At 34.0% G+C, this 72,089-nt stretch overlaps 1 protein-coding gene across 5 annotated transcripts; it reads right to left on the bottom strand.

The window, feature by feature from the left end:
* Positions 1 to 40,506: 40,506 nt before the first annotated feature.
* On the bottom strand, positions 40,507 to 67,745 carry LOC141506666 (arylsulfatase D-like). Of its 5 annotated transcripts, none has more exons than XM_074213625.1 (11): positions 67,536 to 67,623; positions 65,298 to 65,433; positions 64,004 to 64,144; positions 61,730 to 61,851; positions 59,666 to 59,788; positions 57,371 to 57,794; positions 56,996 to 57,132; positions 46,921 to 47,055; positions 46,108 to 46,270; positions 44,935 to 45,056; positions 40,507 to 41,296 (listed from the first exon to the last, which is right to left on the bottom strand). In XM_074213625.1, exons 3-11 carry the CDS (start codon positions 64,117 to 64,119, stop codon positions 40,926 to 40,928), a joined length of 1,713 nt encoding a protein of 570 aa, XP_074069726.1. In that variant the 5' UTR covers positions 64,120 to 64,144; positions 65,298 to 65,433; positions 67,536 to 67,623; the 3' UTR covers positions 40,507 to 40,925. The 5 variants fall into 5 exon arrangements, with proteins under 5 accessions (XP_074069726.1, XP_074069725.1, XP_074069728.1 ...); XM_074213628.1 differs by lacking the exon at positions 65,298 to 65,433 and adding an exon at positions 44,153 to 44,228 and having other exon boundaries at positions 41,216 to 41,296; positions 67,536 to 67,745; XM_074213624.1 differs by lacking the exon at positions 65,298 to 65,433 and having other exon boundaries at positions 67,536 to 67,745.
* Positions 67,746 to 72,089: the final 4,344 nt, after the last annotated feature.

The following is a 72,089-nucleotide window of genomic DNA, read 5'->3' as shown; positions in this document are numbered from 1 at the left end:
AAGTCAAATCAACAAGTATTTATTAAGTGCCTACTATGTGCTACACTGTGCTAAATTCTGGAGATACAAACAAAAGCAAAGAAAACACGCCAAAATAAACAAAATAAACAAACTAAAATAAAAATTGTAGCAATTCTTGCTCTACCTAGGAAATCATGTAAAATACTAGATACAAGTAAGATTTAAACAGGACAAATTGGAGATAATCTTAGAGGAAAAATACTAAGTTAAAGAAGGTCTGGGAAGAGATTCTTATAAAAGACTGAATTTCAGCTAAGACTTGGAGGAAGTCTGCTAAGCCAGAAGACAAAGATGAAGATGACAGCATGCACCTATGTGCCATGTGCCAGTGCTAATGCTTGTAGTATAATATGCATTTCCCAAAGGAAGTAAACTGCTGTTCCCTCCCCTTCCCCCCATCCCTCTACCTCCAACCCCTTTAAAATATTTCTATATGCAGGATTTGAGTGACCACAAAGTTGTTATAATGAGGTTATAGGAAGCTTGATAAAGACATGCAAAAAAATCTTAAAATAGCATTAATGTTAAGAAATAAAATAAATATTAGGAAATACCACTAATTTCTTTTGTTAATTTTTTTCATCTTAAATGAGAAAATAATACCAAAGTTACACAGAGACCACAAAAAGATACTTCTTTATGGAACTGTTTCCATTTCATATCAATTTTCAAAAGTATTTAATAAATACCATTTTATTTCCAAATATCTTCTGCTATTCCACCTATCATTGCCTTTTTAAAGAAATTCTTCAGGGGCAGCTAGGTGGAACAATGGATAGGGCAACAACCTGGAACCAGGAGGACCTGAGTTCAAATTTGATCTCAAACACTAAATAATTACCTAGCCAAGTGAACTTGGTCAAATCACTTAACCTCATTGCCTTGCAAAAAAGAAAAAAAGGGAAAAAAAAAAAGAAATCCTTCTAATTATCTCTACATTTGAAAAAAAACACTTCAATGACTTCTTCTTTCTCTTTTTCTGACTCTCTGGTATCACCATTGCTATCTATCCATCTCCTACCCTCTATTAACCAATGAAAAGAAAGGAAGATGAAAACAAACAAACAAATTTGTAAGAAATAAACAGAGAGACAAAATGAATATATGTAGGGGTCATTTCCAGAAATGTATGTTCTATACCTTATACCTATCATTTTTTCATTAGGAAGTATTTAGCATAGTTCATCAAATATCTTTTGGAAACTTTTTTTAACAATGTTGTTTTTCTTTCCTTATCTATTTCTTGGGTCTTCTTTCCCCCCCTACCAGTTGATTCAGTGAAGAAAATGCTGAGACTTGAGTAAAGGAAACTGAATTTAAATTTGGCCCAAGACAATTGCTATTGATCCTGGCCCCAAGTTACTTACTTCTGACTGTCTCATTTTCTTCAACTATAACAAATGTGATAAAGTCACTTTCCTCAGAGGTTTGTTGTGAGGATCAAATTTCGTGTGTATGTGTGTGTATTTATATTTGTGTAGAATATAAATATTATATTTTCTAACAATATGTGTTATGTATAATATACCATCATTAAAAATATATATTTCATGGTGATTGTTACTTACATAAGTGGGGAGGGGCAGATGAGACAAGACCTGTGATTTCATCAACATAATTTAAGTATTTTGTTAAATTCCTACTGTGTATGTGCTTGGCATTGTACAAATTTTACACACACACACACACACACACACACACACACACACACAGACATATACATTCTTCTTCTCTTGCTCCCCTCCCACATATGCAAATATAAATCACAATTAAATAATCTAACAAAGGATAAATGGAAAAATTTATCAAAAGTAAATAAGTAACGAGGAACACAAAAACTACATATCTTAAAGATTTAAGGTAGTTTTAATTTACTAAAATTTAAATTGCATGATTACTTTCAGGAAATCACATTTAAAGAATATGTATTATGGAATCATTATAAGACTGGAAGGGAACAATAGAGAGAGATCATATTCAATTTTAATTTAATGAAGAAAACTGAAGGCCCAAAGGTAATATTCTTTTTAAAGGTAATATTGCTTCTTAGTGGAGGATTAATTTTAGCGCCCTGTTTTCATGACCTCTACTCTCATTCTTTCCCCATACTATATATTAATAAACTTCTAGCTATTGGCATAATCAAATCTTCTCTTCTTCATATGCAATTATTCAATTGTTATTCTTTCCTTGTGTGCTTATTTTTTTTAAGTTTTGAACTGCTTCTTTGATACTCCCACCTTTTCTGAAAAAAAAAATTTGTCACTGTAGGCTAAAGTAATTGCCCACCATTCTTTTATTATTTAAATTTCAAATTTCTTCAAGTTGAAAGTAGTCAAATCTGAGCCACTTTTAACTCCTAACATTCTCAAGGGTGACTGAACAAGATTAAAATATAGTTCCGATTTTATTTTTAATATGTGTATGTGTTAAAACAAAGAAATATGTAAACATGTAGTATTCCAAGTCAGTATGCAGCCCATGGAAATCTATGTCTGATGTAGTGTTTCCCATTTCTAATTGAGTTTGACACCCCCCATCTAGTTCATTTGAAAGAAGACATTATAACATTTTTATTTTTTATCTTTTTTTATCATCTCTCCAAAGGAATAATCTTACTGTGATCAAAGAAAATTGAATGGTCAAATGCATGGTATTGGCATTGTTGGTATTTGATTATATTTTCAGAAACATCTGGCAAATTTTCCTAATGGAGATGTTTTCTGATTCCTTGTAAACAATATGAAACAGAAAGGTGTTCAAAATCATTATTTTGTATGTCTGGTGGTAAGATAGAAAGTGCTAAAAGATTTCATTGCACATGGCTAATCTAACAGCTTCCTTTACCTTTGCCTACATTTGTTTATTCAGAAGAATTGAAGCTGATTCGTGGTATCTACCTCCAAAGTGACAATAAACGTGATCTTGAAAATGAATGAGGCTAAAAATATTATAACCAGTATCTGTGATTGCCCAATAGTCAGAACTCCATTTTCTTTGCTGGACCTGAAAATGGAATCATCCACATCCAGAGAGAGCACTATGGAATCTAAGTGCAAATCAAAGCACTACTTTTACCTTTTTTAAATTTATTGTTTTTTGCTTTTTCCTTCTTGTCATTTTCACCCCTTTATTCTGATTCTTCTCTTACAACCTGACTAATATGGAAATATGTGCAACATGATTGTGTATGTAGAACCTATATCAGGTTACTTGTTTTCCTTGGGTGAGGATGGAGGCAGTTGGAGGTGGGGGATGGAAGGGTGAGGGAGAAAACTTTACAAAAATGAATGTTGAAAATTATCTTTAAATATAATTGAAAAAAATAAATTAAAAAAAACCTGTGGAATGAAATTTTAAAATTACATCCTATAAAAATCTGCTACTAAGAAATAGAGTTGTGGATCATTGGAATAAATTAGATACATAATACAAAACCATAGTAATTTTGCATTTGAAATTTAAAAGATTCAAGTTTTGGGGTTAAAAACTCAGCATCTGACAAAATTGTAGGAAATGTAGAGAGCAGTTTGGCAAAAACTAGGCAAAAATCAACATTTCACACTACAAACCAAGATGTGGTCAAAATGGGTAAATGATTTAAACATAAAGGGTGATGTCATAAGTAAATTGAGTATGGAAATTTTACCTGTTAGATTTATGGATAACAGAAAATAGTGGTTCATGGGAAATGAGATGGACAATTCTGATTACATGAAATTTTAAAACTTTTTAAATTTAATTAATTATTAATTTAAATTTAAATTTAAAAAATCAAAACTAATGCAGCACCCTCACTCATTGCTGCTGATCTGCACCACACTTATCTGCTTGCTCCTGTAGAAATATTCCAGTTGTCCACAGTCCTTCCTCAGATAAAGACAATGTCTAGGGCACTGGCCCCCTTGACACATGCTTATACTAAAGACATCACATTTGGAGCAGAGGTCAGAGCATGTAGATCTTTTAGCTAATGTTGTAACTTGTAACTATGGGGCCAAAGGTTAGAACTGTGATCATTGAACAAAGTTGGGAAAGTTTTGAGGTAACAAAAGATGATGGGACCGTTACAAAAGCAATTGACTTGAAGGATGAATATAAAAACATTGGTGCCAGACAAGTTCAGGATATTGGCTGTAGAGAACTGGAGCAGAGTGTCCACGGTCCAGGCATTACCTGCTTTTGTGAGAAACATGCTCAAAGATTGCTTCAAAACAGTTCTCCACGAACCCTGGAGATTTATGCAATGCTAGATAAGGACCCTGAGAAAGAGGGAGTATCCAAAGTAAGAAGATACAGCTATGAGACTTGGGAAGAAAATATGCCTGAAAATATTATACACAGTTATTCAGGTGATTGAAAAACGAATAACTGAATCAACTAAGGTTGTAAGAACTGCTTTGTTGGATGTTGCTGGTAGAATTTCTCTGTTAACTACAGTAGAAGATGTTGCTACTGAATTTCCAGAAGAAGAGAAAGAACCTGACATGGGAGGAATGGGTGACATGGGTGAGAGGCAGCATATTCTAATTTCCTTGAATAATGCTCTTATTATTATGATCTCTGATGCAAGTGAGACTCAAGGCAATACTCTTCCCTGAATTCAGAGATGTCAGTTGGAGAGAGGGACGAGTTAAAAGCTGAAACTGTAGTCATCAGTTACTGGTTTCAGTTGTCAAAATATGTAATGGTTTACTGCTGTCATTAGTCATGCCTACAGATAATTTTTTGAATAAAGCATTTCTATTTTTCTGAATGTACATTCTTTAAAAAGTGCAGCCAGAATTAGAAGGATAGTAGGAAACTGGAGTGGTGGAGTGGGAGTGGGGGATGTGAAAGAATTACAAATTTCTCTAAGGCCTCATTTCTCAAATATATAGGGAACTGAATCAAATTTAATAAAAATAAGAACTATTTGCCCAATTGATAAATATTCAAAGGAAATGAACCAGACATTTTCAGAATAAATCCTTATTTATTGGAGAAATGTAAATTATTCTCAGATACCATCTCAAATCTATCTGAAAAGGAAAATAACATGCTAGAGGATATATGGGAAAAATGTGGTGCTAATGACATCTCATGGAATTATGAAATAGTCCAATCATTCTGTAGAACAATTTGGAACTATGATCAAAAAGAGAGATAACTGTACTTACCTTTTGACTCAGAAATATAGCTACTAGTCTATATCCCAAAGAGATAAAAGAAAAGGAAAAAGTCTCCTTTATACAAAAAACTTTCATAACTCTTTTTATTAATTGGTAAAAAATTAGAAATTGGGGGAATACCCATCATTTAGGGTGTGGATGAACAAGTTGTGGTATGTTTGGAATAGAATACTAAGTGCTATATGAAATGATTAGCAAAATGGTTTCATTAAGACCTGAGAAGACATACAGGAACTAATACAAAGTGAAGTGATCAGAACCAGAAGAACATTGTACACATAACAGCAACATTGATCAACTGTGAAAGATTTAGAGACAATTATTTTTTTTCTGGCAAGGCAATGGGGTTAAGTGGCTTGTCCAAGGCCACACAGCTAGGTAATTATTAAATGTCTGAGGCCAGATTTGAACTCCGGTACTCCTAACTCCAGGGCCAGTGCTCTATACACTGTGCCACCTAGCTGCCCCCTAGAGACAATTCTATGATGAAAAATGTTATCTTCCTTCAGAGAACTGATGAAAATGCAGAATGAAAAATGCATCTTTATTCTTTATTTCTCTTGTTTTTTTTTACCTTAGCCTGTGTTTTCTTTTACAATATGACTAATATGGAAATATGTTTTTTTTGACTTCTGTTCTCAAGTTTTTTTGACATATGTTCTCATAGTCCAGTTACTCTATTAAAGAAGGCAGTAAGGTTAGTTTTCCAATGACTCTGGCCCTAAAAGACTGGAATAAACTTTAATCTGCATGTTTGTAAAGTGGGAATTGAAACTATTTCCAGACTAGTTGTTGCCAAAATAATATAGCTAGCTAGCCATCTAGATGTTTGTATGTATGTTAAATAGACAGATAGAGAGATAGAGAGATAATCTTGGTTGTTCGTTTTTGAAGAATACCACAACATCACGGAGGTGATGCTATGACAAGGACGTAAATTAGATTTGAGTGAGATGTATGCTGTGCTGTCACCAACCTCACTTTCTCCTCCAGAGCCATCTGGATCCAGTGGCCAGATATAAATCAGGACTACTGGAGATACCCTGGATGCAAGGTAATCAGGACTGTGACTTTCCCAAAGTCACATAGCTAGTAACAGAGTCAATTGTCTGAGGCTATATTTGAACTCCTGTCCTCCTGACTCCGAAGTCAGTACTTTATCCATTGTGCCACCTAGCTGCTTTGTATATGTGTATATATGTATGTTGTATGGATACATATATGATTATGGCCACATACAGACACATATGCTTTGTGTGTATCTAAAATATATATTCATATGTGTAAATATACATATCTCTATATGCTTGTGTATGTGTATAGACATGTAGACATCATTCTTATATACATGTCTATCTGTTTATCTCTTTATCTATCTATTGAGCCTTTAAAGACTATGACTTTAGTCCTTGTTACTAATTATCTGGTTAAGAGAAATCAAAATACTTCTAAAAATTTCATATTATATACTCGGAGGTCACTTTCTGGACAACCAAGTCTTTAATGGCTCTCTAGATGATATTGGAATAGAATCACAAGAGACTTTTGATGTTCATGAAATGGAGTTGAGCAGGGGAGTTACTGGATCAATTTTCTGAGTTTATAGGATATGAATCTTTGCTTGATAGATTCTTTCCTTTCAAGAATGTAGATGCCCTTGTTGGTTCCAGGCAAAGGAAAAGGAATCCTGATTAGGTCTTATAAATGGAACTGATCTAAGAGTAAGTGATTTAGTGGATCATCAGGAGGATCATTCCTTTTAGACACACAATCTTTAAAAGTGAATCATCAGTTACTTTTGGCTCTCATATCACCAATTATCTATTGGATATCTCAAATGGGCTGTCCCATGAAAATCTCAAACTCAACATGTCTAAAAAGAGTTCTATTTTTAATAATTATATTAATATCTTCTTAATTAATAATAGTCATATTATTAACTTCATCACCTTATAAAGGTGCTAAGCTTTGTAGGAAGCTAGAATTCTACAAAATAGAGTCAATGATTGACTCTTCTTAGACATGGGGGACCAACTGTCCAAAAGTAGGGAGGGGAAAAATGGAATGTGAAATCAGGGAGTAGGAGATGTGTTTAGAATGAAGGAAAAATTGATGCTGAATTCTAAACGAATCAATAGATATGTGTCCTGGAAAAGCACTAATGCTATGAACCAGAAGACTTGTCTTGGCACTGTGAAACTATGGTAAATTACCTTTTCATGCCTGGTCAATTTATCACGCCCATGGCATTATAAAGTCTTCATGGGGCTGAGATTTGTGATTTGTTTGATAGTACCCAGCATTCAACATTGAAGAAAGGCTTGCAAGCTCAGATTCTATCTAATAAAGAGTAAGTTTTGGGTATCTGAGCTTGTTTTGCATTTTAGAGGGGGTGGTTCTCATTGGGCAACACAATGCTGCATTACTTGTTATCCCCTTATGTGTTCTGTGATTTCCCTCCTTTGTATTTTTACTAACTAATGTTCTCTATACTCTTAAATATCATTGCTCAACTCTCCTCTTTACCTGTGGGAATTCTACTGATCCTTTAAGATTAAATGCCATATCATTCAGAAAATCTTTTCCAGTCAACAGATATCTACTAACTTCATAGCACAATACTAGACTCTGGAGGAAAAAAAGGATATAAAAATAATCTCAGAATCACAGACGACCTATACTCCAAAGACTTCAGGCTCCTTCCCTTCTCAGATTTGGCTAGGGGTACTTTTATGTTGATTTTCTGGAGTTAAAAACATTTTCTCACATTAAGAGTATGAACAAAACTGTAAAATGAAAATTTGGTTTATTTAAAAAAGCAGTTTTCTAGGATTTTGAAAATTGCTTCTACAGAAATGTTTGCACATAAATAATACACCGTTTATAAAATAATAGATCAAGCAAGAACTCTTAGAAGCACTTTGTTAATCCTTATTTATTTTTAAAGCATTTATATGAAAGTAATCAGAATTAATTAAAATAGTTTATATTATGAAATTCTCTCTAATTCATACAGGAATCATTCTCTGCTCCCCTTGTTAAATATTTTTATATTTTCAAAGACCTATGATTGCAGAAGAGTGGGCATTCTCTCTGGCACAGGTCATGTTTTCATTAGTTAACAAGGATGAAAAATTAGCTGCTGGTTGTCAACATTCTCATGTTGTCTCTTTAAAATTCAGATAAGTTGGTCCTTGGATGAGAGATACCAAATCCATTAATCTTTAATAATTTCAACAATTATAATAAAGACAGTTAACATTTGTGTCATGCCTATTATTATAATACTTTACAAATACTTCTTGTAATCCTCACAGTCATCTTGTGAAGTGTTATTATGTTATTATTATTATTATTATTATTACCATTTTATAGTTGAGGAAGCTGAAGAAAATATAGATTAAGTAACTTGCCCAGGATCACATGACTAGCAAATATCTGAGACTGGTTTTGAGCTCAGATCTTGTGGGTTCCAGGTCCACTGTTGGATCCAATTTACCACCTGTTTTTTTTTAACTGATGTTTTATTTTTTTCAAATACATGTTATGAAGTTTTTTTCAACATTCATCCATATGCATATATATATATATTTTTTTTTAAGTTAAAAAATTTTCTTCAAAAAAATTTTCTTCAGTCCTACCTTCTACCTCCTCCCCTCAGCAGCAATCAGGTTAATACTGTACATACACATTTATGTTAAGCATGCTTACAGATGAGTCATTTTCAGTGTGAGGAATTAGGATTAAGGGAAAGAAATACATGGAAGATATTTTTAAAAAATTGAATGTGTGGTTCATCAGATTCTGAAGGATTTTTGTTTTGTTTTGTTTTTCTTCTTCTAAATGGGGATAGCATCATCTGTAGCTCTCTGAACTGCTGAGAGCCATACCACCTAGTGTTGCAGGAATTGTTGAGTTTATGCTCTGCTGGCACAGCCTTATTAGAATCCAAGAGATCATCGTCAGGTCTTCAAGATGTTATATTGGAGTAAAATTTAAAAGGATGTAATTCTTCTTTACAAGTGATGAACTTTTATGGAATTGCAGTAAATGAACTTGCTTCTTTCAACACAATTGATGTTATTCTTTCAAAACCACTGATTGCTCAGTGATTTTATGATTCTTCTTTATTATTCAGTTCAAGTAATTTATAAATTCATAAATGGAATAGTAGTTGATTAAAAAAAGAAAGCAACATTACAAAGCAGTTTATTTATTTCTAATCCCTTAATGGGACCAAATGAGTGAGTTTTTCAGTGGTCAAGAGGAGGAATATTAAAATGATTATTGCTGTAGAAAATGTATATTTAACACCAAAATATTGCAGAAACTCAGTTTCCATTTGCAAATACCACAATGCTGCTCAATGGTATACAATATTTGGCATTAAAGTCATATATAAGGGGATCATGATGGTGGTCAAAGCTTGTTTAATCGTTCATAACTAGATGCTATTTCCCTAGAAATATAAATAAAATATTAAATGTTAGAAAGTTAGAAATTATTAACAATATTTATTGAAGTAAAATAAAATAATTCTCTATTAAATGGGAACTGTGTTTCAGAGAAAGTTGTTTATTCAACATGTAAAAGAATAATTTTATTCTGATTATTTAGCATTTGCATATTAAAATATATGCAAATATATTTAGTTTGGATCTGTCATTTCATAATTGTAGATAAATTTCTGTTCATATTACTTTGTTTTATATTTCTCTGCTATATTTTGCTTTTTTTCTGGATTTAAGGTTTCAGAATTTTCCTGTGCAGGAATTCTCCTCATCAATGAAGATTAGTATAAACCCCATAATTTTTAGTCATATTAAGTTACCTAGAATACTGAAAGAAAACTAACTTATTTATACAGGTGCAGATAAAGAGCACCCATCACTTGATCCAATCATCACTTGCAATCATATATCTCCCCTCACTTTCTTGGCTGAACATTTAGAGAAAGATATCTACACTAATTCCTCCCCCACCCCATTTGCTCTTCTTTTAGTCTCTTCTAATCCCTCATAACCTAGTTGGAATGTTTAATATTTAACTGAAAATGCTCTCTCCAAAGTTCTTAAAGCTAATAATGGATATTGTCATTTCTCAATCATTGAGGTTAAGAATCAGTCTTCGGCATTATTGATCATTCACTTCTCCATACTACTCTCTTTTCTTGAAGATGGGTTTCCCCTCATCTATATATCTATATCTATATCTATCTATCTATCTATCTATCTATCTATCTATCTCTATATATATATATATAACCATTTTTTCCATATACTTTGGTGAACCTTCAAACTGGTCATGCCTACTAGACTCTCTCTAGAATCTATCTTTTGTTTTCCTTCTCTTCTCCCTGTATTCTGTTTCACTTGGTGATCTCAAAGCCCCCATGGTTTCAATCTATTTGCAGATGATTCTCAGATCTACTTTTCCAGTTCAGCCCTTCTCTTGACAGATATAAAATCCTGTGTCAGCAATTACCATTTGAACATCTTAAACTAGATATACCATAGAAATATCAAACTCAGGGTGTCTAAAAAAGAAATCTATCTCTGCTCTCAAAATCATTTTTCTCTTCCAAACTTGCATATTTCTACTGCATCACATCCTTCAATTATTTATTATTAGTTTTATTACATTTGTGTATGATCATTTTTATGAAAATGTTATAAATATTGAAATGAAAAGTCATTCAGATTATGGCATTGAATTCTCTTGTCATATCTTTAGATCTGGTTTGTTTGCCTTTTTAATTTGTTATATTTATCATATATATTAAAATACAGTTTTAAAATCTCTCATTTTTATTGTTTTTACTAAATTTCTTCTCCCCAGACTGAAGTTTTGCTTTGTTTGTTAATTCTACTGCCAAATACTCAAGATTTTAATTTTGTGTTAACACTTTTATAACATAATACACATTTCTTCTTTATTTCCATTATAATTTCTAGTTAAAATTCAATTTCATTCAATATCAGCTTTCTTTGTTTTTTGAAAGCAGCACAGTATACATATATGTTGAACTTTTGGTTTTAATTTATTTTAGATCTTAATGGATTAATATGCTTCTGAAACTATATTGTTGGATTCTTTTATTTAACCAATTCTATGACTCCTTGTATCTTAATTTGAGAGTTTAAGTCAGGTATATTTATCATTACAGCTGTGAGATTTCTCTTTCCCTTGGTCATTCTATCAGAAGAAGATATATGCTTTTTTATTCTAGTTATTTCTATTATTAATGCAAACTTAACACAACCATGATAAGTAAAATCTCTCTGCCTTATGTAGTGGTGATGGTTGTGGCAGTTGGTCACATTCACATAGTACTGCTGCTACAGCTTCCAATATGGAGAAAACCTGGGAGTCTGCTTCCTTCAGCATCATAATAGCATATAATGCTAATGCCTTCAAGGGATTTCAGAGTATGTGTAGACATTCTATGACTGGTTTAAGTTAGTTAGTCAAGTAGTGGAGCTCAGGCTATTTTATTAGCAGCAACTTTAGAAACAAAATGTGGTGAGGACCCTTACAAAAAGCCTTAGTTGGCCTTGGTCTTCTCTTTTGGCTGGGCTATTTACCCTTAGTTTGTACCCTTTGATAACAGTAACTAGTTAGAGGTAATTTTTCAAAAATGAGGTCCTATACTTCAGATGCCAACAAGTAATCCAATGAACAATGGCCTTGCCATTTATTTTTTTTTTGTTTTAGGTAAATAAATTCAAGACTATAACCTTGTGAATTTTGAAAGATCAAGATAATGTTCTCAGAGATCCAGGGAATATTATGAGATAATGTGCCAAAGGGTGATTTAGTATGCTTTGGTATGACTATATCTTTGAAGTAAGTAATATGGATCTATAAAAGCTGAAACTGGCTAAAAATGGAGAATAGACCTAACATGGAGGCATAAGGAGATGATATTAGAGCAGAGATACAAGCTATCAGAGTACCCCCTAGAAATCTGAGTAGGAGATGGAGCACAGAGAATATTGACTACACTTACAATTAACACTATAATATAATTTAACTTGGATTTCATTTTTGTAAAGCAGAGGAATTCCATTTTGAGATTATCTTATCTCCTCTACCCTCATTTGTTTTAGTTTCTTTCCCTTGTATTCCTCTAAAATATTCTTTTTAGTTCTTGAATGATTTAACTAATACAATTCTCTGAATATTTGCTCATTTTATTATATTTTAAAATCTTAGTTGTTTTAATTGCCTCTACTTAGGATAGAAGGCTTATTTTTTCAAAGACATATCAGAAGTTGATATATTTCCTGTAAACGTTTCATTATGTTTTAGAAATATTATCTCCAGGGCAGCACAGCTAGGTGATGCGGTAGATAGAGTACTGGCCCAGGAGTCAGGAGGACCTGAGTTCAGATTTGACCTCAGACACTTGTAACTTCCCAGCTGTATGGCAAGTCACTTAACCCCACTGCCCACAAAAACAAAATAAAAAATATCATCTTCACAGACAAACAATTTAAGGTTAATAAGTTCAATAAATATTTCATTCCATTTTATGTAGTCATTGATCATACACTTTGAAAAATCCTCTATGGACTTGTTTTGGAAAATGGCATCCATATCAGAGGAAACACCTATGGATTCTGAATGCAGAGCAAAGTATACTATGTTCACTTTTAAAAACTTTTTTCTTTTTCTAAAAAATCATTGTTTTTCACCCTTAGATCTGGTTCCTCCTTCCCAGCTAGACTTATATAGAACTATGTTAAACCCAATTTTACACGTACAACCTACAATTCCAGATAGTTTTCTGCCATGGGGAGGAGGGTTGAAAAGGTGGGTGGTGGAAAAAGATGGAACTCAAAAGTTTGCAAAAGGTTGAATGTTGCTATTATGTACTCATTCTATTTTCTTGCAAGGGTCATTTGGTAACAGATTCTGTTTAGAATAGGAGAGAGAATGACACATATTGAGATAGAGGCAGGGAGACACAGAGAGAGAGAGAGAGGCAGTCTCTTTCTCACCACATCAGTTATATACTTATTAGGTTTTTGCAAGGCAAATGGGGTTAAGGGGCTTGCCCAAGGCCACACTAGGTAATTATTAAGTGTCTGAGACCGGATTTAAACCTAGGTACTCCTGACTCCAGGGCCAGTGCTTTATCCACTACGCCACCTAGCCACCCCAGTCATATACTTATTAATCAGTGGTATAATTTTGCTATTGCAATATCTTGGCTAAAGTGGTTTGCTTTGCCCCCTGATGCAACATTCTATAATATTACATGATATGGTGAAGCCATAGAGTAATAATGAGTTTCAGGTATTCTCAGTGCATGTCATTGCCCCTAAGATTTTAAGTAATTGAATGGATTAATTTTAAGCCATCATGTTGAGATGCCTTTCTTTAAAATGTCTTAGAATCTAGGTAGTACACCAGTAAAATACACACAATATATTTTATAGTTCGTTAGGATAGGCAACTTTTCTAATTAAACAGATAACATATTTAAATGGAAATTAAACTTGATATCGTCTCTACTTGAAATTTGTTCTCTGTACTTCAGTCTCTTCATCTTAGTTAACATATTACAGTGTACTCCCAGTAGCTTTTGTCATTTCATTGCAAGTTATACAGATATGGCAATAATGTAGCTGAAGATGGAGAGTTTATTGGATGACGGAAGAAGATAACTAGATGGAACATGTTGAATGTATTTATCTTAGCTCTTGTTTCCACCAAGGTGCCTCAACAAGTGCTATGCACCTAAAAAAGGGGAAACGATGTATTACAAAGAATTTATTTTCTACATCTTTTTCAAGATTTGTAAAAGAAATGATAATGAGCACAAGAGAGAATTTTTTTCTGGAATTCCTTCTACCTTCCTTGTATCATAGTGTCATAAAATTTAGATCTGAAAAGTGATCTAATTTAATTCACTTAGTTTTGATGGCTTAGAAATGCCTTTCCTGTCCATTCATATAATTTTCTATATGAATAACTTCTTGTTATTGTAGGAATGCTATAGGAATAATTGGTTTAAATCTAACCTCAGACACATATTAATTTGTGACTTTGGGCAAATCACTTAACATCAGTTTCAGTTTCTGCATTGGGTAAAATGAGCATTTTAATAGCACCCATCTCCCAAGATTGTTATGAAGATAAAATGAGATAATATTTATTAAGAATTTTGCAAATCTTGGAGTGGCTAGGTAGCGCAGTGGATAGAGCACTGGCTCTGGAGTCAGGAGTAGCTGAGTTCAAATCTTGCCTCAGACACTTAATAATTACCTAGCTGTGTGACCTTAGGCAAGCCACTTAACCCTATTTGCCTTGTAAAAAAAACAAACCTTAAAAAGAATTTTGCAAATCTTAAATGCCATTATGATGATGATGATGATATTAATATTACTCCCACCTTATCTACTTTTGTATTGTTCTCAGAAACATAAATAGGGAACACATACATAGAACATGGGGGGAAATGTACCATGCCTGTTTAGGTAACATTTATTTTGCCTATAAAGTAGTTCCAGGACAGTGGAAAATCAGGGAAGTACCTTCTTTGGAATAGGGAATACATGATTCTGGATCTTGTTAACATCCAGGTTGTGAAATGCTCAGACCCTCAAGATTGTGCCAGAACATTTTTGATGATAAGTAAATTTTAACCATAGTCTACTTCCCAATTTCTGACTTTTATCCACTTCATCAATATTCAGCTTGCTTCTCACTTGGCCAGTAGCTAGGGTTACAGTGGGTACTGGCCAAGTAGTATATAACTTAGTCTTCTGTTCAAGAAGTCTCATCTTTGCCTGTGTCAATCTATTCTTGTTTCATTTCTTCTTTTATCTCCAAGACACAGGAGAAAGCTGAATGAATCAGATGGGCACCTAAGGTGGAAAGCAGCCCTGAAAAGGGTTTGGCAACTCTCACACCAGAGATACTAGTCTCTACTGATCATAACCTTTACTCATACCCAAACTGGAGTCATCTTTTCCACAATATCCTGACAACTTGTGTCCACTTGTGTTTTGAAAACATCAAGTAATAGAAAACTACAGAAGTAGTTCATTTTACTTTTAGAAAGTTATATATTAAAATTTTTTTTGCTTATGTCCAATCAAATCTACCCCTCTTAAATTCTTCTTTCCTTCATTGTTCCCAGCATTGCCCTCTGTGGATAAGCAGAGATATTTTACTTCTGTTCTTCATAATAACCCCTTGAAACCTCAGATGTCTTGTCTTCTTCTAAGTCATCTTAGTGTGATATAATGAAAAAGAGTAAAAATCATTAATGAAATATTTTCACTTACTAGTAATCAGTAATATAATTCATGATTTCTTCATCTTCAGATTTCTGTAACAAGCTTATTGATAATTTTACTAAAACTCAGAAAAGTTCATTAATAATTTTATGTATATTTTCAAGAATTAGGTGTTGCAGTGAATAGAGCATGGGCCTTGGAGTCAGGAGGATGAGAGTTTGAATCCAGCCTCAGACACCTGATGCTTACTAGCTGTGTGACCTTGCCCAAGTCACTTAATCCTGATGGTCTCACATCCAGGGTCATTTCAAGTTGTCCAGATTCATATCTGTTCACTGGCTCCAGATGATTCTATTGGATAAAGTGAGACTGGTGGCTTAGCACAGTACCCCCTCACTCATATCTAATTCATATGTTTGTCATGTCTTCACCTCCCTGATATCTTGGTTTTCTTCGAGAACAAAGGACAATCATCATCTTCAAGAAACAAATCCTATTTCATCTTCTCCCTTCTTAGAAATCAATGACTTCTTATAATTCCATGGAGTTTTGAATCTGTTCAATCTATCTCTCATACAAAAGAGTGAATAGATTCAATTTTATTTCTCTTTTCTTCTCCTTCTCTGGAGTCTCCTTCTCCTCTTGCTTCATCTCCTCTTCCTTTTGTTTCTTCTTCTCCTCCACCTCTTTCACTCATTTTAGGTATTTTCTGTAGGTAGAATACTGTGCTAGTCTCTTAGAGTACCATCAATGGCCTCATAGAATTTATAGACTAGTGAGGAGATAAGAAAGTTATAAGTACATATAATTATCATATATAATAATATATAATAAGAGTATTAGAAATTTCTTAATTTCTAAATGTCAGTAGGGAAATTTATTTCTGAAAGAAAGGATCAAGATTCCTAGGTAAAGTTTTTGTCTCAGTTGAGTTTTAAGAATTGAATAAAAATTTGATAGGTAAAGAAGAAGATGGTAGAATTTTTGAGGTGAAGTGGTCAAGTTTGACCAAAAACTTAGAGGTATAAAAGTAAAGAAAATCTGTGACAGAAATTAGGAGTCTAAGATGGCTGGTGTATTGAATAGGAAGACAAAAACCAAAGTAAATAAAGCAGGGTCACCAGATGCATAATTAAAGAATGTTTAAAAATCTGCTTTTAACCAGAGATAAACACTACAAATTGTACCTGAGACAATTGTTAAAAAGATGTTATCACTAGTGCTGGGGGTAGAGGAAAGAGGTAGATGGTAGTACCTTGGTGCAGAGAAACCTGATGCATGGGAGTGATGAGATCAGTTGGAGACAAACTTTGTAAATTTTTTGTTTGTAAAGGAAATCTTCCTTCATCCTTCCACACCTGAGGGCCTGATCTTCAACCTGATTTGGATTGCATTGTTTTTTTGGTGGGGCAACCAGGGAGCACAGACCCTGGAAGACCATCCAAAAAGACCCCTCCCCCAAAAGCAATATCTCCAATGAGGGATTTTTGGGTCGTCCCTAGGTCATCAGCCCCTTCCCATGGACCCCAGGAGAGAATCTAAGGTGATCAGAGGGAGGGGCTCCACCCTTTTTTACCTACCAACCTCCTGCTGAACCCTGGCCAGCTGGCCTGACCAATTCAATCAGCAATCCACATGATCTTCTCTTAAACTCTCCCTTTCTTAATAGACTGTAATTTCCTTTAACAAATCTCTATTTTCTTTCCAAAAACCTGCATTCCTGATTCTGAGTCGGGGCACAGCCGAACCCAAGAAACAAATCAGTAGTGACAACCCCACAGTGTGGAAAAGAAGACCAGGGACAACTGCAAAAAAGTTATTTCTGATGGGGATGGGAGAAAAGAAAGCATGCCAACTAATAGCTTTCTAATTCAACTAATTATTCTCATATTTTCTCTTGTTTTTAGATCAATAAGTGTACTTCAATGTCAAAGTCCAAAGGCCTCAAAGACATCCTACTATTCATCTTTTCAAAGTGCAAACAAAATCTGCCAAAAGACATGAACTTGGAACTGTGGAAGCTCTGATTGCAGGCTATCCAGATGTACATTGAAACCTTAGCAAATCTATTTTCTCTTCTTTCTCTGGTCCCACATTCATCAGAGATGAGAAAATAAGTAAGAGAATTGCTCATTCTGTGACAATGAAAGTAAGTACACATGCCCAAAGGTTCATTATAGAAATGTTACAATTTAAATCAAAACGGGAAAAATCAGGGGACATTGTAATATAATTTCTCTTACTGAAGTGCTTCCATAGTTCTTTCTAATAATATTAAAACATTACACTTCTTTACATCTTGAAGAACATTCTACTTTGTTCAGTTACTATCTCACCTTAGACTGTCAAAGGGGGTTCATAATGCGCAAAATGTTAAAAACCCCTCACCTAAAGATTTTGCAACTGTTAACATTTCCATTCTGTAGGTACTCTAGCTTCCCTTCACTTCAAACATATCATATTTTTCTGATTTTCCTATGGCTTTAGCTTCTTCAAAGGCTCTTCATCTTTTCAATGCCATCTTGTGAGAGTTCTACAAGGAATTGTCCTTAATTCTCTTTTCTCTACCTTTTCTTGTTATCTCCATTAAAGGAAGAAGTGGTAGTAAGAAAACATATCCGGTATTTAAGATAAAGTCAGAATTGTCCTGGTAGTGGCATATTAGAACAGTGATCTAGTAAAAGAAATCAAAGAGTGGCATAGTGGTAAAGAAAATTTAATTGCTATAAGATGGAATTTCGAATTATGTATAAGTATGACAGAGAAATACCTGGGGTTCTAAGTATACCACAATATTAGCTAACATTTATAAACATTTCCAGATTCACAAAACACTATGCAGTTATTATCTTCAGTAAACATCAAAAAGGTAGGTGCCATTATTATCCCTGTTTTACAAATGAAGAAATTGAAATCCAGAAAAGTTAAGTGATTAGTAAGCCGTGATTACTATTTTTGGTATTTGAGATGGAATTTATGATGATTTTCATGACTACCAATTCAAAACAATAAACATCATACCAAGGTAATGAGAAAAATGGTTATAAATAACCAATTTCTAAAATATGGGGAGGAGGTTTCAAGGTTTTTTTTTCCTTATTTCCTCATTTAGAGAATGGGTCAAAGCAACCTTTGAAGGACAGCTAGTCTATTTCCAAAGATGATTAGGGGAAAAAAGAAAAGAACCTATATGCTCTAAACTGCTAATACCAGTTCTCTTTGTAATGGCAAAGAACTGGAAATTGCAGGTATGCCCATCAAGAGGGGAATAGCTGAACAAGTTATGATATATAATTGTGATGATGAGCTCAATGAGTTCAATGATTTTAGAAAAAATATGGAAAAACTTGCATAAAGTAATGAAGAATGAAATGAGCAGAACAAAGAGATCATTGTACTAGCAATATTGTTTTAAGAATGATTTTTAAAGGATAAATTATTTTATCTATTATAAATACCTAAATTACTATAAAGGGCATAGGAGAAAAGACACTATCTACATTCAGAGAAGGAACGGAACAATGAAAGTATGTATAGAATATTTTGTGTGTGTATATATATATATATATATATATATATATATATATATACATATATATATATGTTTAAAAATAAGCATCTGTAGGGTGGAGGGGGACAGGAAAGAAAAAATAATGAAATTTACATAATTTTTATATAATATTTGAAAGAAAAACAAGTTTATTATTGTAGTCTTATATGTTCATATACAATCAAAAGTTTCATTGTACTATATTGTGAAAATTTTATTTTATTCCATGAAGTAAAAATTTAAAAAAAAAGAATAAGATCATTTCTCATTCTAATATCCATTCTCTCATTAATTTTTCACCAATCAGAATTTATCTAGCTGTTGAAAACACCTACTCTCCTAAGGTATTAAAACATTCAATGGCTTCCTTTTTGGTTTATGAGAAAAAAATCCTAATCTCAATCTAGTAATTATTTGCTGACCATGATTAGAAAATTGATTATTAATTATCTCTCTTGGACTTTAGAGTACTTAGCATGGAGTCTGGTACATTGTAGGTATTTAATAATGCTTATTCCTTTCCCTTATTTTCTCCCTTGCTTTTTCCCTTAATAAAGTGAACAATTGACAGTGTTCCTAATTTGACCTACAATGTGTTTAGTAAAGAAAGAAGGACATAAGGCATAGGAGGCATAGGGATATGAAGCAAATGCCTTTTCATATATTTGACCCCTTACATTTGTGTATGAATGAAGCTTATTGAAGTCACTAGAAGGGAATATCCTATACAGAATGCTAAAACTCATACCTGGAAAAATCCTTTACAAAAAAGATTAAGCCTGGGGTCCCTAGGTGGCGCAGTGGATAAAGCCCCGCCCCTGGAGTCAGGAGTACCTGGGTTCAAATGTGGTCTCAGACATTTAATAATTACCTACCTGTGTGGCCTTGGGCAAGCCACTTAACCCCATTTGCCTTGCAAAAACCTTAAAAAAAAAAAAGATTAAGCCTAAGGGTATTAGTTAGCTGAGGTGACCTTGCTCTCTTTTCTAAATGTTTGGGCTGAGAATTTCCAGTTTTGGGAGATAGGAAATCACTGAGCCCAGACTCTAAGAAAATAAAGCATGAGAGCCTTCTGCAGGTGTTAGAGGTCAGATTTCTACATTTTTTTTGAAAGAAGATGGTAGAGCCAAGAGTTTTAACTGAGACAGAAGGTGGAGGCTGCCAAAAGCATAACAAAACAAAGTTTCTGGCATTGTTGACAGACTCTGGATGCTGTGTCAACATAAGCAGTATAATCACAGATTCCTTTTCCCTCTGGAATCAGAGGCCATATATCCATAATTGGAGTCACATGTTTTCTTTACATATTTGCTTCTCCTTATATATTCCTTATATGTACTCATTTCTCTTGCTGATAATGCATGCTAGAAATTTTGTTGCCTCAGTTTATTTTCAATCACTATATGTACATATATATATATATTTACAGATGTATGTATAATATAAATACACATATGCATATAAATCTATTTTGTAAAGAGATATATTATTTCTGAATTTTTTTCAGCTTCGTGGTTTTGCTCTATAGAAATTTTCCAGATGAATTATCATTATCTGTCTTCTGATGATCAATGAATTACTGTACCAACACATTGTCTAAAGTTCACTGGAAAAAGTATCTATTAATTGTTGTTCTATCTTATTAAACAATATTTACCAACCAGTTTCAAATTTTTTTAAGGTTTTTTTTTGCAAGGCAATGGGGTTAAGTGGCTTGCCCAAGGCCACACAGCTAGGTAATTATTAATTGTCTGAGGCCGGATTTGTTCTCAGGTACTTCTGACTCCAGGGCTGGTGCTCTATCCACTGCGCCACCTAGCTGCCCCTCAAATATCTATGTTTGTTCTATCTGTCCATCTATCATCTATCTGATGTGCTGTAGTAAATGTTTAACAACTAGTTTAAAATATATGCACAATTATCTTTCACCTATTTATGGATATGTTGTCAAATAGCATTGGAAGGAAGAGGCAAGTGGATAGAGAGTTAATGTAGAATCAGGAAACCTAAATTAGTTTCAAATAGCAGTCATATACAAGTAATTGTGGTCATATACAAGAATTCCCCCCCAAATAATTTTTCATCTAATATTCTCTAGAAATCAATAATTTGAATGCTTTGATCAAGATTTCTAGAAACAAGAGGATGCATTGAGAAAAACACACCCTACTGTATAACCTCTTTATCCTGATAGCACATGTGTACTTTTTCAGTATTCTGTGATGTTTGTCAGAGTGGCTTCTCCCTCAACCATTGTATTTCTCAATCTCCATAGTTTAGCATATAGCTTGCTACAGCTAATAAATGTATTGTCCTATGACCAACCATAGGGATGAAACTCTCTAAAAACATTCATGCTCTTCATAATTAGGCTCAGAAGCAACGTTTTCTTTGCTTGGTAAGTTTTAAGTCTCTGTCCTACTCTCATAGATCTTGAAAAACAAGGATCAGATCCACGCTACAAACATTTATTTAGATAGCAGCAGGATTGAATGATAGATTATAACTGGAAAGGATTTTAAAGACCATCTTGTCCAATCCCTATTTATCAAATATGAATCAATTGCCTTGCATCCAGAGTCATTGGCAGTTGTCCTGATTCATATCCGGCCACTGGACTCAGATGGCTCCAGCGGAGGAAAATGAGACTAGTGACTTAGCACAAAATCTCCTCACTCAAATCCAAATCACTTGCTTATCATGTAATCAACTCCCTGATGTCAGGGTCTTCTTTGAGAATTATGGACAGACAACAGTAATGCAATGGCATGTTGGTAAATGATTAATCATTGCTGATTTTTGAAGTGTAAATTCTCACACTGGGATTTTAATAATTGGCAGGCTCCAGAAAACTCTTAGAGGGGAAGGAGAGCAAGCTCAAAGTTTATGGGGAAAATATTTTGTTGCTATTTATTCCATTTAATTAAATGAGCTAATTATATCCTATAAATATTAAATGCATTGGTGGACCTTGTAAACTATAGGTTTTGTAGTGTGAACCAGTGGAAAACCTAAGATTTGTGTGGCCAAATTAATCTGGTAAATTGAGGTGAGTGTTTCCAGGCAATTAAGGTCATCCTCTTCAATGTAGCCAACATTGTTTAGACTGAAGTGGGCATTGAAAGAAGGCATATAGTTTATAGAGAAGCATAGAATAGAAAGGAAGGATGTGTTAAATGTGATGATTGATTAAATATTCATTATATTCCAATCAGAATTAATCAATTTCATAAGATTCCATTGTGATAGTGATTTATAAATTCTGTATTTTTGACCCTAGAGCTGTGAACTTCAGATTATAAATTCACTTGCTTAATCATGGAAGCTAACTAGAAGGCTTTCAAACTTTATTTTCCTTGTTATGGTAACCAAGGACAGTATGACAGAGGTGACTCAATGACATGCAAAGGCCCCAAATATTTTTGTGGCTCTTCCATCCCTCATCATCTCTTCCTTGCCAAACATGAAGAAAAATACATCAGCATTTAGGCAGTAAGTGGCCTGTTTATCAGTCCATGACTTGGCTGTCGACCAGTCCATTGACCCAGTAGGTGTTTTGACAGCTGTCATTCCAGCCCATGGGTGTGCTCATTAAGTTAGTAGGATCTCCTGAAAGGTCATGATAGCTCTGCCAAGAACTGCTCATCTATTCCTTATCAAGGAATGGGATTCTGTATTTTGTGGAGATACTCTTGCAGGGTCAAGGGTATGGTCTATCAACCAATGGAATTTTTAGTTTGCTTAATCTGTATTATCTGGGTATCAAATACTATAAAACTAAGGGCCTGGAGAGAGGGAGAACCCAAGATTATGAAGAAGATCTGAAGTCTACTTTAGAGGGGATTTTGGACTATTCAATAAAATGGCATTGGCTCAGAGCTCTGCCTAATTTCTTTAATTGTGAGATGGATAATTCTGGATGACCATACCAAACAAATGGAAAATTAACAGGAAAGTGGAAAAGATTTTTTTACAAAGGAGCAAAATGGCCAAATTATATCAGAAGAGGGGCATGAGTATTCAGCCTCCAATAGCCTCAATGCTGCAATTATATAAAAATTTGCAACAAACATCTAAAGCCAGCCTTAAATGACCTATTTGAGTTTATCTGAGTAACTTCTACATTTTATTATTTTGTTTTTCTTCTTCACTCTCAAACTTTCTATGTTCTTTGTGTTATTCATAGAACCTTAGGACTAGGTTCATATAAAATCCCAGGGCTATGCTGGAAATTCATAAAATGTATATAGAATGAATACTAGAATTATTAACTAATTATGAATTAAAAAACATTATTTTTAATGCTTAATACTTAAAAAAATCTGAGCAATTTGGACTATAATTCCTTGATATATTTTGGGCAGGCATTTCTTCACCTTCAGGTGTATTTTCACTATTTGGTAGGTTTTCTAAATTAGTTGTGATTATTATGAATAACAGAAATACAAATTTTAAAATTAAAAAAATCTTTACCAGTTCCAAACTTTGAAGATCAGCTATGATCTTGCTCCCAAAGATCATAGATATGAAAAGAAGCAGGAAGAGGATCTCTATAAAACAATTTAGATGACATGATAGTTGGTTAAACACTCAAGCTACTCTTCTTTTCAGACAGGAACAGATTTAGGGGAAGTGGGGGAAATGCAAGAATTTGAAAAAGGGTTTCTCTGATTCTTTTGGAAATGTAGCCAAAATAGTCTTTTGGGGAAAATTTGTATCTTTGAGCACTTGTATCAGTAAAAGAGAAAAAAATTAATGAATCAGAAATAAAACACCCCCCCCTTACAAAAAATAAAACAAAGACACTGAATTAATGAGTAAAACTTTAAGTTTTGTGGTTTAATGATAGATAACCATTAGATAACTTGACTAGAAAGAGGAAAAGGAAACTAAATTGCTAGCAATGAAAATAAAAATACAGCAAATGAAAAAATAAGGATCCTAGAAAGTATTTTTTCCATTTTTATGCTAATTTAGACTTAAATGAATAAGGTGAATGATAACTTTAATGAAAAAAGTGAATATTTTCAAATATATAAATTGTGCAGATGAACATAATAAGAAATAGAGAGCCAAAACTGCCCAATCTCAGAAAAAGAAGTTGAACAAACCATGATCATGGGAATGGTTAGAGAAAAATCTAGACCAGGTGAATTCACAAGTGAATTTTATCAAATAGTAAATCAAATAGTAATATCACACAAATTATTTGAAAAAATAATAAAAGAAAAAATCCTAACACATTGCTTCTTTGAAGCAAATATGAGTTTTATACCTAAACAAGGGGAAGTTGAAGGAAAGAATGAAAAGTATAAAGTGACACAACTGATAACATGGTCTAGAGTCAGGAAGTGGTTGTTGGTTGTTTTTTCCTTCTTTAACATTTTTTAAAATTCTTTTTTAGGAGTAGAGCATTTTCATTATTATATGTCCCATCAGAGAAATTGCTTCAATATTTTTCCCACAGTTTCTATTGCTAGCAGTATTGTCCTCCATCCTAGCCCCCCCCCATTTATTCTATACTCTCTTCTTTTCACCCCTTCCCTCCTCAAAAGTGTGTTGTATCTGACCCTCTTCCATGATCTTCTCTCTATCGCCCATTATTCCCCTTCCCTCCCCCTTTCTCCCATCCCTTTCTTCTCCTATTTTCCTCTGGGCTAAGATAGATTTCTATATCCAATTGAGTGTGTATGTTATTTCTTCTCTGAGCTATTTCTGATGAGAGTAAAGGCTCACTCAATCCCCCTTACTTTCCTCCTCTTCCACTCCATTGAAAAAAAACATTTTCTTCTGTTTTATGTGAAATAACTTACCCCATTCTACTTGTCCTTTCCCTATCTCCTTGATAATTCCATTCTTGTCCATTAATTTTTTAAAAATATAATATACCTTCAAATTCAACTCCCTCCTCCTGTGCTTTACAAATATAATATATATGTATATGTGTGTATGTATATATATGCACATATATATACATATATATATGTGTATATATATATATATATATATATATATATATATATATATATATACACTCCTAACTGCCCTACTAAATGAGAAGGTTCATATGAATTATCAGTTTTAATTTCCCATGCAGGAATATAAGCAGTTCAACATCACTAAGTCTCTCATAATTTGTCTTTCCCTTCCAGCCTCTCTATACTTCATCTGAGTCCTATACTTGAAGATCAAACTTTTTGTTCAGCTCTAGTTGTTTCATCAGGAGAGTTTGAAAGACCTTTATTTCATTGAATGTCTAAGACTATGTTCAATTTTTCTGGGTAGTTGATTCTTGGTTGTAATCCAAGTTCTTTTGCCTTCCAGAATATCATATTCTAAGCCCTAAGAATCCTTACTGTAGAAGTTACTAAATCTTGTGTTATCCTAACAGTAGCTCCACAATATTTGAATTGTTTATTTCTGACTACTTGTAATGTTTTCTTCTTGACATGGGAGTACTGAAATTTGGCTATAATATTCCTTGCAGTTTTCATTTGGGGATCTCTTTCAGGAGGTGATTGGTGAATTCTTTGAATTTCTATTTACTCTGCTTGTAGGATATCCAGACCATTTTTCCTATATTAGGTCTTGAAAAATGAAATCTAGGCCTTTTCTTTGCGGGGGGGGGGGGGGGGGGGTCATGATTTTCAGGTAGTCCAATAATTTTAAAATTATCTCTTTTGGATCTGTTTTTCAGGTCAGTTGTTTTTCCATTGTGTTATTACACAATTTTCTTCTAGTTTTTCTTTCTTTTGGTTTTGCCTTATTTCTTGATTTCTCACAAAGTCATCAGTTTCCCTTAGTTCCATTCTACATTTGAAGGAATTATTTTCTTTTTTTTAAATTAATTTTTATTAAAGATATTATTTGAGTTTTACAATTTTCCCCCCAGTCTTACTTCCCTCCCCCCACCCCCCACGGAAAGCAATCTGTCAGTCTTTACTTTGTTTCCATGTTGTACCTTGATTCAAATTGGGTGTGATGATAGAGAAATCATATCCTTAGAGAAGAGACAAGAAGTCTAAGAGGTAACAAGATCAGACAAGATGATAGCTGTGTTTTTCTAAATTGAAGGGAATAGTCCTTTAACGTTGTGCAAACTCCACAGCTACTTATCTGGATACAGATGGCACTCTCCTTTTCAGACAGCCCAAAATTGCTTCCGATTGTTGCACTGATGGGACGAGCGAGTCCTTCAAGGTTGATCATCACTCCCATGTTTCTGTAAGGGTATACAGTGTTTTTCTGGTTCTGCTCATCTCACTCAGCATCAGTTCATACAAATCCCTCCAGGCTTCCCTGAAATCCCGTCCCTCCTGGTTGAAGGAATTATTTTCTTCAGACAACTTTTGTATCCCTTTTCTATCTGGTCAATTTTGTTTGTTAAGGCATTCATCTCCCTATTAGCCTTTTGAACTGCTTTTTCCATTTGAGCCAAACTGCTTTTTAAGATGCTATTTTCTTCAGTATGTTTTTTGTGTGTATTTCAGCCAGCTGCTGACTTGGTTTTCATGATTTTCCTGCATCACTCTCATTTCTCTTTCCTATCTTTCCTCTACCTCCCTTATTTGATTTTCAAAGTCTTTTTTGAGCTCTTACCTAATCTGAGACCAATTCATATTTTTCTTGGAGGCTTTGAATAGAGAAACTTTTGACTTTGTTATCTTCTGAGTATATATTTTGATATTCCATAGGATTAAAGGAATTTATGTATGGATTTTTTTCATCTGTTCTTTACTCATTTCCCTGATCTATGACTTGATTTTTAACTCTTTGAAAACTTCAGTACCAAGTATATGTCACACCATCCCAGGTTTTTAAGTATTTTTGCAGTTTTTTTTAGGGACAATCCTTCCCTCCTCCACTACCCCCAGACCTCATTTCCTCCAAGGTCTTATGAGAGGCTCTGACTGCTCTCCTGGCCTGTGCTCTAATCTGTAGATGGCCACAAGCACTACCCATTGCCCTGGAGCTGTGAGGAATATCTCTGCTCCCTGGCAGTAAAACAATATTTCCTGAGCCTGGGCCTCAGATTGCAACCTGGATCTGAATATTAGCAAAGCAAAAGAGTCTCACCTCAAAGGTAGCAAAGAAACCCCTTACCATCCCTGTGCTGAGTGCTCTGGAAGCAGCTGTCAGGAGGCTCCCTGCCAGGTGTCCCAAGGTCTGCACCTGGTTCTAGACTGGGTCTGCTCTGAGGCCTCCACTGGACTGGTGTAGCAGAATTTTCCTGCTGAGCTTCCCAGGTGTCCTTGTCAATATCTGGGCTAAGAGTTCTGCAAACTGCCACTGCTTCCTCAGATCCAGGTGCCCCCCAGGAACCTAGGCACCCTGCAAGGTCTGTTCCTGGATGACTGGAACTGGTTTGCTCTGGCCAGGTTGTGCTGGAGGGCCCTTACCTGATCTTCCAAATTGTCTTGGCCTGGAAAATTGTTTCACTCAGTCTTTTTTTTAATGTTTAAAATAAATTTATTTATTTTTGAATTTTACAATTTTTTCCCAAATCTCTCTTCCTTCCCATCCCCCCCACAGAAGGCAGTATGTTAGTCTTTACACTGTTTCCATGCTAAGCATTGATCTAAATTGAACATATTGAGAGATAAATAATATCCTTAAGGAAAAAAAATAACATAAAAGAGAGAGAGAGATCATGATTACATAACAAAATAACTTTTTTTTTTAAATTAAAGGAAATAGTTTTTGGTCTTTGTTCAAGCTCCACAATTCTTTCTTTGGATACCAGTTGTATCCTCCATCACAGATACCCCAAAATTGTCCCTGATTGTTGCACTGAAGGAAGGAGCAAGTCCATTGAGATTGATCATCAACCTCATGTTGCTATTAGGATGTACAATATTCTTCTGGTTTTGCTCATCTCACTCAGCATCAGTTCATGCAAATCCCTCCAGGCTTCTCTGAATTCCCATCCCCTTTTGGTTTCTAATAGAACAATAGGGTTCCAATGTATATATCACAATTTGTTAAGCCATTCCCTAATTGATGGACATTCACTCAATTTTCAATTCTTTGCCACCACAAACAAGGCTGCTATGAATATTCTTGTTCAAGTGATGTTTTTAACCCTTTTTCATATCTTCAGGGTATAGACTCAGTTCGCTCAGACTTTTTGTAGCTTCTGTCACTCTAGAATTTGGTAGAGTCATTATTTAAAAGTATTTGGAGTGGTTTGGGGGAGAGTTCGTGGGAGTTCCTGTCTCCACACTGCCATCTTGGCTCCACTCCCTGGTTGGTTGTTTTTCAGTTATATTTGATTCTTCATGATTCTTTTGGGGAGTTTCTTAACAGAGATACTGGATCAGTTTGCCTTTTATTCTCCAACTCATTTTACAAATGAAGAAACTGAGGCAAATAGGGTTAAATGATTATCCCAATATCACAAACCTAATAATGGTATGAGGCCAGATTTAAACTCAGATCTTCCTGCCTTCATCCCTGGTATTTTATCCAATGTGATACCTATCTTAGCATTCACATGTAGTCCTGATAATTATTAAGTCTATGGTTTTTAAATAAATTGCTCAATCTCTGTCTAAATTTATTCATTTGTAAAATGAGTAGCACCTACCTCCTAGGGTTAGTTGGAGGATAAAATGAGTTAATATTAATTCAAAGTCCTATATAAATGCTTGCTGTTGTTGGAATGGAATTTTATCAGTCTGAGGGACTCAAAATGAAATGAATCTTATCTACTCTAAGGTCTGCAAACCTGAGGATAAAAAATTGAGTAACCACACTAAAAGAAAAATAAATCTATTAGCAAATTTGTCAAGCTTGCTTGGTTTCATAATAGCTTATGCTTCTTAGGATGCAGGTAAGATTTTTAGAGGTTTTTAGGATGTCAGAGTAGACAGACAATAACTTGAATTCCAAGGAAAGATGGAAATAGTGAAAGTTTACAAGTTTTGAGGTCATAGACTTCATAATTCTTTTACTGTATATGGATTGCATTTACAATCACAAGTCTTTTAGAATCTATATTGCTGAGAAGAGCTAAGTCTATCATAGCTTATCATCAAACAATGTTGTTGACATTGTGTACAATGTTCTCCTGATTCTGCTCACTTCACTTAGTGACCTTCCATGCAAGTCTTTCCAGATTTTTCTGAAATCCACCAGTTCATCATTTCTTGGGTTAAGTGGAGTTAAGTGGGGTTAATGGGGTTAAGTGGCTTGCTCAAGGCCACACAGCTAGGTAATTATTAAGTGTCTGAGACTGGATTTGAACCCAGGTATTCCTGACTCCAAGGCCGGTGCTTTATCTACTACACCACCTAGCCACCCCAGTTCATCATTTCTTATAGAAAATTAGCATTCCATTGCATTTATATAAAAATAACTACCCCCAATTAATGGCTATCCACTCAATTTCCAATCCTTTGCCTCCATAAAAGAGCTGCTATAAATATTTTTGCATATGTGAGTCCTTTTCCCTTTTTCATATGTCTTTTGAGATACAGACCTAGTAGTGGTATCACTGGATCAAAGGTTATGCAGTTTTATTGCCTTTGGGCATGGCTCTAAATTGCTCAATAGAATAGTTCAGTTTACAACTTCACTAACAATGTAGTAGTATTCCAATTTTCCCACTTTCCTTCCAATATTTATCATTTTCCTTTTTTGTCATATTAGTCAATCTCATATGCATAAAGTGGTATCCCATAGTTTTAATTTGAATTTCCTCTAATTAATAGTTATTTTTTCATATAATTGTAGATAACATTAATTTCTTCATCTAAAAACTACCAGTTTGTATCCCTTGACCAATTATGAAGTGGAGGACTTATATGATAGTAAATTTGATACAGTTCTCTATATATTTTAGAAATGAGTCTTTTACTAGAAACATTGACCATAAAAATTATTTCCCAACTTTCTGCTTCCTTCTAATCTTAGTTCCATTAGTTTTGTTTATGTAAATTAAAAATATTATAATCAAAATTATCCATTTTATACTTTATAAAGTTTACTATCTCTTGTTTGAACATAAATTCTCCCTCCATAGTTCTGACAGGTAAACTATTTCTTACTCTCCTAATTGGCTTATGATATCACACTTTATGTCTAAATCATATACCAATTTTGACCTTATGTTAATAATAGAGCAATTTAGAACATTTTTTATTTGACTATAAATAGTTTTGATTTCTTCGTCTAAAAAATGCCTGTTCATATAATTTGAACATTTATCAATTGGCAAATGACTTGTATGTTTATAAATTTGATTCAGTTCTCTATATATTTGAGAAATGAGGCCTTTATATTTGTACAGTTTCTGCTTTCATTATAACTTTGGTTCCATTGGTTTTGTTGTGCAAAAGTTTTTAAATTTTGTATAATTTATTTTATATTTTTAGTCCTTTCTGTATTATATACATATATATATATATATATTTACACACATATTTCTTTTTGTAATAACCTAAATTCTTCTCTTACCCATAAATTTAACAGATGAAATATTCCATATTCTCTTAATTTTCTTAGGTATTCTAAGGTATTTCTAAGGTATTCCTCTTTATTTCTATATCATACTCATTTTGGCCTTATCTTGGTATATACCTGGTCTATACCTGGTTTCTGCCATACTGTTTTCCAGTTTTCCTTGCAGTTTTTTTGTTAAAAAAATGAGTTTTTGTTTCAAATTCTTGGATCTTTGTGTTTTTCATAGTCTATATTGCTATGGTCATTTACAATAATGTAATTTGTACCAATCTACCCTATTTCTTACCAGATTGTTTTGATTATTGAAGCTTTATAATAAAGTTTGAAATCTGGTATGTCCAGTTCATCTTTTGAATTTTTTTATCCCTGATTCCCTTGGCATCCTTGAATTTTTATTCTACCAGATGAATTTTGTTGTTAATTTTCTCTAATGCTCTAAAATAATTTTTGATAGTTTAATTGCCATGGAACTGAATAAATAGATTAATTTAGATATAATTTTCATTTTTATTAATTGGTCTATCCAGGAGCAATGAATCTTTTTCTAATTGTTCATATCTGACTGTTTTGTGTGAAAAATATTTCATTATGGTGTTCATATAATTCCTCAGCTTATCTTGGCAGGTTAATATTTTATATTTTATAAAATCTAGTTATTTTAATTGGAATTTCTCTATCTATTCCTTACCTTTAATCATGTGACATGACATTTGTAAAGAGTTTTGTAAGATTAAATGCAAGGTTTACATTCTAATAATTACTATTATTAATATTGCTAGGAATATAAAACAATATAATGTGAGGTTTAATATTAGAAAAACGATTAACATAACTGACAATATTAATGTCAATAACAATACAAGCCTGTGATATTTGAATTAATAATTTATGAAATTATGAAACTGGTATAGGCGTAGCCAGTTCTTTGGCATATTCCAGGCATATTCCAATTCTCCCCAGAATAATCCACAATGGGAGTGGGAAATGGGACTGGAATCACACTTTATTAAGACATAGATATTAAAGAGACAATTGGAGAAAGGAATAAAGAGGCAGATGGTGTGGGATGATAGGATTGGTTGGTAAAAGGAGGCAGGCAGTGTAAAATAGTAAAAGAGGGGGGGGAAATGGGGGGATAGAAATTATCACTCATCTAACCATAGTTTAGAAATGAAAACACTAGCCAGTGTGGACTCAATGGAGATGGGAAGTGCTGTGGGGATTTGAATCTCATTTTTATAGAGATTTTTTTGGAATAACAGACTCTTATTTGTGCCACCCTGAGATTGGTTCATTATATATACAAATTATGTCAAAATTGTTGGTAAAATTTTAAAGCTAACATGTTCATATCATCTCAATTATCAGAATCATTTGGTGATTTATTGGTATTATTGTAGATATTTGAAACTTGTCTGAGTTTAGCATATCAAAGGACAAAAAGCCTTGGCAGTGGCCTCTAAGTGTCTTCTGTTGATTCAGTACACACTACCAGATATTAACGTTAGCTAATGTATGGTACAATTTATAAATTATGCTCTTGTAATCTTTGAGAGAGTTTGTAAGTGACTTCCAGGTTCCCCTTTGCAGTCTTACAACCTTCCTTGCCTCTTTAAGTACTGGCTACTTAAAAACTTCATGTACTGACTAAAATTGGGGTGAGGGAATGAGACATTGCTAGGGTGATGATAAGATAATGCAATTTTAACATATTATTAATACAAACTTTTGATAAAATACAACACATTTCTGTTAAAACAATAGAATACAAGAGAAGAAATTAACCTTTCCTTAATTTTTGTTGTTTAGTTGTTCAGTCATGTCCAACTCTTTATGACCCTATCCACTATGGCACAGATCTTTCCATGTCTATCAAAATTCATGTTTATTTTTTCCATGACACTTAACTATCCATCTCATCTTCTGTAGTTCCCTTTTTCTTTTTCAATTTTTCCTGACATCAGTCTTTTTCAATGAGTTCCATTTTTTTGTGATCAAAGTATTTAAGCTTCAGTTTTAGTATTTGATCTTCCAATGAATAACCTGAATTAATTTCTTGAAATATTAAAATATACCTTTATTATTTAAGTATTTAGTATTCCTTTAAGTAGTCTTTTATTTGACAAGTAGGTTGTGTGTGTATGTAATCGGCAACCCGTGTTATTTTAAACTATAATTATTATAGACTATAATTCTTTCCACTAAGATCAGAGGTGGTACAAAGGTCTTCATTGTCACCATTTCTCTTTGATATACTGCTAGAAATGCTAGTTGAAGGAAAAGAAAAAGAAATTGACTGAAAATATCTGGGTAAAGTAGAAACAAATTATCATTTTTGAAGATGATATGATAATATATGTAGGGAAGCCCAAATAGTCAGCTAAATTCAACTGAATAAGCAAACTGCAGCTATGTTGTAAAACAAAATAAATTTACACAAATTAAGAAAACTCAACAGTTAGAGAAATTCTTCCATCCTTTTCTGTAATTTTTTTAAAAAGTTACTTACAGTTGTTAGAAAGAATATAGTTCATGAGAGAGAGGTAGGTATGTCTTATGATTTGTTTCTTAGGGGTGCATAGTCAAAATCTTGAAGTTATTAATAAGAGAAGTGATTTATTGGATCCCTATTTCTTTCTCTCTTTTTTTAGGTTTTTTTTAGGCTTTTTGCAAGGCAATGGGATTAAGTGGCTTCCCTAAAGCCACACAGCTAGGTAATTATTAAGTGTCTGAGGCCAGATTTGAACACAAGTACTCCTGACTCCAGGGCCAGTGCTCTATCCACTGTGCAACCTAGCCGCCCCCTATCCCTATTTATTTCAATCAATACTAATAAGTTCAGTGTGATTTCATAGAGATAATTATAGTTAAGAATTATTAATGATATACTCATCTAGTAATATACATTTATTCATTCTGATCAAGTAACAAGTACAGGAATCATCTTTATTAAAACATGTCTTACATATCTTAGATATAGGAATAATCAAATAAGATTAGATACTTATATTAGGCTCCAAACTTTAAACTATAAACTTTAAGTTCACTTTCCTAACCACAAGAATGCTGACTAAAGGACTCTGTAGTGAAGGGTGGGTGAAACGTGCATGAAGAAGAGAGCAAGTTTGAGATGTCTTGATGTGATATAAAAAGTCTGACAATTTATTTTTGTATCTCTGGATCATCTTCTCTGAGGAAAGGCCCATTTTCTGACCTCTTACTCAGATGATATGATTCTTATTTTGTTTATCCTTTGACCACCCAAGATGATATATTATTTCTGGCCCTCTTAGAAGATCAAAATCAAAGTTCAATGAATCTATCTTTTACTTTGTTCCTTCTGTATCTCTTGGCATCAAGCTCTATAAAGCTGGTTGGTTGGTTGGTTCTTGTCCTTCATTATCGAAGAAGACCAAAATGACATCTCTATATTAGAGACAATAAAAGCTCGGAATGCTCTATCACAGCTTGGGCACAAATAGTCCATGTAAACACCTAAACTTGCAAATGTCTTATTTCCTTTGAGCTGCTTCAATTCTGCCTTCATAGAGTGCAGCACCCTCACTGATGAGGGGACACTATTCTGGGAGGTCCTGTGCCAGTGTCTCCCATGCTGTGTAATCAATACAAGAACTTTAGTTCTTCAAAGCAACCTTCATTGTGTCGCGGTATCACTTCTTCTGACACCCTTGTGAATGCTTGCCCTTTGTGAGTTTTCCAAAAAAAAATTTTTTTGGCAGGTATATGTGTGGCATTCTAACAATGTGTCCAGGTCATCAAAGTTGCACTCTTTGTAGTAATGCTGGAATGCTAATCAGTTTGGCTGGAGAAAGGACCTCATTGTCTTGTATCTTCTCCTGCCAGATAATCTTCAGAATCTTACTAAGATAGTTTAAATGGAAATGATTCAATTTCCTGACATGGGACTGGTAGACTGTCCAGGTTTCACAGGCATAAAGCAATGAGGTCGGCACAATGGCTCTGTAGAACTTGAGTCTAGTAGTCAAAATAATACCCTTTCTTGATCATGCTTTCTTTCAGAGCCTCCCAAATACTGAGCTAGCTCTGGCAATGCTTGTATTAACTTTATTGTCAATGTGTTTCTCCTTGGAAAGGACACTGCCAAGGTAAGTGGACAGTACTCAACCTTTGAGTACTTACAGTACTCATACCATCTCCATTTGCTATAATTGATGGTTCTTCATAAGAAGTATCCTCAACATGTGGCTAAACATGGGGTGCTGGCTGATGGAGCATTTGTATTTTCTTGGTGTTCATTGTTAGACCAAAATTAGCACAAGCAGCAAAGGATTGTTGGTTGCATCTCAGCTTCAGGGGCTGCATTGAGTGTTCAATTATCAGCAACAGGGGATCATGCACCCACTCTCTCTCTTTACTTTGGTCTTGGCTGGTAGCCTTTTCAAGTTGAAAATTTTGCCATCAATGCAGTAGCTGATCTTATATCCATGTTCATCCTCAGTGAAGGTATTTGATAACATGGCTGAAAACATCACACTTAAAAGTATGGGAGCAAGGTCACATCCTTATTTTACTCCCTTGGTGACTGGGAAATCTGGAGAGCATTATCCACCATCCAGAACCAGGCAAGCATGAGGTCATGAAGTTGACATCCAATACTGATGACCTTTTCCAGATGACTAAATTTTGACATAATTTTTCATAAACACTCATGTCTCATGATATCTAAGATCTTGGTCAGAACTAAAAATGTTGTATACAGACCTTTGTTCTGTTCTTGGCATTTTTCCTGGAGTTGTTGGGCAGCAAACACCATATCAATTGTTCTTCAACCCTTTCTGAAGCCACACTGATTCTCAGGAGGTAACCATCTTCCAAGTGAAGGATCAGCCTGTTGAGAAGGACTCTGGCAAGAATCTTACTCACAATGACTAAAAGAGAAAAACCCTATGATTATCTTAGGAGAGTCTATTCCCTTTACCTTTATAGAGATGGATGATGGGAGCATCCTTGAATTCTTGGGGGATAACCTCTTCATGCCATATAACTTGGAAAATTTCAGTCCATTTTTTGATGAACAATGGACCCACCACTTTGTAGATCTCAGCTGGAATAGAATCAGCATCAGGTGCTTTGCCATTTGAAAGGAGCCTAATGGCATTCAAAACCTCTCTTTCAGTTTGAACTTCAGCTAGATTGACTACAACTTGAGGTAAATGGCCAATGGTTTCTGCATTCATTGATGAAGGTCTGTTAAGAACACTATGGAAGTGTTCAGCCCTTCTCTCTAGATTCATGTCCCTATTATTAATCAATGTGGATTCATCAGCACTGAGTAGTTGAGACCATATTTCTTTGATCCATAAATTACCTTCAGGGCATCATAAAAGCATTTTAGTTTGTTACTATCTGCATAAAATTGAATTTTATCTGCCTTCTTACTGAGCCAAGAATGCTGCATTTCTCTAAGCTTCACTTGGATTTAGGGTCTGGTATAAGAGGAGGAACTGAGGTCCCATACATAGAAGGGATCTGTTCCCCAATAAAAAGTTATTGGCCCAAAGCTCTGTCTCAGTGGTTTTTGTTTTTTGATTTTTTGCAGACTGGATAATTTTTGAATGAAGATAATCATGACCCATAAAATCTGCTTAGTAATTTATTTGGGAATATTTTTTACACATTTGGGGAATATAAGAAAGAATTATGCATGGAACTGTTAACTAAGAGTATGGATTGATAACCAGAAAAAAAGAATTTAATTTTTGTGCAATCTTACTGGGAACATTGGAAGACCAGTCTGATATAAGCTAGAGACAGAGTAACATCTCAAATTGTACTAACAATACAAGCCCCAAATAAATACATTCCTTAAATATAAAAATAACATCACAAAGAAATTAGAATACATACAAATAAATACATACCTTAATTATAAAAGTGACCTACAAAGAAATTATAAGCAAAGAAGAAAATACTGTAACTAAATAGAAAAGAATTCATTATCAATGTGGATGTCAGAACATAAAACACATTTCTTTTTACATAAAATTAAAAGGTTTTGCACACACAATACTAAAGCAATTATTTTTCATGGTTGTGCTTAATTTTTTTAAATAAAATTTTATTTATTTTTCAAATTAATAAATGTCTGTCTTCCCTTCCTTCCACCTCCTCCCTTACCCAGAGAATATAAAAACAATGAAATCTTCACAGTGTAAAAACAGTTGCCCTATCTTTTGGAAGGGGGGTTATTATTCTGAGGAGGAGAACAATGGGTGGAAATATTAGGGAGACACATTTTAGCTTGTTATGAAAACAAATTTCCCAATAATTAGAATTTTTCAAATGTGGAATATGTTGCCTCAGAAGTTAATGAGTTCTGAGATGTGAGACTCTGGTAGGCAAGTCAATTAACTAAATTGTCTCAAAAAAAAAAAACACCCCACAACATACCAAACAACAACAACCAATAAAAAATAAGGTAATGGATTCTCCATTCCTGGAAGTCTTCAACACAGGTTAGCCACATGTTGAGGATACTGAAGGGACTATTATTGCTCATTTACAAGTTGGACTAATCTCAAGCTAAGTCCTGGGGAAGTACCAAGACTGTTGATGATTGGTGGCTTTCCAGATTGGGGTGAGAATTTCTCTGGAGGCTTTTTGGAAAGTTGGCTCAGATTTCAAAAACTCAGATGCTGGGTTGAGCAAGGGAGGCTGTCAGGGCTTGAGCTGTTGGGGAGGGAGCCCTTGAGTGGTCATGTTCATGGTAAAGAGATGAAGTCAGGTGGTAAAGCCTTTCTCAGCTCCCTAAATCCCACCTTCTCTGTAACAGGTTAGATCCCAATCTGGTACCCACTGAATGCCAGGCTCTTCCTTGGCCTGGAGAGGAACTGGTAGGGATTCTGGAATCACATTGTGTGAAATGACAGTGTTTCTACTTGGGGACCAACATTGCATAATTGGGAGGTAACCCCTCAGTTTTCATACAGAGTTTCTTTTGTCTTTTAATCTAACCTGTTCACCTTAAATAGGGGAGAGGAGGGAAAATGACCACAAGTGGTCAATTAGAAACTAGCAAAAACAGTAAGGAGCCACTAATATCTCAGAAGTAAGGCAGCTTAGTGGAAAGAACGTTGGTTTTGGGGAGTTAGGAAGACCTGAGTTTGAAACGCTGACACCAGCTGAGCCTGTTTCCCTGTCTATAAAATGGGTCTAATAATATCAGTAATACCTATTTCCTTGGACTCAAATGAGGTAATAGAAGTGAAGCACTTTGCCAATCTATAGAGATGTCTGCTGATATTATTATGGCAGTGAGGGACAATGGAATGATTATCAGGAGACTTGAGTTCAAATTTCAGCTTCACTACTTACTAGTTGTGGGGCCTTAGCCAAATTATTTAACCCTCATTTATCCAAAACAGAATAAAACTGACTGATCCTCCTTGACCCACAGGGTTATTAGGATCAAGAAAGATAATGAACATGAAGGGATTGTCACAGTCAAAGTTCACTTTCAAAGGTGAGAGAGGTCATTGGGGCATTCACTTAGTGTTCCCTCTTAGTTGGTGTTCAGTAAATAGTTGCTGAATGAATGTTCTTCTGTCTTTCATATTAAGGATGAATGGGTTTATCTGGATGATTGGCAGAGATGGGGAGATGGGAGAGGGTCCTGGTGAGAGGGGAAAGAATAATGACTCTAGTTGGGGAGCCTGGGGTGGCATGCAAGATGGAGGGAAATCCCACACAAATTTTAACTCTGCCCCTTATAAGAGTTCAAGCCCCCTGCTTCTTTGCATGGGTGGTCAGGGAAAAGGTATATTGGGATACTCCAATTTTTAGTGGCTCAACCCTCGCTCCCCCACCAATGCTTCACTGTCTGATTTTTTTAACTTATCCACCTTATTTCTGTTAGATCATAAATGGCTGATATAGAGGAATCTTGACTTGAGTGGAATTGATGAAAAGGCATTTCCCTGTGTGATCAAGTATGTCTATGGCTTGTTGTGTTTCTGGGACTGAATGTGGGCATAGACAAGAGTGTCTGTGTGGGAATGATGGTAGGTCTCAGAATGCACCAATGTATAATCATTTGAATGTCAGTGCTTCTATCTGGAAAATGAAAAAAGGCAGAGACAGTGACAGAGACAGAGATATACAGAGAAGAGAAAGAGAGGAGAGGAGGGGAGGGGAGGGGAGGGGAGGGGAAGAGAGCACACAAATGTGTATTCAAGGGAAGGTGAAGCAAAATCTGCATGTTAGTACAGGTCTGGGATTTGGGCCAGTGTCAGTCTCTTCGTGTGTTCCAGGTTGTGGATGTGCAAGGGTGGGGGCCTGAAGCTGTGACTTCAGTATTAATATAGAGAAGCTTAGCCTTCTTTGCAGAGCCTTTCATCATTACTCAATTCATGGACATGGCTCTCATTGCCATCAACCTGGTGCCCTTTGCTGGCCCTCCCCCTTCCTGTGCCACAACCAGCAATACCAAAACTGCATTCACTTGTCTAACCCTAAAGTACTGAGAGAGCAACTTGTTGCCTTTAACTACTAATTCTCTGGTTCTTGTCACAGCCTCCATATTAAGGAAGATTTTCAGGTCAAAGATGTCTTCAGTCGTCTTCAGATTATAATCCAGATTCTTCTGGACATTCTCTACAATATCCCCTTTTCCCTCCTTATACTCCCCACTTTTCTACTCCCTTCTATGTGTTGCCTTCTCTTAATAAAATGCAAACTCCTTGAGGGCAATGACTATTTTTCTGTTTCCATTTGAAGCTCCAGTGTTTAGCACACTGCTTGGCTCAGTGCTTACTACAGGATAGTAATAACTTAATAATTATTAATATGTTAACACAAAGAGGTTGATTATCTTTCCAAGGCAGAAATCCAAGTGATAACAGAAAACTTTTGCAGGTTTATCAGTCTCTCTGATGTCATGGTGCTCTTTGAGAACAAAGGTCAAACCTATGTGAGTAGTCAGAGCTGCCCCACTGCTTCTCTCTCTCTCTCTCTCTCTCTCTCTCTCTCTCTCTCTCTCTCTCTCTTTCTTTCCTTCAGGTCCCTGGTTAACCATTCTGTTTTGTGATTTTTTCCCTTAAATCCAAGTCTATAATTCAGGAAAAGTCATGCATGTAGGACAATTCATGATACTTGTTGAATGACAGGAGGGAGCAAAGATGATTACATTAATTAGGGAGACTCATTTGTATAGTTTTCCTAGACATTTGCTGACTCACATTTACTTTTACATTTGATGAATGGATAAAAGTACCTGTGGCAGTTTGAAAAAATAAAAAAAGAAATAAATGAGAGAAACTCCAACTCCTAAGTAAAGAAAAATGTCAGCAGGAAATACACATATGTGTATACACATATGTTTCATGAGAATATTTTACACTAAGCTTACTGATCATTAACAAATCAATAGATTCCACATATTTTTGGTACTTCTATCCACAATTTCCTTTAACTAAGCAATGGCTGCTGTCTTCAAAAAAGTATTTTGCAAGCCTACTAAAATGATAAATTATATTGGTGTTTTTCTTCAAAGGATACTATTGAAACATTTCCTTGAGATGATCTCAGAATAAAACATACATAAGGATACTTAAAAAAAGGTAGACTTGAGAAGAATTAAGCTGGAAGGAAGTTTGGTGTATTGTGAAACAGAGTTGGGAGACTTAAGATCTAGGTCTTTACTTTGTCCTTGAGTAGCTATTTGACCAATGGGAAGTCATTTGCCTTCTTCAATAGTTATGAACTGTAGAATGCATATGTATGCATTATCAATACCATCATCATCATCCTCATCATCAAAAGAAACAGGTAGGACCAGATGCTCTCTGAGGTTCTTTCCAGATTTAACTTTCTAAGATTCTAGGGATATTCAGAGGAAATCTACTGATTATTTCCCATTATGTATGATTAGTTGGTTATGACAGAAATGAATTTCATCATCTCTATTTAGAGATTAAAGGACTTGAAAAACTTAGTAGAATAACTAAAAGAAATTTTACACTGAAATATTTACCCCCTAAATATGCAATGGAAAATAAACTCAATATTCCAGAGAAGTGTTTATTTAAAGCATAATTGTAAATGTATAGATTTCTTTACAGGTCAAATGATTGTATAAAGATATATCATGTATAGCAACCTAACATTTTACTTTCAAGAATAAATTAAAATAGATCATTTTTGTTAAAATATTTGTGCCTAAGATGAAGATGTATATGACATTCTCCAACTTGGTGGAAACTACTTTAATTAACATGAAACTCTTTACCTAGATCATGTAGTCCATTTTTGTGTAATCCTCTATTATATTTATTTCAATTTTTTTGTGCATGATGTACATTCAATAATCATTGCATCCTAGCACTCTCTGATCTTGTCCAAAAAATGACCTGATTTCCATGACATTTTAAGAAAAATTACCTTTAATACAAATTGCCACAACTTAATAATACTTCAGTTTTTTCTTATTATCTAAAGTGCATTGTGTTCATTGTCACCTTCCTTGTCACATGAACAAAATGGGAAAGTACCGCAACATGGCTGAAGCCATGGTTTCCACATGATATTTTTCATAGAGAATTGCTGGGGAACAGGATGGACTGATTTCTGATGCTCCACTATTGCTTCTGTTAGTCTTTCAATCACAGTATGATAAAAAGGCTCAGTATCAGGTGAAAGAGGAATGGACTCAGAAGGATCTCTTGAGAGATCAAACAGCAAAGGTGGGTCGTGGTAAGTAACATGGTCCCCAGAACAAGGGCAAACTCCTCTCCCATAGCAAGCTCCAGCTCCTTCTGGGTGGAAATTTGGAGTTATATAATGAACCTTCCACACTTTGTTACCTAATACGTAAGAAAAAAAAATTACATAGATGAGAAAGCAAATTTTCCTATTATCACTTTCTATGTTACAAAGTACTTTTTTTGTCTTTCTCTGGTGAGTGGAATTGTTTCATAAAAATTATGTTTTTAACATAATTCCTATTTTTTCATGTAAAAATATTTCTGATTCACATTTTTAATATTTTTTGCTCTTAAATGAAACCACACTTTAAAAGTTATCTTAATTCTTCCCCTACCAAAAAAAAGTATACTTAATTCCAAATTGTGATGTGATTGAAGTTGCTCTTTATTTCCTATTAGACAGTTTGTGTGCATTCTAAGGTTCAATACAATTTTCTGGACCTCAGTGTAAATATTCTCCTAAAGTAAAAGGGGGTAAAGATACACATTCATTAAACTCTACTAGATACTAGAAACTGTGCTAAGCATTTTTGCAAATATCTCATTTGATGAGTTCATTGATAAGAATGAAAATTCCCAAAGTTAATAGAAAACATCCCTTCTCTAGTCTCCTTTGCTTATCTTTCTGTTCATGTAGTCATTGAAATACAGTATCTGTGCCACAAGATCTTCAAATTTTATTGCTGGAATGGGTCTTATGGATCTTCAGAGACTTTAAGCAACTTACCCATGATCACATAACCAGTAATAGTCAGAGTTGAATTTGAACCTTTATCTCAATGACTTTAATTTCTCTATTTTATCCAAGTAGTCTACTATATGGCATTTATGTAGTAGCATAAAATTTTTGTGATGTTCTGGAACTTTTAAATTTTTTCCTGGTAGAGCTTTCTCAGATGGCTCTCCATTTTTTATCATTTTTAAAGACAATCTTACCCTTTCCACTAAACTTTTGTTCTGTACTTCATCAGTTATCTTATTTTTTTCAACTAGATCTAATTTTCTTAAGATACAAGTCCTTTGTCTTCTAACAAGACAGAAAGAAAACCAGTTAAACTGTATTCAGAAATAATTTAGAGCTTTAAAATGGATAGGATAGAAAATGGTTTTACCTACATTAGCCAGTCAAAATAATCTATATTAAGGAGCTATCAAATGCCAGATTCCCATCTATTCAATCTATGGCTAAAAAAAAAAAAATTTACAAATTTATCTGTGTCCTTGATCCATTAGTTATTAAATGCTAAAGCAAAAAAGTGTGACACCCCCTAAATTGAATGATAAAAAGAGAGAATTATAATTTGGATTGGTGTTAAGTTCAAATGAGCAAACCATCTTTTTTTTTTTTTTTAGGTTTTTTGGAAGGCAAATGGGGTTAAGTGGCTTGCCCAAGGTCACACAGCTAGATAATTAGTAAGTGTCTGAGGTTCGCATTTGAACTCAGGGAGTCCTGACTCCAGGACCCGGTGCTCTATCTATTGCGCCACCTAGCTGCCCCTGAACAAACCATCTTATATGGTTCTTTCTTTAGAAGATAGGGATAATTATATGAAGTTAATATTCCGGGAATGTGGAAATAAAAACTAAACTACATTTTAGATGAGTTTTGTTAATCAATTAAGTTATCATAGGATTGAATCTTTTTAGAGTTAGGCATTTTTTGTTTTTTTAATTGAACTAGTTTATATCAAGGAACAATGTGCTAATAATACTCATAGAGTTACCTGGTAAGTCATTTCCAATTGTGTATTTTATAGTTTTATTGATGCTTAAGGATTTTCAATACTCTTTCTGTAGACATACTATAAAAAGGGAATAATACATTTGTTATTTGTTCTCTTTGTTATCCATTAGGCTGGCTGGGTAGGTTGAAAATTCATGTCATGAATTTTAAAAAAGGTGGAAGAACTGACTGGGTACTAAATATTGAACTTAAACATTTTTATAGTTCCTGAGACATAATAGGTCCTTAACACATGCATAGTGGTCACAACACAGGGAACTATATCATAAAAGCAAAAGCTAATTAGATATTGAGAAATCATGTAAGTTGAATTTTCAGTAATTGTATTCTATTTACTTTCCCTTGGCCTAAATAAATGCTGTTATTAGAGGCTAGTCCTTAGAGGTTATTATGGGGAAAGGTTAATTATTCTTTGAGTGACAGCCTAGTACAGTATAAAGAGAAGTGACCTTAGAGTTAAGAAGAGTAGACTTAAGTCCTGGCCACACAGACTGACTATGTATCTTCTGGGCAAGTTACTTAACCTGTTTATGCTCCAAGTATTATGAGTGGCAGTACTGCATTAGTATGAGTTGGTTTGCATTGGTAGAGTCTCTTCACTGGGAGATGGTCTACACTAGTAGCTCTCAAACTTTTTGATTACAGGAACCCTTTACACATTTAAAAATGATTGAAGAGAACAAAGATCTTTTATATACATTTAAGTTTAGGTATATATGTACATACATATATATGTAGAGAGAATATTTAAATTTCTAATATGCTACCATATTGGAAATTCTCTAATATTCTATAATCCTTTGTTATTGCAACAGCTGCTACTCAGAGATCAGATAAACTTTTTTCATAACCATTAATGATTAAGTCTCGAATAACATTATTGGATTGGTTTGACCTAAGCCAGGATAAAAATAAGGAATTATATAGCTGCCTCAAAAATCAACTTACATGTACTCTCAATATCTAATTAGTTTTATCTTCATGATGAAGTTCCCTGTGGTATATCAAGCACTTTCTCATTCATCATTTAATCCAGCTTTAACTTTTTGCCTCAGTTTCCTCATCTATAAAATGAACTGGAGAAGGAAATAGCAAACCATTTTAGCATCTTTGCCAAGAAATAACCAAATGAAGTCATGAAGTGTCAGAGACTACTGAAATGACCAGCAAAACAAATACACACACATACACACACATACTCACATACATACCTATACACCCACACTTTCACATACCCCCAAAAAGGTTTTTGTTGTTTTCAATCCTTTTTAAGAGTATAAAGGGATCCTGAAATCAAAATATTTGAGAATCAGTTTTGTAGGGTATCTCCCAGAGAGGAAACTCTCTCTCCCATTGCAAACTAACTCATAATGATTTAATATAAATACATATATACATATCTGTGTATATATCATGTCTTAATTATTATTTAACTTTAATTATTAATTTACATTCATTTAATTATTAATTAAAACATCCTAATATTATTATGAAAATAATTTTATTTTGTAACTATCATGAACAGTTTCCAGTAGTTTCTGAACTACACTTTGAAAACTACTGGATTATATCAATGAAATCAGTTTCCCTTATGTTCTCCCAAATTCAATATTTTTTTGCTAAAATTTTTCAATATAGGGGCAGCTAGGTGGCACAGTGGATAGATCACTGGCCCTGGAGTCAGGAGTACCTGAGTTCAAATCCAGCCTCAGACACTTAATAATTACCTAGCTGTGTGGCCTTGGGTAAGCCAGTTAACCCCATTTGCCTTGTAAAAACATAAAAAAAAAATTAATAAAAAAATTTTTTTCAATGTAACTGAAATGGTTATTTAATAAGATAAATCTCATTTGCCTGTCAAAGTAAAAGATGAAGTTTCTATTCCTCTTATGAAAATACATGAAACAATGAGTATTTAACCAATTCTATATTAAGTGAAATTATAAAGAAACAAATGTGTTTTTATTGCTTTGAGAAAAAGTTTTATACTCACTGTTCTTTTGGTGCCACCGTGCTGCATGTAAGTGAATTCCACAATAGTGAAATAGGAAATGATGATCTGAATGTTTAACAGTTCCTTGCAACAAAGGTATCAGATTGTGACCATCAATCACCCTGATTAGACAGAGAATAGGAAAGTCAACCAATATCTCCTCTGGAGTGCTACTTCAATATATCTGTCACCTGAACTCAGAACAAAACTCAAAAAAGTTCTGAACTGTCAAATATGCCTCAGTTGATTGACACCGATTTTTAAAATCCCACTGATGCTGAATGTCACTTTAAATAACACTTCAGTCTACAGTATTTACTACCATCTTTTCACTATAAAGGATTACCAAATATAAAAGAACTGGATAGACAGAGTTAATAAAAATCAAGTTAAACTTACATACATTCTTATTTTAATTTCTTTATTTAAATTTCATTCTTAAAAGATCCTTATTTGAATTTAGGTGTTTTACTTAGAATGAAAGAGCAAAAGGGTTTTTCTTTACTTTTTTTTCAGTTGGCTTTGGTTCTGTTTTCAAACTATACCCTAATAAAGATATATGTGTACACATTCATAATATATAAGTATTTACACATATAGATGTATAGAAATAGATGTGCATATTTTTCTTGTCATTTTGTAAATATGTTCCCTAGTTATTCTGGATGCTTGAAAAATGAAGGTTATTTGGTTTTTGATTTTTTAATCAAATTTTAACTCTTATTATAATGTCTTCTTAATTTGATAAACATTCTGTGAACCTACTCTGTGCAAAGCTTGATCTTAGATATTACTTATATGAAGATGAAATAAATACCATTTTCATTGTTCTTCAAGCACTAATTTGTGAATTCCTTATGTTAAGAAAAGTCCTTAAGCTAATTGCCACTGGTAAGAAACAAGATATTGCATTTGGAACAATTATATAAAAGAACATTTTCAAAGATATAGAAACTTTAGAATATAAATAATAACCTTTCCAATGGTGCTATTTTATGACAAGCAAACATTGCCAGTCTTCAAATGGTCTGCCAAGAATGTCATTTGATTCAATGCTAAATATTGTTATTCCAATATTGTTACAATTCTTAAAAGCAAATGATCATAAATCATTTTAAATACACAAGAATAAAAGAAAAAATTCAAAATAAGCCAAAAGTCTTATTTCTGTACCTGTCATGAGGCATTTCACCACCTCCCAGATGAACTACAGTTGGGTAGATATCCATCAGACTTGTAGGCTCATCAATCACTTGACCTGCTGGAAACACTCCAGGCCATCGAAATATTCCCGGAACACGAATTCCACCTTCCCAGCCTCCCATTCCTTTGCCTCCTACAATTTGAGTGACAAAGAAATTACTAAAACACATTTATTTAAACCTAGGTTCACAGAATATGAAACTGCCTTATTGAGTCCTAAACCTAAAAAATCAAATCAAAAACACTGACATGAAAAATCTATCATTCAAATTAAAATAAAATAACACCTTCCTAATTATCAGCTATTTTATTGCTGTGAATATGGAATGAGGAAAAGACATTTGGCCACCATTCTTGATATTTTAAGTTTTTCCTTCAATAGAATTGTCAAGATAGTTAAATTCTATAAGCTCTATGTTTATCAGTTTGAGTGTTACTAAAGACAAAAAAAATAGATTTGTGTCATTCTGTATGATTTCTTTGTATGTCAGATTTACTTTTCAGGTTTTTTTGTTAAAGACTATCTTCAAAGCAGTTTTAATTCTCTCCACTGTATTCCAATTGATGGGAACAATTATGGAAAACAGATATAAACAAATTCTGCTACATGAGAATGACAATTAAAAAGTACCCAAAATTACAAAATAATTAATATATGAACCAGGATTACAACTAAGTTCTTCTGTCTCCTGATTAAACTTCCCTTTCACTGTTTATCAGACATTATCAAACTGATATTTCCTTACTACAGTTTTGATTTTCTAAGGAAAGATTCATTGACACCTTTGTATATTCCATTTGATCCACCAAGCTGAAAATGCCCTTCTCTAGCCTCCAAATGCCCTCCATGATCTGAAGTGAAGTAAATGAATGTTGTGTTTTTCAAGCCTTCTTGTTCAATAGCATTAAGAATTTTTCCTGTGATAGAGAAATAATAAGTTATATGAAAAAGAAAATCACATGATAGAAACAAATAGGCTTTAATTTGGGGCACCTAGGTGGTACAGTGGATAAAGTAGCACACCTGGAGTCAGGAAGACTTAGGTTCAAATCTGACTTCAGACATTTATTCAGATATTTATATGACCCTAAATCCTGTTTTCCTCACTTTCCTCAAAGGTAAAATATAAGCTGGAGAACAATATGGCAAGTCACTGTAGAATTTTTGCTAAGAAAACGCCAAATGATATTATAAAGAATCAAGTACAACTGACCAACAAGAGTATATATTCTCTGACCAACAAGAGTCTATATTTTGTCATTCTTTGGTAATAAAGAAGTGTAATGAATCACATTAAACCTAAAGATTTCACCTGATAATTATGAATATGATTAAAATAATCTTTAAAACTTCAATTGTCAAGTATCTAACTATTGACTTACAACTTTGCTTTATGGATACCTCAAGAGATACCTCAATATAAAAAAATATTAAGCCAACACATAAGCATTACAATTTTTTTTAAAAATTGTATTGGGGGTGTAGTGTAGGGTTGAGGGTAAAGGCAAGATAGTAGAATAACTCCAACAAATTTCCCAAGCTCTCCCAACATACCCCTTGTATAAAAACTTTAAAAAGCAGTCTAAATCAATACAAGCAGGAAAGATGGCAAAATGTCATAATGAGTCATTATTCAAGCCCAGGTGGGGTGGGGTAGATGGGGTAAAGGATGGTCAGGGGCACAATGCAAGGGAAGTAGTATAGATGGTAGGTTGGACAGTAGCAACAGTGGTGGGTTGAGCACATGATCTGAAAGACATTGCAGGGGACCTCTGTATTAGCATTAGGAACTGGATCAAGTGCCATTTGGCAGTTTTGCTGTTCATGGCCCAGTTCAGCGTCATAGTTCCAGGAGAGAGAGATAGGAATGGTTGCAGTCACTAAAGGCTCTATCTGTGTAAGAACCAAGGTTTAGATCAGTAGAACAATGACCACATCTCTCCCTAAAACAAGTCACCTTGGACTAATTAAAAATCTAGAAAGAAATAGAATGGGGGGGAAAGCCTGAAGTGTGAGAAAATGATTCCTCCTCATCACAAGTGTTCAGAGCTAAATTCTAACATAATGTTGAAAGTCAAGAAATAGATTGGAAAAATAAACAAGAACTTTATTATAAAAAGTTACCATGATAACAGGGAAACTCAAGACACAAACTCAAAAGAAGATAATGACTTGACAGGACCTACAAACAAAATCTCATAGAAAAATGTACATTGGATAAAATGAAAAAAATTAAAAATCAAATGAGTGGCAGGAAAAATGGGAAAAGAAATGAGCACTGTACAAGAAAATTATATTTTTGCAAGGCAATGGGGTTAAGTGACTTGCCTAAGGTCACACAGCTAAGTAATTATTCAGGTCAAATTTGAACTTAGGTCCTCCTGAATCCAGGCCAATATTCTATCCACTTTGCCATCTAGCTGCCCCCAAGAAAATTGAAAAGAAAATCAGCAGCTTGTTAAAAGAGATTTAAAAATACTGAAGAAAAGAACTTAAAAGTCAAATAGTAGAGGAGATATAAAATTTCACTGAAGAAAATAACTGTAAAAACTAGAATTGCTTGAGGAGAAACTTATGACTTCATAAAATCATGAGAAAACAAGAAACAATGAAACATAGCCAAAGACTGATAAAAATAGTAGAAAATATGAAATAGCTCATAAAAAACAATTGGCCTAGAACATAAGATTAAACAAATAAACTAAAAGTATTATTGAACAGACTAACGTAAATATTTTTTAAAAGCCTAGATATTATTTTTCAAGAAATTATAAAGGAAAACTTCCCATATATCTTAGAACCAGAAAGCAAAGACTGAAAGAATCTATTAATCTGACAATAATCTCAAAATGAAAATTCCCCGGAATACAATTGTCAAAATCCACAATTTCTATGTCGAGGGGTAGATATTGCAAATAACAAGAAAGAAATGGTTCAAATGATTCAAATAAACCCAGTCAGTATCATACAAAATTTAGAAACTTCACAATAAAGGAACTGGGGGCTTATAATATGTTATTCTGGAAGGCAAAATAGTAATAGTAGAAGATTCAACCACAAATAACCTACTCTCCAAAACTGAATATGATTGTACAAGGGAAAATAAACATTTAATGAAATACTGGACTTTATGCATTCCTGATGAAAAGATCAGAGCTGAAGAGAAAAGTTGGCATTCTTTCAAAAGACTCAGGAGAAGCATAAAAAGCTAAACTTTAACAAAATTAAACCTTTCACATTCCCAAATGGCAAAATGATAGATACAAGTCCTAAGAATTTCATCATCATTAGAGTTGATAGAAGTCTGCTTGGATAGAGAGAGGGAAGATAAGTTCATCATAGAATAATAGAAGGTTGAGAAAGAGGGAAGCACTAGAGAAATGAGGAAGGAAGAGGAAGAATTGAAAAAATAATCTCACAGAAAAGAGAATCATATAAGCAAGAGATTTTTACAATGGAGGGGAAAATGGAATGAAGAGAGGACAGTATTTGAATGTTACTTTCATCTGAAGTGATTCAAGAAAGGAAGAAAAAATACATTGCAACACCCCCTACTCTCTCTCTCTCTCTCTCTCTCTCTCTCTCTCTCTCTCTCTCTCTCTCATACACACACACACACACACACACACACACACACACACACACACACACACACACAGATATCTCTGAAACTGAAGAGAATAAGAGAATGGATCAGAAACCAAAGTCCAAAAATATGCTAAGAGATGCATGAAAGAGAAGGACAAATATTGATTTACAATAAGAGCTTCACAAAGAATCTGCTATGCTTCATCTGAAGCAGAAAAGGTAAGGATAGTAATCATGATCTTAGTAAAAGCAAAAGCATAAAAAAGATATAATTAAAAGATATAATCAAGGAAAGTACATTTTTTCCTGAATGGTAACAGAAACAAAGAATTAAAAATATCGATATTGAACATAGATGTACCAAATGGTATAGTTTTCAAATTCGTGAAGGAAAAGTTAAATGGGTTAGAAGAAATAAATAGTAAAATTATAATATGGGTACTTCAATTTATCCCTCTCAGTCCTGGATAAATCTATCTATAAAATAAGCAAGAATAGAATTTTTAAAAAGTTTGATATACTAAACCATTTATGAATGTTGCTGTTCAGTCATTTCAGTCTTGTCTGATTCTACAGGACCCCATTTGGGGTTTCCTTGGTAAATATACTGTCATTTCTTTCTCCAGTTCATTTTACAGATGAATAAATTGAGGCAAACAGGGTTAAATTATTTGACTAGGATCATACAGTTAATACATTTCTGAGGCCAGATTTGAACTGAAGAAGATGATTCTTCCTAACTTCAGCCTCAGCACAAACTATCATATCATCTAGCTACTCTTGATAAAAATGAATGAAGAATACACTTTTTTTCACAGTTATAGAGAAATAGCTGGAATTTTCATCAAAATTAACCAATGCATTAATGCATTAAAAACTTCTTAAATTCAGAAAAACAGAAAATTTAAATGCAAACTTTTCCAATTGTAATCAAATAAAATTACATTTAATGAAAGTATTTAAAGCACAGATAATAAATTGATAGAATCAATAAAATATTTTAATCCTAAAGAATAAGTGGGTCAAACAATAAAACACAGAAATAACCAATAATTTTATTAAAGTCAAAGACAACAAATGAGACACCAAATCAAAATTTATGGGATACAGATAAAGCAGAATTTAGGGGAAATTTTATATCTCTGAACACAAATCAATAAAAGAGAAAAAGAACAGATAATCAGATTTGGTATGCAGTTAAAAAAACTAGAAAAAAATTAGTCAAAAATTCTCAATTAATTGCTAGAATGAAAAAATTTTAAATGGAAGGAGAAAATTTAAAAAAACAAAATAAAAGTAATTATTTAACTAACAAATAAAAATAGGAGTATTATAGAAAAACAATAAAACAGATAAACCTCTAATCTGTTTTCATAAAAAGACTAAGAAAACCAAATTGCCTTTCCCAAAAATGAAAAGAGTAAATGAAGAACTAATAAAGAGAAAATTAAAGCTTTTATTAGAAGAGTTTTGGCTCTCTCTCTCTCTCTCTCTCTCTCTCTCTCTCAATCTCTGTGTGTGTGTGTGTGTGTGTGTGTGTGTGTGTGTGTGTGCAATTACATTAATCTAAATTAAATGAGTGAATACTTTTAAAACAGGAAAACTTTCCCAGATTATCATGAGGAAATAGAATATTTCAATAACTCTAAATTAGAAAATAATTGAACAAGTCATTAATATGCTCCCTAAAAAAAATACCAACAACCTAGGACTAGTGAATTCTACCAAAAAATTAAATGGCAATTCCAATACTGAAAAAAAGCATTCCTTCTATGATATACACATGGCTTTGATATTTAAACAAGAGAGAGCAAATAAAACAAGGAAATAATGCACCAATTTCTTCAATAAACATTTATACAAAACATGAAAAAGTACTAGAAAGGTGATTACAGCAATATATCAAAACAAACATACACGATGACCATGATATATTTATTTCAAGAACATAGAACTCATTCAATATTGGGGAAATAATAAGCATAATTGACCTATTTATAACAAAATCAACAAAATTTATAAAAATAGTTTCAGCACAAGAGCCTTTTGACAAAATACAAGACCTATTATCATTAAAGTACTTATTACTAAATTATTATTTAAGTACTAAATTATTATTTAAGTACTCATTAAAGTATTAAAGTACTAGAAATCATAGTAAGTTTTTCTTAATATGTTAACAGTATTTATCTAAAACCAAGAGTAAGCATTATATGTCATAGGGATAAGCTAGAAGTCTTTCAAAAAAGATCAGGGGTGAATTAAGGATGTCCATGATCACCATTATTATTATTCAATATTGTACTAGAAGTTCTTACTACAGTAATAAGAGGAGAAAAGAAACTGAAGAAACAAGCATTGGCACTGATGAAACAAAACTCACTTTTGTAGATAATATGATGATATACTTAGAGAATCAAGTAAGTAGTCAAAACAATTTTAATAAGGTTGTTGATATGAAATAAGCCCACTTAAATTATTCACATTTCTCCATATTGTCAACAGAATCCAGCATTAAGAAGATGCAAAAATTTCATTTAGAAAGATAAAGACTAAAATAATTAGGGATCTACTTGACAAGACACAAAAGAACTCTGTTTTCAAAATTATAAAATTCGTAGACAGATTTGGAATTGAGGAATATTCATTGCACATGGAAGGCTGTCAATGAAATAAAAATAACAATACTATCTAAATTAATTTACTTATTCTATAACATATCAGTCAAATTGCTAAAGAATTACTTTATAGAGCTGCAAAAAATAATAACAAAATTCATTTAGCAGAACAAAAATTCAATATGATATCAATATCAGGAATAGCAAGGGAACCAATTAAAAATGTAAAGTAGGGGACTTGGCAGTATCATATATCAAAAAAATATGTTATGAAGCAACAATCATTACAACAATTTGGTACTGAATTAGAAATAGAGTGGTTAAGCAACAGAATACATTAAAGTATACCATTATAGAGGCGAATGTGCAGAGTAACAGTTTTGATAAACCCAAAGATCACATGTATTGGTGCAAGAACTCATTATTTAACAAAAACTGTTGAAAAAACTGGAAAGTAATCTAACAGAAATTAGACTTGGACCAACATCTTATACTATATACCCAGATAAGGTCTAAATTGTACATGATTTAGACATAAAGATTGATATAGATAAATTAGGAAAACCTGGAAATAATTATCTGCTACAAGCAAAGGGGAAGAATGCATGATCAAATAAGTGATAGAGGATCACTGGAATAAAATCTTGATTACAAAAATCTTTAGTACAAACAAACACAATGCAATCAAATTAGAGATAAACAGAAACCTTGGGTTGGAAATGAGGATTACATTAAGTTTTTTTGATAAATATCTCTTCTCAAATATATAGGAAACTGAATCAAATTTATAAAAAATAAGAGCTATTGCACAACTGGAAAATAGTCAAAGGATATGACCAGGCAGGTTTCAGAAGAAGAAACCAAAGAAATCAATGGTGATAGGAAATAATATTACACACCACTAATTATCTGAGAAATGCAAATTAAAACAACTCTGAGGTTCCACAACTATCAAATTAGTTAAGATTATAGAAACTGAAAATGTTTCTATATGTTGGAGAAAAATGGAGGGAAATAGGTACACTAATGCACTGTTTTGTGGAGCTGTGAATTTGTCCTACCAATATAGAGAACAATTCAAAATGATGACCAAAAAGTTTAAAAACTGTCTAGTACCACTAGGTCTGTACCACAGAGATTAAAGACAAGGAAATGAATCCATATGCACAAAAATATTTATGGCAGCTTTTTTGTGGTAGCAAAGAATTGAAAATTGAAAGAATGCCCATCAATTGGTGAATGGTTGAACAAATTGTGGCATATTATTGCGATAAAGTACGAATTGTACAATAAGAAATAATATAGGAAGACCTTTATGAACAGATGCAAAATGAAATGAAAACTGGGAGGTCATTGTGCATAGTGTTAGAAATGTTACAATGATAATAACTGAAAGATTTGACTGCTTTGGTTATACACTGATCCAAAATAATTCTAAAGGACTCATGGTGAAAAAATACTATACACCTCCAGAGAAAACTGAGGAACTTTGAATGCATATTGAAGGATAGTGGGTTTTTGCTTTTTTTCAATATAATTCATATGGAAATATGTTTTGCATGATTTCACATTTGGAATTAATTTCACAGTACTTGCCTTCTAAGAAGGTGGGAGAGTGAGAATTTGGAATTCAAAATTTAAGAAGAAAAAGAATGGCAAAATTTTTTTTGAAGAAAAGGAAAATGATGCTACAGACCTTCTGACAATTCTTTGGAATCATAAAGTAATTAGCTATGCCAAATATGAACAATATGAAAAAATAAAATTAAAGACTACCCTGCAAAGTGGGGTTTTTTTGCCTCTTTAGTATATGAATACGTAGATATCTCATTCCCACTTTTAGGAAACTGATTATTCTCTAGTATACTCCTCTACATGAAAATTGTAACCACAAGAAATTTTAATGTTTTAGGGGATTTTTAGAGAAAATAAAGGACAAAGAATTTGATCTTAACAGTTTTCTCTACAGTATCTGCATAGTGGAATAATCTTTGAACTTGCTAGTTAGGAAATTTCAAAGGTATTTATGTCTCTTTGGGGCTTAATTCAGGTCACAATAAGAGTCCAAGAACTTGATCCTGACCACAGAAAAACCAAAGGATGTTTGATCATTTGATGGATGTATAGTGAGACTTTGGCATAAAGAATGATATCTAGTCTGATGGAGCAGAGTAACCCTCTGTGTAAAATTCAAATCTTCATTCTAAAAGATATTGACTATGTGATCACAGGCAGGTCACTTTTCCTTTTAGTACCACAAAAATAATTGAAAAACTATTGAATTGAACAACTGCTGCTGATCTTGTATTGGTAGAGTGTACTTTCTCACCTAGAATTCAAACACCATAAATCTTTTATCCATAAATCACATATATTGAATAAATCACCTGAACATATTAGCAATAAAAACAACTAAGTTTATTTTACCCAGTGGATAAAAAAAGGGTTGGTGCATACCTTTAAGAGATTAACTTCCATTATTCATATATATATATATATATAATTTTTATTAGTGATTTTAAATAATTAATGTGCTCTGGGATTATTTTTTTATCAATGAGGGCTCATAGCAAATCAAATCAATCAACTGAAATGTATAAGTGATAAGTGGGTGATTAGAAGTTATAAGTTATTTTTATTTTTTATATAATGAATAATACTAGTTTATTATACCCCAGGAGCTGAACTGAAACAAGGTGACCCCAAACAGAGCAGTTGAAGAGATATTCAGAGAGTTCAGAGATAAAACCAAAAGATATTTTCAAACAATGTGGTATAATCATAGACAATTGCATAATATACCACAAGTGGCAATAGGCCAGTCTAGTAGCAGGTAAAAGGAAAGGGGGAAACAGTGAGAAAATGTGTTGGACAAATAAAAAAATTAAGTATTTTAAAGTATTTTTAGACAGTTTTCTAAATAGTTCTTTAGCTTTATAGGTATGACAGACAAGATTATAGATGCCAGAAGAGATCCATTTCAAGTACCTTTCACAATTATTCTTGTTAAGAATATTTTTAATCAAGAGACAAATGTAATCATCTAAGATAAAAATAAAATAAATCTTTGGTGAACAAAATCAGTGCAACTAGAATAAGTAAGAAAACACTGATTGTTAGTGAAAATCTTTGCATTTAATATTTATTTCTAACAAGGTTTTGATATCTGATATATGAGGGATTGGCATAAATATATGTCCAAGAGTTCTTCCCAAGTGTGGAACTATTCAAAAGATATGCACAAGTCTTGAAAGAATTTATACTATTAAAATCATATGAAAGACTCAAAATAATTCATACAATTTCCTAAAAGCCTTAGTACATTTTAGTTTTAATAACAACTGAATTAAAACTTTTGGGATGTTGCGTAAGAAAAATGTAATTCAAAACACATGTAGTTTCATCTCATATCCAAGAAATTAACATGGAAGAAAAAAGAATAAAATAATCAAAATTGGAAGAGTTTAAAAAAATCCCAAACCATTCTTGAAGCTAATTAATTAAATTAATTTAATTTAATTAATGAAATTGATTTTATTCTTGAAAGTAATTTGAAATTAAGCTAAGAAACTGAATAAAATATCTATAACTTTTGACTCAGAGATTCCAATACTAATCATATACACCTCCAAAATATCTAAGACAACTCAAAGTCCTTTATACAACAAAATATTTACAGCAGCACTTTTTATGTATTAACAGACATCTAGAAATAAATAGATTCCCAACAATTAGGTAATCATTAATCAAATTATGGTATAGTAATAAAATAGAATATTATTGTACTATAAGAAGCAATGACTATGAAGAATTCAGAGAAACATGTTATGATAGATGAACTGAATCAAACAGAAATAAACAGAAATATAAAAGCATGTAGATATTACATTCCCATATTTATATATATAACTATGATATATTATATAATATATTAAATAATAATATACCATATAAGCAGAAACATGAAAATCATATCTTTCCACATAGATAAATGTGGAATGTAATTTGTGATATATTGTTTATTATCTATTAACATATAATATATAGGCAGAAAGAGGAAAAACTACATATAAATATATAGCTTTTCTATTCCTATTTGTCATATGTATTTCTGATAAATAAGCTACACATATTTTTACATACATATGTAGATATCTTAACTACAACACTATAAATGGGAAAAAGCAAAAGAAAACAAAATTATTAGTTTTATAATTATTATGACCAAACTTGTCCCTGAAAAAGAGATGAGAAAATGCATTTTCTTCCCTTCATATAGCTTGGAGACTACATGTGAGGAGCACTTAATTTCCTCATTGATTTGGTCAAAGTTTTGGTTGTTTTTCCTGAATTGTTTTATCCCTTATTGTTTTTGTTTTTGTTGTTGTTGTTGTTATTATCATCATCATCATCATCATCATCATCATCATCATCATCATCATTATTATTGATAACTCTCTGGGCAGATTCTCGGGGAGCATGTAAGGATTTATTATGAAGATATGAAAACCAAAAATACCAATATTTTAAAAATTACACACCATAATATCTGCTTTGAATTGAGGCAGAGGATAATGATTTTTATTTGTATCTGAGTTACATTCAGTATTCAAGACATCACTAGAGGAAAAAAATCATAAATTTCACTTACCCACCATCCAGTCCATTTCTTCTACATTGTCTCCATATAAGCCATGTTTGCTTTTCCCAAGGAATTGTTTAGTGGTAACAAGGGGAATATGGACATGCAGCAAAGAAAAAAAGAGGAGGAATGGCCTATGCTTGTTTCTAGAAGAGTAAAACCATATTGATAAGTTTTAGAGAGGTATGATAACAGATGTGCAGAACATATTATTTGTCAACAGAAACTAATATGAAAAAAATTACATTGGTTTCCATGTACATTGATATCATCTCATAACCTTTTTCTTCTTAGAAAAATAGGTTCTCAGTATTTATGTAGGAGAATATTCAAGACTCCAAGAAGCTCTTGAATTTCTATTAAAAAAAATAGGATTTAAATTACCTGGCAATAAATGAAATTGCTTCCTTTAGCATAAGAGTTGCTGTTCTCTCTAAAACCATAGGTTGTTGGATAATTTCATAATTTCTCATCAGGATGCAGTTCCAATACCTTATAAAGCCAAAACTGGAGTACCAGGAAGTGAAAAATAGAAAACTAAGGGTACTCAAACACATCAGTATTTTCCAGGATATTGAGATTAAACCCACAAGTTTGCCAATGATAAGTGTTAGTATCCCAAGGACAATAACCTGGGTATAAACCCAAAGTTTAGCTCTAAAAGCAGCATCTACTTCTGGAGGCTTATTTATTTGACAATCATTTATTAGTGTGAAAGGCATGCCATAAAAATAGTCAAATCCATGATTTATTGGATGGTGGCAATGATCAGTTCGTAATTGACAGTTCACTCCTTGGTGCCATTTTCCTGAAAGCAAAAGGAAATAATTAAATTATCTTTAAATTGCATTTTCAAATTAATGTTAAAATTTCTCCCAAAGTAGCTCTGCAACTAAAATTTTATAGATTATTTTAAAGAAAAAACACCTACGATAAATGTAATTTTAAAAAGTATAAATGATTGATAGTAGAACTTAGACAACCTTAAATTTGTCAGTGATCAAGGATCATGGGACCATAAGATCCTAAGAAAAAATTTTCAGATTTTTTAATTTATTCAATAAAAGTTGTAACAAAGATCTCTTACTGAAAATGTTAACATATTCAAGTAATGATTTGTTCCTTTCCCTAATTTTTTCCTCTTCTATATACCACCAATCTCAGTTGTTTGTTTTTCTTTTTTTCTGAACACTTCTTTGAGTACTGTGCAGCCACAAAGGCAGAGAATGTTTTGAAGAAGGTTATCTAAACCTGTGGTTAGTAAAAGTAGGGATGATTATAGAACACAATTGTTCAGCAAGTTATCAATTTTGGTTAAAAAAATTAAAAAAAATATGTTACCAAATTATAAAGAACAAGTTTGACCTCAAAGAAACATGAGAAGAAACCTCTCCCCTTCATTTACAAGGGAATGAATATGAAACTCTAAAGATATAATATCAACTTTTAAAATATATTGATTAGTTTATTTGAAATGTTTGAACTTTTTCCTTCTTAAAACATTCTTCCTAATAAGGAATGGATTTCTATGAGCTGAAGGAGAAGGAATATAGAGGAAATCTAGAAAATTTAAAAATAAAATACATTTTTAATAATTCTGGTTAAGTAAAGAATTAGTTCAAGTCACTTGGTGATCTAGTCTTTTACTGTCTCCCTCCATAGACTTTTAAATGAAAGAATTAGTCATTACATGGAGATAAGAATATGCAGAGTGAATGTTGATTTTAAAATGGTAGGAATGGGTTGGCTAGGAGGCGCAGTGAATAGAGCACCGGCCCTGGAGTCAGGAGTACCTGAGTTCAAATCTGACCTCAGACACTTAATAATTACCTAGCTGTGTGACCTTGGGCAAAAAAAAAACTAAAAAATAAAAAAATAAAAATAAAAATGGTAGGAACAATAAATAATAACCTTACTTAGTCCTGATACTAGAATGAAGGTATCAGGGCAATCAGAAATACTTTTATTTTGATAAGGTATGAGATATCTTAGGGTTTTTTTTTTCTTTTTGGTTTTTTTTTTGTTTTTTGGCAAGGCAATGGGGTTAAGTGGTTGCCCAAGGCCACACAGCTAGGTAATTATTAAGTGTCTGAGGTCACATTTGAACTCAGGTACTCCTGACTCCAGGGCTGGTGCTCTATCCACTGTGCCACCTAGCTGCCCCTCTTAGTTTTAATACTACAGGAAAAAACTGAAATTTTCTGACTAAATTTTTTAGAAGATATGATATTATGGAATAAGTGTTTGTTTTGATAAACTGAAACAAGTTCAATTGGATAAGAAAATGATATCCCTCTTCTGAATTCAGGAAAGTCAAAATGTGGGTCAAGTTTAACTTCTAGAAAAACTCTTTAAATTAATAAGTGTAAACTATGTTAGAACGTGACCAATAAAAGAAGTAAAATATTAATGTACAGAATGAATCATTGCCAAGAAATTTAGAGTGAAAAAAGGATTCTTCTAAAATAATCATTGAAAAATAATCTTTGCCTATTAATTCAAAGTGAAAAAATGATTCTTCTTAAAATATAGTAATGAATTATCTAACAGTTCAAAAACACCTTTGATTTTATAGGGATAATGATTACTTTTTGTTTGTTCTTAGAAATAAGTGAAGTTCTCTAATAATCAAGCAATTCTACTACTAATTTAAATTGAACAATATATTCTTATATGCACCTATGATTCCCGTTGTATATCCTTGCTGCTGTAGTATTTTTGCAAAAGTTGTTTCATTTCTAGGAAGTCCTCCTGAACCCCCATTCCATTGAAGCGCACGATATCCATTAGTGGCATCCATTCCTAATATATATATCAAAGAGAGAATGATTTCCCTTTTGTTTTCTTAAGTTAGTTAAAAATATGAATAAAAAATAAAGCAAGACAATTTGAAAAACTTCTATATTAAAAATTGTAGTGAATATTGCAATTTGCCAAATTGCAAAAGTATTTTAAGTTTTTTCTTATCTTTACATTAGACCAGTAGTGTCAAACTCAAGTCAAATTGAAGGCCACTAGACCCAATATAAAAACCCTTGCAGACTGCATACTGACTTAGAAAACAATATATTAACATCATCCACATTCTAATGTATTTTCTTATTTATTTGATTAAATATTTCTCAATTATATTTTAATCTGTTGGGTGTCTCACTGGAGAGTATTGCTGCCTGATGAAGACCTTAGGTCACATGTTTGACTCTACTATTGACGATTTAGATGAGGAAGAAAAGATTATCAACCAAAATTCAGAATCTTGTAAACAAAAACATATATAGGAGATTAATTTATTCTTACATAAAGATATGGGGTATTCTTAGGAACCCTGGAAAATAGAATGGGAAGATAGTCCTCTTCATAAACTGAAAATGGACAAGGATTTAAAAAATCAAAGGCTCTTTTAACAAGATCAAGCTGAATTAGTTAGTCCTTCCTTCCTTCCTTCCTTCCTTCCTTCCTTCCTTCCTTCCTTCCTTCCTTCCTTCCTTCCTTCAATAAATAGGATGAATGAGAATGAAGTTATAGATGACCTTGAGACTGTGAACTATAAGAATGCTGGTGCCCTTCATAAAAATAGGAAATTTTGGAAGAAGGGTAAGTTTTTGTGGAAAATAATATGAGATCCATCTATGTATGAACATCCTGAAGAGATGTCTTGTAAACTTCCTTGTAAAAAAAAAGGGAGGGGGGGTTACTTAATTTACTCCTAGAGTCACTGACTAGAGAACAGAGCCTGCTTTCAGAAATACCAAATGCTCAAAGAATGCCAAAACCACATTATCTAAGGCAGTGGTATCAAATTCAAATAGGAATGGATTTCTATAGCTGCATATAAACTTAGAAAACCACACATGAATATTGCCATTGTGGTAAACATTTGTGTAAACATTTTTCAATCACATTTTAATCTGGTTCAGACTACACTAGGATGTTTTGTCTGCCACTTGCAAGCAACAAGGTTGACTCTTCTGCTCTGGAGCACAGAATGGTAGGTATGTTGGGGAAGGACATGGCTGCTGTTGCCATTAAAAGTTAGGTTATAATTTACTAAAGAAGTCTATGCTCAGATCAGAAGGAGAAAATGGGAAGGAATAAAAGTTAGATTAGGTTATGTTCAAAGACAACTCCACAATTGGCTAACATTAGGGGGATGCAACCTAACCTCCCATCCTCTGATTAGTTGATTATATAACTGCAGCATCAGTTCACAATTCCTTCGGGATCAAGAGATTATCCCATTTATACACCACTGTCTTAGCAACTAGGGCAAAGAATTTATTACAATTCAATCAACTGGTAATTAGCCTCTCTAATTTTAGCTCCAATTTTTATTGGTCTAGACACAACATCCTTCAAGAACTCTGTACTTCAAGTCATTCTAGTTCAATAAAACCCACCAGAGCCTAAAATCCTTTAGCAATGCATCTGAAAACCAAGGTCAACTCCACATTGTGATGAGCAAAATTGAATTAACTATTACCACCTCAATAGACAGATATTTGGTCATCTAAAAACATCTTACACTTACATTGATGTCGTTGTAAATTTTTGAAAAAAATTTACATATGAACAGTGAATTATTAGCAGACTCAGTGAATAGGAAAAAATTTATGTATATTATCTTTATCTTGCATATGTTTTCCCTTTTACTGAACTAGTTTTATGCATCCCTATATTGATAGATCCAAAAGATAACAAAAATACAGATTTTACTCACTTCTTAATGATTAGCAGTGTACTGACCTGATCTGAAGGCATGTCTGCCAGTCAGGAAAGCAGCTCTGCTAGGAGTACAGAGGGGAGCAGCAGCCAAGTGCTGTAAAAGTTTTATTCCTTCCTTTGCAAGGTTATCAATATTTGGGGTCCTAAGAAAAACATCCCAGTTTAAATGCCTGCTGTTATTAAAGTATTTGTAATACTGACTATATATTAAAGAAAGTGAACATTGATTGCATTAATCTCTCACTTAAGTGATGTCCTAAATCATTATTCTCTTATTAATTCATTTTGAAAAATAGGGACCAACTTGAACAATATCAACATTTCTATATGCAAATAACAGAACAAAGAAAAATCTCCAATGTAACAATTTTAAAGGTATATATATATATATATATATATATACATATATATATAAATCTTATACATGTCTATTGCATATATATATAATATACATATATTTCTTTGTGTATATATATATATATATATATATATATATATAATTGACATGCTAGTACCAACATAGTCTACTTTTTATCTTCTGATATCCTTGGTGTACTTTTAAAAAAAATTTTTTTTAAATTTATTTAGGGGGTGGCTAGGTGGATAGAGCCCCAGCCCTGGAGTCAGAAGTACCTGGGTTCAAATCCAGCCTCAGACATTTAATAATTACCTAGCTGTGTGGCTTTGGGCAAGCCACTTTGCCCCATCTGCCTTGCAAAAATCTAAAAAAAAATTATTTAAGGCAATGGAATTAAGTGACTTGTCCAAGGTCATACAGCTAAATAATTATTAGGTATCTGATGTCAAATTTGAACCCAGGTCCTCCTGACTAAAAGGCCAGTGCTCTATCCACTGCACCACCTAGCTGCCCTTCTCTTTCGGGTACTTTTAAAATATATCATTGATGTTCTTTCCTTTCCTTTATCTTTTCTTTCTTTTTGCATTTTTATCACTATTTCCCTAACTCCTCTTTAAATAATAAATAAAAGGCCCTCCTTCCTTCCTTAATTGTCTGATATTTTATTTAAACAGTTATATTAGTAAAAGGACCAAAAAATAAAAAATATTCTTTCTTAACAGTAATAGGTATCTTTTAGGTAGAATGTCTCAGAGTGTAGGTTACTCAGTCTGTAAATTGAATAATTTCTTTAGCCCATCTGATAGTATGGCATGGGAAAAAGGCAATGAATTTGGAATAAATAGAAGAGTTCCATCTTTGCCTGTAACTTACTATCTATGTGATTTCAGGTATCATTGCTTTTCTAGTATTTGGTTGAAAGGGATTGTAGTTTAGTGGAATAGATGCTGGACCTAGAATCCTATTATATATGTTCAAATTACATTACTGCCATTGTGACTAAGGCAAGTCACTAAACTGTATTAAATGATAGATAGCTATTAATATTATTTAATTGTGTCTGACTGTTTATGACCTCACCTGAGTTTTCTTGGCAAAGACACTGGAGAGGTTTACCATTTTTCTTCTTCAGCGGATTATGGTAAACAGCATGACTTGCTCAGATTTACACATCTAGAAAGCATTTGAAGTTGGATATGGAGTCAAGTGTTCCTCACACCAGGTCCAGCTTTCTATTCATTGGGCAACCTAGCTGCTAACTACAAGCTACAGTTTGCCTACATATAAAAAGAAAGTAAAAATAAAACCTGTCCTCAAAAGATGACTGTTGTTTCTTTTTTGTTTTTCCAAGGCAGTAGGGTTAAGTGGCTTGCCCAAGGTCACACAGTTAGGTAATTATTAAGTGTCTGAGGCCAAATTTAAACTCAGATCCTCCTGACTCCAGGGTCGGTGCTTCATCCACTGCACCAGTTAGCTGCCCCCACCATTTATGTTTCTTAAACATATGCTCCTCCACATACTTTTTGCTATTATGCAGTTTTCCCAGGGCATTTTTATTGAGTGGCTCTGACTTTTTAATAAAAAGAATTGTTACAGTTACTGAAAGTGAAAAGTTTGTTTCAAGGGGACAGTTTAGGCATTGAGAGATCCTGAATTACTTAATATGAAGACTTACATGAAAAGAATGATGAAGTTGAACATGTATATATTCATTACATGGAGTTCTCATCATAACAAAATCCTATGGTTAATTACCAAATCTTTCTCAGGCTACTAAGAGAAGTGAAAGTAAATTTCACAAACATGATTCTGTGCCTAGAAGGCTTGGATTTCTCTTTTTTTCTTGAAACAAATGTTAGTATTTATAATTCTTGTCCAGTAAGCAAGTTTTCTTTTCTATAAATAAAACTGACATGGCTGTTGAGTGAAATTCTTACCGTAGTGTATCATTGCCATAACATCCCACATCCCCAATGCCAAGGTCATCTGCCATTATTAAGAGAATGTTTGGTTTTGAATCATTTGCTGTACAAATTCCTAAAAGCAGACACATGAAAAGTAGGATGGAGAAGTAGGTCCTAAAAATGAAAAAAAACCCAACAAAACATTACAAAATAAAAATCCAAATAATTCTCATGGCTACGAACTCTCAAATTAGTATAAAGGCCTATCTATTTTAGATCTATGTTCAAATGTCTGTTCTGTTTCATTGTTTGAAATAGGTAGACCTGAATCACACAGAAGATGGCTGATGTCAGCCCTCAAGATTCACAAAAGTAGAGTGAAGTTTGCTTCTCCTGAAGCAACAGGAATTTTCCAAAAGATTTCAGAATGTCTTTAAACTCTTCTTAATACTTGATTTAAAAAAATAAGATAATGACAAGTCATATCTGCCATATACCTTTTCTTTCTCAGGAGTTTAAGTCAACCGAATGGAAGCAGGGAATAATCAGTAATCCCAGTTTTAGTCTCCATTCAAAGTATCCATTGGAGTATTTCCATCTCTCCAACTGTCAGATCTCAGCTTGCTATCAGCTCCTTCCATGAAAATGTTTCTTCTGGAAATTATCTTTGACTTAAGAGTCTTTATACTTCCTCTATTTGTTGAATGTCTTAGTGACAATGAGATACTATGAAACTGACTGACTATGGGTGAGACTGTCCCTCAGCCCTTCAAAGACATTTTCCATTTACATTTTACTTTGATCCATGTATGAAGTTGCTATGTTAACCATCTTTTCTCTGTTGTCTGAGCAAAGGTAAAAAAAAACAAAAACAAAACTTTTTTTCGGGGCAGCTAGGTGGCGCAGTGGATAAAGCACCGGCCCTGGAGTCAGGAGGATCTGAGTTTAAATTTGGCCTCAGACACTTAATAATTACCTAGCTGTGTGGCCTTGGGCAAGCCACTTAACCCCATTGCCAAGCAAACAATCTTTTTTTTTTCTCTGCTCTTTCTATCAGAAGTATTTAACAATGCTCCTTCATTTCTAATAAACTATACTGGTCAGCAGTTCACAAATCCCTTCCCCTATTTCGATTTCTAGCTGTCCCTTTTTGTTATTAGGTTTTGTACTTCTAGATAAAAATAAATCAACATGCTGTCCTTTCTTCTGTTTTATTTGGGCAATAGAAGTAGGAAATGGATAGTGGGGATGAGCAAGTTATAGATTATAGAGTAAAGTCCTCCAGTATCAGCTGGGGGGTAGGAAGTATGGTGCTGAAGCAACTTACCCCTAGAATTCACTTGGTAGTGCTACCTGTAATACCTTTTCTCCTGCCCTAGGTGAAAAACAGGAGCAATAAAAGCAAATATGGAAATGTCTGTGATCTGAATCCTTTATTCTTCTATACTGGTATTGTTAGTGACCTAGAAAGTTGAGAGGAAAGGAAGAGGATTCAATGAACTGTCTTTTGGGGGCTTCTCTACATTCCTCCTTTCTCCAACATTGCCACTTCTAACTTGGGATTACCATATCAAGGTAATACTGTTAGGTATGGATGCCCTCTGGACACACTGATATCACCCTTTGCTAATCTAGACAGTAAGGGTCATGGCAGGAATGGCTTCTAGTGCTCATCAGCATCTAAAATGATTGAATATTGCTAAATATTGGAAAAAATACAATATAATGCAGGGGAATCACTTCAATCAACCAGCAGATATGCATTGTGATTAGGTCTTGTGAAAATTCCTTAGCTAAATTACAGCAGAAGGTGCAGATATCTTTTGGGCTTTAGCCCTATGGGGAAAGGAAAATAAAGAATTTGCTAATTTGGTAAGTATAGATAGCAATAAGAATAATGCAGCGTGATATCTCCCCACTTTTTGAATGACAATTCTAACTCTTTTTTTTTAGGTTTTTGCAAGGCAAATGGGGTTAAGTGGCTTGCCCAAGGCCACACAGCTAGGTAATTATTAAGTGTCTGAAGTTGGATTTGAACCCAGGTACTCCTGACTCCAGGGCCAGTGCTTTATCCACTATGTCACCTAGTCCCCTAGCTGCCCCCTTGCAATTCTAACTCTTAATGCTAAACTCTCCATTTCACTTAGATGATTTAGTCATATCCTTAGAGAAATATTAGATTGTTATTTATAGGTCAGTTAATAATGCTCAATCTCTGTTTTGGCTAGGCAGCAGAGGCATTCTGGCATGAAGACAAGAATTGAGTATTTGCATTTGAGAAACCTGAACTTCAATCTTGCCTCTGATATTTTCTAGCTCTTTGATAGTGGGTGTGACTTTTAACTTTTTAAATCTTAATTTCCACACTGGGAAAATAGTTTGTTTATGAATTATTATCAATAAAAAGCATGCATTATTCCAAATTCCACATTTTTTTTCATTGCATCCTATTTTGCTGAAATCGTAAAACATCAAAAAAAATCTAGAAGGAATTACAGAGAAAAATGAAGTTACAAGATTAGATTACTTACGAGGTCAATCGTATGACACTTAAATTTGAAAGGCAAGTAGATTTTTTTTAAAAGAAGTGAATTTTTCTGCAGAAAAGCCAGCAGATGTCTCTACACCATCATCAAAGTTTAGTGAAAAATAAGTTTGCGAAGTAGTCAAAGCATTTAAGAGTTTAGAAAGTAAATCCATAGTTAAGACAAAAAGAAATAAATTTATTGCTCAAGAAGGGGAACTGAAGGACAGCGCAGGAGGGCAAATTCAAAATGTTTATAATATATTCGGCATATTTGAGCTTCCTCCATCTAAAACATTGAAACAAAACAGGAAATGGTGTCAGGACAGAAGGAGGGAAGAAAAGCAGTCTGCCAGGAGGACTGACAATTTCCGTACTTCTACTCTCCTGATCTTTCTTTTTACACTTCACTTTTTTGCTTATCCCCAGAGTAAATGCCTTTCCAAGATAATCTTGGGCAGTCCCCTTCCAGCTCCCCCTCCCTCCTCCCGAAGTGCGGGGGACATATATTTTCACTTTACAAAATATACTGTAAATGGTTTTTTTTGACAAACAATAGTTGATTTTTCATAACAGTAGCCATTTTGAACACCAAGCTCACACAAGCAAGTCTCAGGCAAGGCAACTGGAGAAAAGAACCCTGAACCTTCCGCAGTTTCTGTCCCAGCCCGAACAGGGGTTCCACTTCTGCGCACTGGACGACGTGGGACCAGGATCTTGCCAGGGTGCCCGCGGGTACTCCGGGGACAAAGAAGGGCAACGGGAGCTGCCAACGCACTCCCAAGTAGTCAGAATCAAAAACACACTACGTCAGCAGCACAGAGAAGCAGAGAGGAGGCGGCGGAAAGAGGGAGGGAGTTTGCCTAGCAAGGAAGAAACATCAGATGGCCAAGCTTGGAGGCTGCTGGTCTGCATTTTGCTTAAAAGAGAGAAAGAAGAGTCTGACTCTAAAATGTCTCCATATACAATCACACAAAACAAGTGGTTTCAGGTTCGAAAAAAATAGGTAGAAGCTTGGAGACCCAGAAACGCCTTACACACCTGCAGGGGACAGGGGTACCACCACTCAGCCTGCATCTCCCTTGTCTTTCGTGGATTCGGGTCCTCTCCCCAAATCGGCCGAGCCCCATCCTCAAAGCAAGCGAGAGAATGCTGGGGAAAGCAGCAGGGTCCAAAGGCTTCGAGTCAGTACTGAGAACCAGGAAGAGCTTAACTTGGGGCGCTGAGATAGACTATAGGGAAGGGAAATTGTAAACCTGGACCAGTGAGAACAGATGTGGGGAGGGAAGAAGAAAAAAAATCCTCCTGGGGGGGAGAGAGAGAGAGAGAGAGAGAGAGAGAGAGAGAGAGAGAGAGAGAGAGAGAGAGAGAGAGAGAGAGAGAGAGATTCCTGAAAGGGAGATAAGAAAAAAAAATAACTTTTCCTTCCTTAAGCCTAAAGCAGTCGTTATTTGAGAGCCCATTTTGCATTAGGTGTTTTTTTCTGAAACTCTTAGATAGCTAGCTGTATTTAATGCTCAAGGAGTTATTGAGGCATAATAAATAACACTGCTTAGTAACCAACACTACAACTTTCCTCTGGAACTAAAGGGTTTTGTGCACAACAGTTAATTTTCAATATGTCATTTTTATGTCTGGCATCTTCATCGTTATAAAGACTTAAATGCGGATGTTTTAAGTGATTGTCTTGAACCAACACTGGAAATCAGGATTAGATTCCAAAAGAGATATTTCATCCATGCCAACATTTGAAATGTCTATTCAAAATGATGTCTTTCCACAGTAATACCAAGAGCGCATGCATACTATTTTCTAGCACAACGAATAGGAGATATAACATAGGACAAAAATCATGTCTCCTGAAATTTACATCTCAGTTTATTCTGAGTCCATAATATGGTTCAGTGAATAGATGCTAGGCCTGCAGTTTGGAAGACTCCAGTTCAAATCTAGCCTCACACACCTACTAGTTTTGTGATCATAGGTGAGCCACAATTTCTGTTTACCTCAGATTCCTCATCTATAAAATGGAGATAATGATAACCCATGTTCTGGGGTTGCTGAGAAGATTAAATTAAATAATAATTATAAAATGCTTGGCAGAGTGTCTTACACATAGTAAGCACTAATAAATGTTAGTTATCACCTTCATCAACACCATTATTAACATCTTTATCATTATATTGCGTGTTAACTTATTCTTCCAAATGGGAACTCCATTGCCTCTGACTTTTCAGCCCCATTTTAAATTGTCTTTTCCTGCATTGGAAGGTGGGATCCTTGAGAGCAGGGACTGACTTTTTTTTAACTTGTTGGTTTTTGTTCTTTTTTTCCCAAAGAGCATCAAAATGACATCATTATGTTGAGGTGAAGGTACAGTGTGTCTGATTTTAGTTAGTCATATCTATACAAGCTCAGAAGGTTTTACCAAAAGTCAGCTATAAATAGTTCATTTGAAGTAATGTCTCTAAATTTGTGCATCTCTTGTTTCTTTTGAGTTATTATAATTCTGCATAGTATACAGTACCTTATTGATGTGGGTACACCATACTGAGCAGTCCTATACTTATGTATCAGGTTTCACAATTGATACCAAATTTCTTTAGAAAGATCTTAAAAGTGTCTTTGTGTTGCTTCTGAGCCCCATGTGAGCTTTGTTGCTTTGTGTGAGTTCTCCATAAAATAATCTTTTAGGCAATATACATTTGATGACCAAATAATTTGGCTAGCCCATCAGAGTTGTGTTCTCTACAGGAAGAGTAGTGAATATTTTTGTATCCAGAACATTATCTTGACAGGATAGCTTCAGATTTTCCTAAGACAATTCACATGGAAGCAATTCAGTTTCCTGGCATGACCCTAATATTCCAGCCAGTTTTCACAGGCATACAACAATGAGTTCAACATAACAACTCTGTAGATCTTTCAGTTTTGTAGGCAGCCTAATAGTACCTCTTCTCCCACACTTCAGTTCCTTCAGAACTTTCCCAACACTGAGCTAACTCTGACAATGTGTGTGTCAGCATCATCAATGTAGACATCGCTTGAAAGTATATATTACTAAGGGAAGTGAAGTTATCCACAGTAATCAAAATTCTTTCACTTGCTTTAATTAATGTTTGGAGGGTAAGGTACTGCCTGATGAAGAATCTTTGTTCTTCACTGTTAATTGCTAGACTAAAATTAGCACAAATAATAGAGACTCATTCCTTATTTTGTTTTATCTTGGTCTCAGAGGTTGTATTGAGGGTACAATCATTTACAAAAAAATTCTCCCTGCACTTTAATCTTGGCTTGTAGCCATTTCAAGTTAAATAATTTAACATTACTGCAGTAGTTGACCTTGATGTCATTTTCATTCTCATTGATGTTGTCTGACAAGATCACTCAAAATATCATGCTAAAAAAAGCATAGAAGCAGGCACCCCCCCCCACCCCGTTTCACTACACAGGTGAATATACTTACACTAGGAAAGTATAAGAGCATTGTCGATCGATTATCTAGTTCTCAGACAAGCACTCCTTCATGAAACTGATGCTGTTATTGTTTGTCCTTCATTATAGAAGAAGACTATGAAATCAGGAAAGTGATGCCATAACATGCAAGTGAATTAGATTTAGGTAAGGGGGTGCTTTGCAGAGTTACCAGTTTCATTTTCAATTCCTGAGCCATCTAGGTCCAGTGGCCAGATACAAATCAGGACAATTAGGGTTAGCCCTGGATGCAGTGGGAGATCTTAGTTTTTTAAAGTTAGGTATTTCCCTGGTCATAGTTTGACTGAGGCAACACTCAATAACCATTAAGATTAGGTGAGAGAGATGAGGCAAAGAAACCAAGAATGATCACTTTCAAAAAAGTTTGGGAAAAAAAATCATGGGAGGGTAAAATCCTCAGGGTATCTCAGTGATCAATGCTGATGAGAAAGAAAAGATGTGAGGAAACTCTTGGGGCTTGTAAACCCTAAGAAATCCTACTAGGCCTTTTGGCGGAACAAGAAGAGAGGGAAAAAGGAAGAGGGAAGGAAGGAAGGGAGGGAGGGAGGAAGGAAGGGAGGGAGGGAGGAAGGAAAACCTTGTTAAAACATGAAAAGTAATTCCATATTTTTACAAAAAGACCCATAATAGAAACTTGGAAAATATAAATGTGTGTATAAGAAGAATTCTTTAAATATATCTTTAATATTACTAACAGAATTATCACTTCTGTAAAACTCTCAAGAAATTCAAGGTCACTAAAATTTAAAACACATAAATATTTGTACCAGTATTCTAATAAGTTATGCTTTCTAGGGTGTGAAATACGGGTACATGCAGACATTATTTGTGATAAACTCCTCCTAACAGATTTTTCAGAGACTTATTTAATCAGCAAGTGAACTGTGAACTTTTCCAGTCATTTTGGAAAGCATTCTGGAATTATGCCCAAAGAATTATTGAACTGCCTAAATTCTTTGATCCAGCAAAACCATTACTATATCTATTTCTAAAGATAAATAACAGAAAAGGAAAATAAGCTGTTTTAAAATATTTAAAGTAGCTTTCTTTGGGGTGGCAAATTGCAGGAATTACTATCAATTCGGTGACAGATGAATAAGTTGTGATAGAGGGGCGGAGCCAAGATGGCTACAAGAGTAGAGGGTGTCCTAGGAGCTCTCTCATAAATCTTTGAAACTAAGGACTTTAACTAAATTTTCGAGAGACAGAGCCCACAGAGGGACCCAATGAGGCAGTGCTCCTACTCAAGGTAACCTGGAAAAGAGCAGAAAGGCTCTGCTCCCCGGGGTCAGAGGGGCACCCCGCAGCAGTGCGCCAGAGCGAAAGAACTTCAGCCTCCCGGAGGCAGCCCCAGGGTGCTGGGAGCCCTGGCTCCCAGCAGCAGGGGAGTTTCCTGACCTGCACCCCGGGAAGCACAGGGCACAAAGTGGGGGACCAGCTGGGGACCTCTGCCAGAGTGAGCAGGTGGAGCCCAGCCCTCAGGGCACACTGCAAGCTGCTTGGCCACTGCATTCCAGATCCAGGAAACAGAAGCAGGCTGAGCTGGTAAGCAGGAGCCCCCAGGACATGAGTCCATTGAACTGAGGGAGGGGAGTGAAAAGAGAAACCCTGCAGAGCTCTGTCCTCTGCCCCAGGAACAGGACTCTGGGGTTCTGACCACATTCAGATCCTGATTGCAGTCTAGCCCCCCACCTCCAAAGAGCAGCAGGGCCCCCCCCACCTCAGCCCTGTGGCAGAGGCGGGCTCATATGGTCATTCACAGACCAGGAGGGAGGACAGAACCTCATACACTGAGACCCTTGTGGGATTGTCCCAAAAGCTCTGGAAGCACCCCCAAATAGGCGCAGACTGGGGAAAATGAGCAAGCAGAGAAAAAAGAGGAACACAATTGAGAAATATTTTGCAAATGAGCCCAAGAAGGATCAAAATACTCAGTCTGAAGATGAGGAAGCACAAGCTCCTACATCTAAAGACTCCAAGAAAAACAGAAATTGGGCTCAGGCTATGACAGAGATTAAAAAAGACTTTGAAAATCAAATGAGGGAGTGAGAAGAAAAACTGGGAAAAGAAATGAAAGTGATGCAGGAAAAACATGAAAAT

This window comes from Macrotis lagotis, chromosome 1 (genome assembly GCF_037893015.1).
Source record: "Macrotis lagotis isolate mMagLag1 chromosome 1, bilby.v1.9.chrom.fasta, whole genome shotgun sequence".
In the NCBI taxonomy this organism is placed as follows: Eukaryota; Metazoa; Chordata; class Mammalia; order Peramelemorphia; family Peramelidae; genus Macrotis; species Macrotis lagotis.
The sequence above is the reverse complement of the archived record's forward strand: the minus strand, read 5'-3'. Positions and strand labels throughout refer to the sequence as shown.

What these genes read in the sequence shown, in the direction of transcription:
- LOC141506666 (XM_074213624.1), bottom strand. Translation starts at nt 67,624, where the DNA reads ATGGGGCTCGGCCGATTTGGGGAGAGGACCCGAATCCACGAAAGACAA. An exon ending in CAGACATGCCTTCAGATCAG is followed by an intron (nt 59,789 to 61,729) that starts GTCAGTACACTG and finishes TATATATATTAG; the next exon opens with GAATGGATGCCACTAATGGA. An exon ending in GCAATTTCATTTATTGCCAG is followed by an intron (nt 57,133 to 57,370) that starts GTAATTTAAATC and finishes TTACTCTTCTAG; the next exon opens with AAACAAGCATAGGCCATTCC.